The sequence below is a fragment of the Castor canadensis genome, chromosome 14 (assembly GCF_047511655.1).
Source record: "Castor canadensis chromosome 14, mCasCan1.hap1v2, whole genome shotgun sequence".
NCBI classification, from domain to species: Eukaryota; Metazoa; Chordata; class Mammalia; order Rodentia; family Castoridae; genus Castor; species Castor canadensis.
This window is the reverse complement of record NC_133399.1, coordinates 101,623,107-101,680,043: the sequence shown is the minus strand read 5'-3', so window position 1 is coordinate 101,680,043 and position 56,937 is coordinate 101,623,107. Positions and strand designations below refer to the sequence as shown.

The following is a 56,937-nucleotide window of genomic DNA, read 5'->3' as shown; positions in this document are numbered from 1 at the left end:
AAACCCCTTAGCCTGGCTCCAAAGCTCTTTCCCACCTGACCCTAACCTACCTCTTCGGCCTGTTTCCTTGCGTGACCTCACAGAAACCTTCCTAGCAGGTCACTTAGAAGAATCTGTGGTGGTCTTTCAGGGCTGTGGTCCCCTAAGAAGGCTAGGATTTCAAGAGCAAGGAGGAGAGGAGGCGTCCAAGGCTGGACAGAGCTACACAAAGGCATGGATTTGGAACATGGTGGGTGTGTTCAGGACTGCACACCTGTGGATGTGTGGAAATTTCTTGCATGGAATGTCCTACCGTCCCTACTTCCAACCAACCAGTTCAGCCATGTCCTTAAGATCCATCCCTGTAATAAATACTCTCTGAAATAAGTAAGGTAGAAGTAAAGGCTCCTTTCTCTGTGGACCAGGAGCGTTTTAGGAACAGGCCAGCAATAACTAAATGCATGGTAAAGTATAATTTCTTTATGTCTAGCTCTTTCCCCCACTAGACTGTAAAGGCAGAGACCATATCCCCAGTGTGTAGGCCATTCTTGTACCTGGTGAGTGCTCAGTGAGTGTTGATACAATGAAGGATAACATCACTTCCTTTTCTTGTATCTAATAATTCAGTCCACCCCAGTAGATAGAGGCTGACTAAAAGCATGACTGAACAATTAGAATATCTAAGCGGCCAAAGCCCAAGGATTCATATGGACTAATATTATATTACAGCTAAGAGAAATGAGCCCAGAAACATTGAATACCTTATTGTCATAGGGAGCTGAAACTGTAATTTGAGCCCAGCTCTGCTCTCAGGCTTTTTTTGTTTCAGTGTTTTAAATATATATCTATATATGTGTGTATATTTTCTTTGCAGTCCTGGGAATTGATAAATATGTATTTTTTAAAAATAACACACACCCATAATTTTTAAAAATCAAATACCCCAGCAGGGCTGGGAGTGTAGCTTAGTAGTACAGTGCTTGTCTAGCATTGGCAAGGTCCTGAGTTCAAACCTCAATCCTATAAAAATTAAAAATTAATTAATTAAATACTACAGAAGGATGGATAAGAAAGTTAAATTCTCACTCCATTCCCTGATTCTCAGCTCCCTCAGTTTCCTTCTTAAAAGCAGCTCATTACTACTGTTAATATATGTATACATATACATACATGTATTTCCACAGGCATATGAAAATCTATTTGCTATGGTTTAAATATGAAATTCCTCCCACAGGTTCATGTGCTGAAGGCTTGGTTCCCAGCTGGTAGCACTATTTTGGGAGGCTGTGGAAACTTCAGGAGGTAGAGCCTAGCATGAGAAAGTAGGTCACTGGGGGCTTTCCTTTGAAGGGCATATCTTGTTCCTAGACCTTTCCCCTGTCTCTGTTTCCTGACTGCCATTAGGTGAGCAGCTTTGCTCCACCACCCTCACCACTGCCCAGAAACAACGAAGTTAACCAGTCATGGACTGAAATCTCTGAAACTGTGAGCTAAAACAAATTATTCTCCTCTAAATTGTTTCTTTGGATCCTGGGGCCAGTGGCTCATGCCTGTAATCCTAGCTACTCAGGAGGGAGAGATCAGGAGGATCATGGTTCAAAGCCAGCCGGGGCAAATGGATGAAGAGACTCCATCTTGAAAAACACTCAACCAAAAGAGGGCTGGCGGAGCAGCTCAAGTGGTAAAGCACCTTACTAGCAAGCATGAGGCCCTGAGTTCAAACCCCACTACCACAAAAAAAAAAAAAGTTTCTTTGATATTTGTCACAGTGATGAAAAACTAACACCATCGACAATGTGGTTCTTGTGAGGAATTTGGAAAAGTTTGGAGAAGCAGGCTGGAGAAAGGCTGCAAACTTAATGGGCAATTCTGGTGGATGCCCAGAAGAGCAGAACCTATTAGGAATGTGGGCAGGAGAGACTGTATTCATGAGTTTTCAGAGGAAAATGAGGACTGTTGGGTACTGGAATAGAGCTCACTCATGTTACAGTGTAGCAAAAAATTTGTCTACGTTTTGCCTATGCCCAGAAACTTTAGAAATCTTTCCTCCTTTAAATTGTTCCTCTAGGGTAGTTGTTGCCGTGACAAACTAACACAATATTTATATGTATGAATATTCACCAACTTTTACTCATATTAACAATAACAGACCACATTTTGGTATATAAGTTGTAATCAATAAGTTAATAGGTTGTAAAGCCAATTGATTTGGACACTATGGGTGTGATCTTGTTTGTTTTGCTTTAATGAAAACAAACTGAGAGGCTGCAGATGTAGCCCAATGGTAGAGTTTGCCTAGCATGTGCAAGGTCCTACTAAAAAAAAATTGAATGTAGCTGGGTGCTGGTGGTTCATACCTGTAATCCCACCTACTCAGGAAGCAGAGATCAGGAGAATGGAGGTTCCAAGCCAGCCCAGGCAAAGTAGGTCGTGAGATCCTATCAAAATACCCAACACAAAACAGGGCTGGTGGAATGGCTCAAGTGGTAGAGAGCCTGCCTAGCAAGCATGAGGCCCTGAGTTCAAACCCCAGTACCACCAATAATAATAATAATAACAAGCTTCAAAAAAAAAAAGAAAGAAAGAAAAATTCTGATTGGGCACCGGTAGGTAGGATGTCTGTAATCCTACCTACTTGGGAGGCAGAAATCCAGAGAATTGAGGTCAGCCAGGTAAAAAATTCACAAAGACTCCATCTCAAGCATTACCTGGGCAATGCTCCTGTCACTGCAGCTACTTCAGGAAGAATAAATATGAGAAGCATGGTCTGGGCAGGACTGGCAAAAAGTGAGAGACTTTCTCAAAAATAATTAGAGCAAAGAGGGCTGGAGGTGTGGCTCAAGTGGTAGAGTGCCTACCAGCAAGTACAAAGCCCTGAGTTCACTATCACCCCCAATCTCTAAAAAAGAAAAATTCTCTTTGAGTTTTTTAAATCAAGGTTATTGAGCATTATTTGCATATAATGAAAATTCACCTTTGTAAGAAAAAAAAAAGAGGTTACATGAAGTACATAAAAGAAAAAAAATCTAGATGAAATAAAGAAGTTATTCTACTTGGATAATTATGGTAGGATATAATTGACTTTATTCAATTCCAGTAGATGCTGACACTTCCTCCTCCATGTGTGCATTAGTAAGATTCAGATCAGTTCACTGGAGCTAGAGATGTGGCTCAGAGATAGAGCGCTTGCCCAGCATGCAGGAGGCCTTGGGTTTGATCCCCACCAACACACACATACCCAATTCAGTGATTTCAGATAAGGACTTCCTGTGCACAAAAAAAATTACAGGAATTACAAAAGATTGCTATGTTTGAGTACTTGAAAAAGATAAGCATAATAAAAAGGCATAAAATTGGAAAATATTTATATTTCATAAAAAATTTTCCCTGTTCAGTAAAACAGCACTGCAATACAAGTATGGGGAAAGGCCCTGAACAAATAATTCATAAAATATAAGGCACTGAAATTTTTAAATGGTCAATCTCATTAGTAATAAAACTGCAAATTAAAATAAGATATGACTTTTCACATAAAAAACTGGAAAATATTTTCAAATGGCAACACTGTCAGTTGGTAGAATTGTAAACTAGCACTTCTCTGGAAAGGGACTTGGCAAGTCAATATACATTATATATAGCCAATGAAAAGACTTTCAGCATCATTAGTCATTAGGGAAATGCTAAGTAGACTGTGTTGAGATAGCACTTCACTACTCTACCAGAACAACTAAAATTAAAGACTGTCAATACCAAGTGTTGACAAGGATGGGAGCAATTGGAACTCTCTCTTTTTCCTTTTCCTTCAGTGCTGGAGATCGAACCCAGGGCCTTGTGCATGCTAAGCAAGCACTCTACCACTGAGCTATATTCTCATCCCTGGAACTCTCATACATTGCTGGTGGGAGAGTAAAATAGTACAACTTTGGAGAACAGTTTGGAAGTTTCTTATAAAGTTAAGTATAATCTATTCTATGACCCAGTAATTCTACTCTTATATATTTGACATAATAGCAGTAATTATCCATACAATGCAGTTATGGGTTGTATATGAAAATTTCCTCAAAAAACTCATGTTTTGAAGGATTGGTCCCCAGTACAATATTCAGAGATGGGGCTTTTGAGAAGTGATTGAATCATAAGCTGTCTGACCTTATCAGTGGATTAATCCATTGATGGGTTCATAGTTTGATGGCACTGTTGGAAGGTGGTGGCCTGCGTAGAGGAAATAAGTCATTGGAGGTGTGCCCTTGAAGGTTATACCTTGCCCGCAGTTCCTCCTTCTCTGTCTCTCTGCTTCCTGGCCACCATGAAGTGAGTCACGTGCTCTGTGACATGCTTTCAGGTCTATAATGTTCTGCGAGGCCCAAGGCAATGGAGCTAGCCAACCATGGACTGAAACCAGGAGCCAAAATAAATCTTTCCTCTTTTAGTTGCTTATGTCAGGTATTTTGTCACAATGCAGAAAGGGTGATGAGCACAAATGAAATACTAATACAGAGAAACAGTTACTGATACATGCAACAATTTAGATGAATTTAAAAAATGTGTTGAACAAAAGCAAGGCACAAAATAGTAATTCTAAGTTAATTTGGATAGGAAAATGGATAAGAGAAGTATGATATTGGCTTGAACATTAGTCAGTTGTAAAGTATCACACTTAGATTAGGAAGATATTTGTGACATGAGAAAAGCCTCAGGGGATAGTGAAAAGTGAAAAGGCCGAAATCTAGCCAGATATCATATGGTTCCCATTTTATTAGCAGCAAAAATAAGCATAAAGGACTTCAAGAAACATTAATATATTAATTCATTCAGAAAACACTAGGTGTGATATGTGTACCAGGCAATGGGCTAGCTGCTAGGGATATGGTGATGAATGCAAACTAACAGTTCATTCCTCTCTGAGCATAACTGATGAAGAAAAAAAATGATAATAGTAGCCATCTCTTAGTGGTGTAATTAAGAGTGACTTATTAATGTTTTTCTGTATTTCTGAAGTTTTCCATGGTGAAGAAACATTACTGGAGAAATAGGTAAAAAATTTCAAAAGGGCTTTATCTCTCTGGTGGGACTGGGATTTGAACTCAGGGCTTCATGCTTATAAAGCAGGTGCTCTACAGCTAGAGCCACACCTCCAGTCCACTTTGCTTTGGTTGTTTTGGAGATGGGATCTTGAGAACTATTTGTCCAGGCTGGCCTCAAACCTTGACCTTCCTGATCATAGCCTCCTAAAAGTAGCTATGACTATGGACATAAGCCACTGGCATCTGGGCACTGTTCTTCTAAAGGGCTATTTCCTCCCGTAGCGAGCATTTATCCAAGAGGCTTTCTGAATGAGTTCTCTGATGAAAACAAAGGCTAGGAATGTCTACTCCGTGGTAGAGTTCAATACCCAGCTCTGAAGGGAAAAAAACATCCAGGGCCACTAAATAAAAATAAAGGAAGAAGAAAATTCTGACTAAGCTCCTTTCCCAAACAAACTTCTCTATGATGAATAAAACAACTTCTAAACACTTTTAGTTTTTGGAGGTCCTGGGGTTTGAACTCAGGGCCTCAGGCTTGCTAGGCAGACGCTGTATCACTTGAGCCACTCTGCAAGCCTAAACTAAATTTTCAGTTATCACAGGCATTTAATTGTCAATTTGATATCTCTTTCTCTCTCTCTCTCTTTATTTTTTGCTGAGTATCCAGGACTCTTGTGTATGCCAGGCAGGTGCTCTACTATTTAGCTATATCTCCAGCCCATATCTCTTCCTTTTTACTTTTTGCATTGGTCAGAATATAATATATGTGTATATCTATCTATCATGTTTATGTATGCATATATGTACCAAGACTCATGTTGGCACAAGCTTGAGAGTTCAAGATCAGCTTACATAGTAAAGGGTGACGGAGTGGCTCAAGTAGTAGAGCACCTGCCTAACAAGCTTGAGGCCCTGAGTTCAAACCAGTACCACCAGAAAACAAAAAGGAATCATGTTTAACTGGTATTTCTACTAATTGCTTCAAATGTAGGTTTCCATTGTACAGGGCTTGTGAGAATTGGTGTACTTCCCAATGAAATTCCCTAAGCACTTCATAAATCTTAATTAATGACCAGCTCCTTTGAGAAATAATTATGAATGTTTTTAATTTAACAAAAGCACAGGGAATCCTGCTTCCACTGTTGCATAAAGGTAACCTGGCTTCGGTTTCTATTTACATGAAGTCATTAAATATCAAGCTTCTGTGTAAGTGCAGGCAAGAGAATTGAGTATTTTTTTTTACCCATATTCCTTCTTATATGTATCAAAACTCATACTGTACAGTGAGTTCAGGGTTGCAAAAGAGGATTTATTTTTTGCACCTGTCTATAAGTCAAAGAGTATTTTTTAAACTAGAATAAAATATTTACTTGTAAAATAGCTACATAGAAAGGGCTAGTGGAGTGGCTCAAGTGGTAGAGATCTGCCTAGCAAGCATGAGGCCCTGAATTCAAACTCCAGTGCTGCAAGACAAAACAAAACAACAAAAAAACTACACAGAAAAGGTATTTTGTAATGTATACTCTTGAATTTTATATGAAAAGCACTACATACAGATGTTTTCATTAGTAACACACAGTATGGACATCATATACTATATTTTATTCATGTCTTCTACAAGTGCATTTCATTTTGATTAAATTACTATATATATGATTTTGATCATATATATGATATTTTGATTCAATTACTATTATATATATGTATAGTACTAGAGTTTTGAACTCCAGGATTTTCTTGCTTGCTAGGCAGTTGCTCTACCACTTGAGCCACTCTGCCAACCTTTTCCACGTGTGTTGGGTATTTTCGAGATAGGGTCTTAAAACTACTTGTCTGGGCTGGCTTTGAACTGCAATCCTCCTGATCTCTGCCTCTTGAGTAGCTAGGATTACAGGCCTAAGCCACTAGTGCCTGGCCAGAATATATATTTTTAAATCCCAGCACTCTGGATGCTGAGACAGAAAAATCAAAAGTTCAAGGCCACCCTGGGACACATAGAAAGATCCTGTCTCAAAAGCAAAAAACAAACAACTACACACACACACACACAATTTTGATTAGAAAAACATGTTTTCCCAAAGCAACATCCCACCTAATATCAAACTAAGAATCTATTTATTTATTTGCAGTACTGGGGTTTGAATTCAGGGCTTACATGCTTGCTAGGCAGTTGCTTCACTGCCTGAACCACATCTCCAGCACAAAAACTATTTATTTATTTATGTAGGTGCTACTGGAGTTTGAACTCAGGGCCTCAATTTGAGCTCCTCTCCTAGCCCTGTTTTATGTTGAGCTTTTTGGGCTGGCTTCGAATTGCAATTCTCCTGATCTCTGTCTCCCAGGTAGCTAGGATTACAGATGTGAGCCACAGGTGCCCAGCAAAAATCTCTTTAAATCCCAGCACTTGGGAGACTGAGGTAGGAAGATCTGGGTTACATAGTGACTTCCAGGCCAGCCTGGCCTATGTAGCTACATAGTGAAACTTACAAACATCTGATATTTATAAGTAAGAAAATATTAATCAAAGTTCTGTTGACTAGTAAATGTGTATTTATAGGTTGCTATTCAGGCCATTGTGGGGGGAGTGTGCAAATCCCTTAGTGGTATGTAATCCTTTGGTCTTCCTGGGAGAACACTAAGAACTGTGACAAGCGTTGGGAGCCAGTTTTTGCCACCACCACTTCCTATTACTGCTGTTTGCATCATTCCAAAGCAGGACAAAATGGTGGCAGTCATTACATAATATTTTCTAAAACAGAATTTAATACCTCTCTCACACCTAGTCTCCACAAATAAGGCACCACCAAAATTTTAGAGTCTGGAACCCCTTTCCTGCACACTATATTCTGTCAACTTACTCCCCCTACAGTCCATTTTTCTATATAGCAGATACTTCTAAAACTAAAAATAAAAAGCTGGTTTGTCATTCCTCTGCTTAAAACTTTCACATGCTCCCCTAATTCCTGATGTGGCCTGACTCCTGTTTACTTCCCTCAGCTCAGTTCAGCGCACTTGCCTCATAGTTTACACATTCTGGCCCCAAACACAGCAAATTTATTTCTGCCCCAGAGCTCTTGCATTTGCTGGCCCTTTTGTTTGGAACATTCTTCAAAAATTTGCAACTTAACACAAATGTCATCTGCTCGGTCCTTTGCTGAACCCTGTGGCGAGGGCTATACCTGTCCATCCATTCTCTACCTGATTACCCTAGGTTAATGTGTTAATATCACTTGTGTCTGTCCTCACTCCCTAAGAAGGTCCTTTGTCCATCTTTCTTGTTCATACTATGTCATACAGTATTTGTCACAGAATGAGAACTCAACAATTTATTGAATGAGTATCATCTTATTCTTATCTGGAGCAGGAGTTCTTAAGGTGGGACAGTGGTTTTCAGAGGGCCTCCCTGGGCTGGGATGTCACTCATTGGTAGAACACTTGCACAGCATGCATGAGGCCCTGTGTTCAATTCCCAGCACAGGAAAAAAAATGGTTTTGATTATACTTATACATGTGAGAAATGAATATGGAAATATGAGAAATGAATATGAAAACATATTTTTCAGATTCTTAAACAATGAAGTTAGTCACTACTAACAGAGTTTTAATTTATAAAGTACTTTCTCATATATTTACTTCTCATTATGCATAGAGATAGGTATACAGAAAATATAATGTCTACAGTGAGGTGCAGACAGGTTAAACATATTATTACAGACTATACAGGTAGCTAATAACGGAATTGGCAAAAATCCATTTTTTCAGACTTAAAATCTTGATATGGTCAGAATCCAGAACTCTAGGGGTTTGTATTTGTCCTTACTTATTTTTTGTTCAAAAATCAATAAACCTATCATTTAAACTAGCTTTAAACTAGCTTATAAGGCAGCACATATTTATTAGGGTATGCCTGTGACCCAGGGCCTCACACATGCTAGGCAGACACTCTACCACTGAGCTGTATGTATAGCCCTCCATTAAGTTTTTCAGTGAAAAATGTTCCCACAATGGGACAGTTTTCCCATGCTGTCAGCCTGTTCTTAAACAAAATGTTAATGTATGAATCAAGGAACTCAGAAGAATTTTCTGCTAGGTTAAGAAAAACATAATTAAGGAAATAGATTTATAGGTATAAAAGACCTTATAGCAAAATGATGTTGAGAACTGTTTAGATTTTATCTGTGTGTTTAGTTAGAATATATAATTGAACCATCATCTTGAAAAATCAATATAATCTAATATTTTTTTAAAGATTAGCTTTCCTAGGAAAGAAATATCTAAATTCTAATTTTCCCCTGTACATAACTATTATATGATTATAACCTGTGTAAATTTTTCAGAACTTCTTCTCACAGGCCTTATCTATAGGACAGTAGCAGAAAACAGCTTCAAAAGAGCTCATTTGTTAACTTCAAGAAGTTATAGGAAACATGGCACTTGAAAGAATCTCAGATTTTGGGAAGATACTCAACATCAAAAAGATTTTTTCCCTCCTTACTAGCACCAATTCTTTCCTTTAGCAAAACAAGTGTTCCCTTTATTTAATTAGCTGTTTTTCTTCTTAAAACCCATAAAGTTGGCATCATGTTCCTAGAAGTAACCTCCAAATAAATGGCTTGGGTGTCATTCTTAGCTTTTGGTACATCAAAGTTAGCCAAATGCAGGAAAATATGTATTTTAAGAGAAAACATTTCATTTAGAATTACTTCATCAAAAGAAGTCAAAAGCTGTCTGGGCCTCCACTGGAAAATTAATTTATAACCTTATGTTACCCGTATGCATTTGTAAAAACCTAGGTGGACTATTGCCTACGCTTATTCTTAGGCAGACTCAGTGTTCAAAGATTCAGAAAGAAATTCAGAACCTAATGGAAGAAAGAACTACTTCTTGGCTTATGATTACCAGGGTTAGAAGATTTCTGGGTTATTCCTTAACTATAATTGATGCTACCATTTTAGAATCCTGCCAGCTGTCAGAGTCAAAGATTGTTGTTAGGACAGTCTGTTAACTCCCTTCCTTCATTTAAAATAAACCTTGAATAAACATGTACAAGAAAGGGCTGTGACGATGGAAAGAAAAATGTTTTATGGCTGACTCTTAACATACTTAGCTGAAGGCTAATGAGGACCTTTGGATCTTTCTCAACCACTTACTTTTTACTATACTACTACTAATAATAATATAATAAGCAACCTGAAAAAGCCATCTACTATAGTGGAATGTAATTCAGTTTATTCCAGGACAAAGGGATTCGCCTCTACAAGGATTTGAACCTGTTAGTCCATATAGTGTAGGTATTCCAAAAGTCATGAAGAATACAAAATCTTGAAGATAGACATTTTGTTTTTCCATTGACCAGAAGTATTGTGTCCACCTGTAGTATCTTTGCTATTTCTTGGAATGGATTTTGCTCCTATCAGATCTGGGCATCATTGAATGGTAAAGAAGAAGTTCAGAAGGAACGACAGAAGAAAAGCACTAATTTGTAACACCTTTCTGATTTTAGTGCATTTCACCTCCCACCAAAAATGTCCTAAGGGCTTAGCTGGTTAAGAGTATTACAAAGAGATGGCTGCAGTCAAGGTTTTAATCTTCTTAATGGCCTGTTTACTTCTGTCCCAGGAGGACCACAAATCCACTTCTTTCAAATTTAGGCTTCTAAATAAAGATGGACCAGGTTAAGATGGCATAAGTAAAACCATCACTGACAGCTGCTGTCAAAGGAAAGGGGCTGTTCACTGACCCAGAACTCACAGGCATTCCATTTGGTCTTTTCATTCATTCTTTCTGCATGGCAGGTGTGAAGATCACAGAAAGAAACTAGATATATCCTCCACCCAGGAGTTTGTGTGAAAACAGCAATTGAAATGCAAGTCCTGTAACTGAGGAATGCAAAGAGAGAAAACAAACCCAGCCTGGGAAGGCAATAAGGAGGGCAGGTGGGAAGGATTTCCAGAGGAGGCGCAGAAGCCAAAGAATGGAGTGCCACTTAGAACAACTCCTAAAAGTGGCAGAGGTGGACATAAATTAAAAGACCGACACAGAGCCGCTGGGGCTGTGGTTCAGTGGCATAGCACTCGGCCTGGAGTATGTGAGATCCTGGGTTCAATCACTAGCACCACAAAAAATGCTAAAAGACCAATATGATCTACTTAATTTATTATTAATATATTATTATTACTTAATATATTATAATTAAATTAAAGCAACAATAAAAAGACAGGGTATGGTGATGCATACCATAATCCCAGCATGGAAAGGCTGATAGGAGTTTGAGGCCAGCCTGGACTATGTAGCAAGAACCTGTCTCAAAAAAAAATATGGTCAGGGGGAGGACTGAGCAGAAAGTAGTTGAGGATCTCAAATATATGTTAGTCACAGGAGTGATCTCCTACCTGACTGCTTGTTTCTGTTGTTGAAGAAAGACAACTAAAATGGAATTTGTCTCATGAAACTGGACATTTCCTCTAAGACATACACATGTGGCTTAAGTGAACTAAGCCAATTACGTTTCAAATGGTGGATTTGAAGAGAAAATGGGGTGATAGGACAGGTGTGCTGTCACTGAGCTACCACCCAGCTCAAAAGCTCTAAAAACATTTTTGGAGATATTGAGGGTTGTACTCAAGACCATGTGCTTGCTAGGCAGGTACTTTCACACTTGAGCCATACCCTAGCCTTTTTGCTTTAGGTGTTTTTCAAATAGGGTCTTGCATTTATACCCTGAAATCTGGATTGTGATCCTCCTATTTTCACTTCCTACATAGCTTGGATGACAGGCACATAATACCACACCAGCCTTTTATTGGCCAAGATGGGAGTCTTGCTAACTTTTTGCCTGGGATGTCCTTGAACCTTGATTCTTCCAGTTTCTGCCTTCTGAGTAGCTAGGATTACAGGTATGAGCCATGGTGTCTGGTTATAATTTTTTTGTCATACAATGTAAGTTACAGATTTCATTAAAAAATGAATCTTTTTTTTTTTTGCTAGGGATCAAATCTAGGGTCTCATGTAACCTAGGCAAGTGCTGTACCCACGCATAAAGCTAATCAATTTTAAGCATATTCTGACATATAAGGGTCTTTCTAAAATCCCATAGTCAAAAATGTAAGCTAGATTTGGTAAAACAAAGTTTTGTAGGTCAGCACAACATGATCGCCACCCTGTGTTTACCAGGATTCATTACACCAAATACCACACAAGGAATTCTCAACAGTTTACAGAATATAGTTTTATTTATAGAATCTTACAAATAAAACATTTACAGTTCACATAACATAAGTTATTTTCTTTTCTAATTTTCCTCATAACACCTGAGTTATTTAAAGAAAATACTGTGATGGAATTGTAGAACTGTAAAGGGAAATACGAATAAAACCTAACCTCTCTTTTGTAAAAATCACTTTTTTTTAAAGCAGGTTTCCATCTCTTTGGAAGAAGAATTACTAAAAACAGACCTTAGGCTACCGAAACAGAAGTCTTTTTTAAACCCAGGGTGAAAGACCATTGAAGAACAGCCCTGCATTGACTGACACTAGACACAAAATGCCTTTGTGGACGAGGACAGGAGGTGAGGTCAGGAGCAAGGTGAGAAGTAGCAAAACCCTGTCTCTGGATAAGAGCTCCTGCATGTGACATGTACTTTCCTTGCTAGTGTTAATAGGAGCTGGTCCATCTGCAAAGAGAGAGGTTGACAGTGCTAATGTCAGGAGAGAAAAAACCCTCCACACAACTCACTACTCCTTAGACTTCTAATATGTACAAATGCTTAAAACAGCAAATTTAACACTTAAAAGTCAAAAAAGAAATTGCCACGTTTTCAACTCATAGGCAAATCTGTTGCCAGTGGCGATGGTCAGATGACCTTAGTGTGTCCATCCCTCCGTCCTAAGCTCTGACTGGGGCTTGTTTCTGCACAATGCAGTTTCAAGAGGATCACCCTTGGAGCAGCTAGCTGTCTATGAAGGAAAAGTTCTTGAGTTAATGTAAGTGTGCACTAACAGGGCAAGCACCCTACAATTTCATATTTATTTTTCAATTTGTTAAAGATTATGTTTTTAAGCTCATCTCCTAAACTTAGAAACCCACTAACTCTAACTCAGAATTCTACTCCAAGACAAAGGATATATATATATTTGGTGGTACTGGGGCTTGAACTCAGGGCCTACACCTTGAACCACTCCACCAGCCGTCTTTTTGTGATGGGTATTTTCAAGATAGGGTCTTGAGAACTATTTGCCCATGCTGGCTTTGAACAGTGATCCTCCTGATCTTTGCCTCCTTAGTTGCTAGGATTATAGGAGTGAGCCACTGGCACCCGGTGACAAATGATATTTTTAAGGAATGACAGGATCTATAGGGAATGCTAAAATTAACATTTTAATACATTGGTGTGAGCTAGGAAATGCAAAATCATCCAGTTTTTTGGTTTTTGGCAATGCTAAGGATGGATACCAAGACCTCACGTATGCTAGGCATGTGCTCTATCACTGAGCAAAACCCCCAGCCCCAGTCTTTTATTTTTGAGTGTCATTTTCTGCTAGCTCCTGAAAGCAGTTTGAAAAAAATAAAACAGAAAAGACAAAGAATTGTTTTAAAACAATATCAACAAGGATAATATGAAAAGTTAGATTCCGACATTCAAGGATTTGGTTCTTTGGTTCTTAGGATTAGGACCCTAACCCTATCAGGAGTTGGTCCTGACATTCAATCTAGAATCTTGATCATTGAAGTTTCCTCCTTCTTCAGTCTTTTCTCAAATCTATCCAAGTTAACAGGCAAAATCAGGAGAGAAACTTATCAAGTATCACTACCACTACCAGTTTTCCCACTTATATTCTTTTCAGGAATATTCCTGGTTTGAGGGATGTTTCCCAAGAAGAAAAAACAAAGTAGATGTTGCTTTTTAATTACTAACAGTGGATAGTTTTTCCGTGTAAGAACAGAAAAACTCAGGAGTTGGCAATGAACCAGTACTCTTGTCAGTCCTGCAAACATGGCCCCTGGGCTTCATCTGTGGGTACCACTAAGACAGACTCTGGGAGAGACTGGCTCCCCAAAGTGGCTAAAGAATCCACATTATCAATATGATAATAATAAATCAATTCACCTAGTGAACCTGGAGGTTAGCTCCCCTGGAAGCCAGAGTTCTGAAGAGGGGGCTCCACAGTGCCTGAGGCTGGCCTATAGTGTTAAAGACACGCATATCCATCAGTTTTCTGGAGAGAATTAGAGCAATTCACACTCAATGTAATACAGGAATCAATCTTTTTTGTATGGGGCAGGGAGGAAGCAGTGACCTAGACAGTGCCCTTTAAGTCCCACATGCAACAGTGACACGTAAGTGCCCCCAAGCCACATGTTTGACCTCATGGTCCAGAGTCTCCTAGTACTCATACTTTTATTTATGTAATTAGTAAGTCCTAAATTTTGCCTACAGTGATTCCATTTCTGATTACCCTTGTTATAGTGAAGCACACACTATCAAACTCCAATTGCACAAGTCAGCTTGCTACTCTGCTGCACGAGTTGTGACAAGGGGAGGAAATTTGTGCAGTCTCCCCTCCAATGCAAACACCTAAGTGTGCTCAGAATGTGCTTCTAGGGAGGCACCTAAAATGCTATTAGAGAAAGGGAGGTGGGAAGGGGAGGTGGAAGTCACTATAAACATAATTGTTTTTTGTAGATTTCTGGCCCCTGCATTCTGTCAGCATTAATCTGAAAGAAGAAGCAGTCCAGGCAACTGCACCTCCATATTGGCTCACCTGGATGGTCATGAGACACCAAGGACTGCACATAATCAACATCCAGCATCCTGGTGGAAATAAATGAACCCGACAGGACACACATCACTAATTCTATTCGCTCTCACTCAGGGTCAGGATGACCTCTGCCTTTCCACCTGCCCTATTCATCTTCTCTGACTTTTAGTTCTCTTTGAATCAGAAGTAATAGGCAACTGAACAGACTGAAAAAAGTGGGAGAGTTTTTGATCTCTTGCACCTTCTCTGTAAGAACAAGAGAACTCGTGTCAAAACAGGCAGTTTGGGGTCCAGGGTGCACATTTGGATTCATGGGTCCTGAAGTATGCACTTACCCCATGATGCTTCTAATCAAGTTAGGGCCACTGGCTTCATTTTTACATTTCAGGGTAAAACAATTCAGAATCTCTCAGTGCTGCTTCCAAGAGAAAGAGGCTAGAGTGACCAGAGAGAAAAGGGAGGCTTGTCCTGTACATGGCGTCCAAGTTCCAGGATCACTGTGAGTGGAGGGGCGAGGCACTACCTAGAGAATGGTTACCAGGACAGCTTCTTCCTAAGACAAAGCATTCTGAAACAGCTGACATCTGAATGGAGGCAGGCAGTCTGTGTCAGTTTCTTATGGCACTGCCTCTTCCATGGTGGTTTGTGGATGCCAAGTCCTCAAGGCCAGGGACCAGGCACCCGGGGCCTGACTTGTGATCCCACTGGCTCCTGGCAGGGCCCTACCCGATCTGGATCTGTCCTGAATACACAGTGAGGAGCAGCATGATGGTGAAGCCAGTCAGGAGGCCCAGGTTCTGGATAACAAAGGGGATCAGGACACTGCCCTTCCTTTCATCCTCCTGGCAGACCTCATTCATCTCAGGAAACTACAAAGGAGAGAAAAACAAGAGCGCTGAAGTTCCTCTCATCACCTCGCAAGTTCAGGGCAATTCAGTGGCTGGAGTATATTGCAACTTGGTTGAGCCAGTTAACAGAAGTAATAGCTAGACCTTGAATGTGACAGTTGTTCTCCAAGGTGGCTCCAGAACATGCCCGTGGCCTTGGATGTTTAGATGCTGGCTGAAGATACATGTGTATTCTAATTTAAAAATAAAATTTTTATTGTAGACTTTAATACTTGAAAAAGGCTGGGAATACAGCTCAGTGGTAAAGCACCTGCCTAGCATGTGCAAACTCTACGTCCAATCCCTAGTACTGCCAAAAAAATAAATAAATAAACCACTTGAAAAAAATCCTTTTACTACCAAAACAAAAACATCACTGTTACCTCTTTGAGAAATTCAACAACTGTGTAAGAGTACAGAAAATGCACTACAACATGGCTGTGACTCAAGGCCTCATACTGCTAAGACAGTGAGGCAGGTGACAACAATGAGACCATCAAGTAATGCCAAAACCATACCAGGCCATGGGGCAGGCTCCCCACCAGAGAAGCCCTATACTGTTCTACAGGGTATGGCTGGTCCATGGTCTTGTCAAAGGTTTTATTTTCAGGATGGGGATGTAGCTCAGTGGGAGAGCACTTACCCAGCATGTGCAGGGGATGGTTAGATCCCCAGCATTGCCAAAAGAAATCAAAGGATATTTAATTTTTTTAAATATAAGAGAATCACGTTATGAATTCAAGACTACTTAATGGTTACACCAAATATTAGGGAAGAAGGTTAAACCCTTTAAGAAAGTTCTAATTTAGTGGTGGAGCACTTGTCTAGCATGTGTGTCTAAGGCCCTGGGTTCACTCCTTAGCAACACACGCACGCACGCACGCACGCACGCACGCACGCACGCACGCAGGCAGGCACGCACGCACACACTCTTGCCTGCCTAACCTGTGCTCCCTTTGAGCCAGCAATTCTAGTTCTGGAACTAAGTTATACCCAAAATAATACCACCACCGAAAAGAATGCATTGAGATAAAAAAGAAACAAATTCAAGTATTAACTGTTGTTGTTTTGGGGCAGAAATATAGATAATTTTTTCCTTATTTTTCTCCCACTCTTTCTTTTTCTTTATCCATATTTCACCTATTTAAGTAAGGACCCTGGATTTAGTATAATAATTTTCTTTAATGACATATGCTAATAGGAATATAAAGTTTCTTCCTTTAAATCTAATGCCTCCTTAAAAATTACTGAATTATATACTCTAAGTAAGTAAACTGTGTTATGTGAAAGGTAGTTCGGTAAAGCTGTTATTAAAAAGAAAGTTAGCTGATGTCCTCTTGGCTGTCTTCCTATCCAAGATTTAATAACCTGGTCTAGCTCTGCCTGCATGGCATAGGGCAGACTTACCATATCAGCCAGAGCAATGTATAAGAACATTCCTCCAGCCAGTGCAAATATCCAGTTGGCAGAGAAGTGGCTGCCAGCCAGGATGCCAAAGGCCAGACCCACGTAGCAGCAGCAGGCAGAAAGGAAGTTGAAGAAGAGAGCCTGTTGGATGCTCATACCAGCATTGAGCAGGATGACAAAGTCTCCTACAGCGGGGAAAAGTAGAGGAAGGATGTTGAGTCAGGAGACAGAGAACATTGATGAGTCAGACTACTTAAACTATGGATGAAGTCTGGGTAAAAAAAATCAAGACAGCCCAACTGGAGACTATGCAACAAGATGAAGGCACCTTCATTTTCTCCTTCAGGAGCTGTCTCTGTCTGCCACACTGGTCATGTTCTCTCAGCCTAGAAGCTGAAAATAATTCATAGTATTTTGAAAGTAATGACCAAATAGCAATGACTCTTTTATCATTTAGTTCACAACTGCAATGGGTGGTACTTGCAGGAAATGAAATTTGAAAGGCAGAAGTCAGTCACAAGCCAATAAATGACAAAGCCAGAATCTGACACTGAGTCATCTGAGAGCCTGGCTTTTTATAGCCTCCCTTGATAAAACTAAGTACATCCCTAAGCTTCAGCTCACTTTATCCACTGCCAGACTTCTAGCTTTTGGGAGATGATACAAGATGTAAGAGATAACTGTTATTGAGCACTTACAATAATGTGTGGCATGGGGTATCCACTACTTTTTTAATCCTCAGGATGGCGCTATTATTAACCCATTGTACAGGTGAGAAAATTGAGCCACAGCACACAGGGCTAAAGGAGACAAAGATCCCTGCGAAAAACTCCATCATTCTAAACTATAATCTTCAACTGTTATGACAGATTAGATGTGACACAGCTTAGCAGGTGTGTTAATTAATGACAATGAGCACTGTGAGGTGGGGGAGAACAGCATAGGTGGGGCAGCCATATGAAGGATGCCCGCACCCATAATTGGGAGCCAGCACAGTAGGGGACAACACATGCTTACCCAGCTCATGTGGGAACTCCTCACAGAGGATGGCCACTGAAGTGCTGATGCCTTGGAACACAGACACGGTGAAGGAGGCACCAATGGCCAGGCCATCGATGAAGTTGTGGAGGCCATCGCTTAGAGTAATCATCCAGGCCAGGGTGCCAATATCAGAGTAGCGGACACCTTTTAGCCAGTAGCAGGCACTTTGGGATGCCTGAAGGTCCTATGAGAAAGCACACCCCCATGGCCCACAGAAGGTCACAGGGTGGACCATGAGCCTGACTCACCTGAGGCCACCACCGACCTTTCTCTTTCTTTTCTTTTCTCTCCTTCCTTCCCTCCCTCTCCCTTTCTTCCTTCCCCACTTCCTCCCTCTCTCTTTCCCTCCCTCCCTGTCATTCTCTTCTCCCTCCCTCCCTCCCCTCTCCCTTTCTTTCTCTCTTTCTGGTACTGGGGATTCAACTCCAGGCCTCATGCTTGCTAGGCAGGCGCTATACTACTTGAGCCTTTCCACCAACTGGCCAAGACCTTTCTTTTTTCTTCTGAGACAGGTCTCACTATGTTGCCCAGGCTGGTCTTGAACTCCTGGGCCAGGCAATTTTCCTGCCTTAGCCTCCCAAGAGCTGGGCCATCCCAGCAGCTGATGGCCACTGACCTGTACTGAAAGAGAGCCTACGATGACCTTCTCGTCGAGGCTGGGGATCTTGCCATCTGTCTCGCTGTTGCAATGAGGAGGAATCATGTGGTCCAGGTCTCCATTCTGCAGCTTCTCCGTCACACCCTCCTCCTGGTCCTTCTTGGAAGGAAGCGACTCAGAGGTAAAATGATTGTGTCCATGATGATGCTGGAGAGGCAACAGGGAGAGGGGTCAATGTGACTGTCCCCCAAACCCATCAGCCTAACTTGCTCAATGGAGAAAGCGTTATATACAGGGGCACCAAAAGGGTGAAGACAAAGACTTAGTGTTAGATATCAAAGTAATCCCCCACAGGGCATCACTCAATCCAGTGAGGTGGCCACTTCCATTTAATTATGTAGGTACCAGTCCCATGCTGGGCACTGAAGGCATCTTTCTGGAACTATACTACACTAGTCAGTCCTGTTCATGATGGTCACACTTCATACATGATGATATGTATTATCAAGCCTCTCTCCCAACTTCTAAAGATAGAATATATTCTTAGGAAACAATCTAGAACAAAACAAAGGAGAAAACCACTGCTGCTAGTAAAGGGCTCCCTGGCCAGATCTATCTCTAGTCTGATCTCCAGCCTGGCTAATATCCTTACAAGGTGAAACAGGATGATCTACTCATGACACTTATGGTTTCTCATACAACGTAAAGGAAATGGTGCCACCTCCCTGCACTGGTGATGCAGCACCCCACCTGGCCGCTGTATCAGCATTTTTTGAGGCAGGTCACTTCCTAGAACTTCCTGTACCAATAATTGGGCCTCACCTCATTTTTCTGCTTAAGAAGCATCTTCAAGATCTTCTCTGTGAAAAAGAAAAGGTAGAAACCCCCAAACACCACTGCAGACTTGGAGACATAATAATCTTCCAGAGGGTTGAAACCAAAAGCCTGCGGGTCCAGGAAAACACAGTGAGTTTAAGAAAATGAAAAACCTTCATTGGTTCCCTCTCACCTCTTAACTACTCCCTCAACTTCAGGAAAGGAAAGAGAGGTCCTGTGATAACTCTGCCCATAAGCAAAATCTAATTTTGATATTCCCAATATGATGTCATCTGCCTGGCTAGGTTCTCTCTCACTCATCTAATGTGAAAGACAGACCACATTTAGGATTTTAATTTCAGGGAAGAGCAGCTCTGGCGATGTCTTTGTACTTTTTGTTTGGTTGGTTTTTTGAGACAAGGTCTTACTATGCAGTACAGGCTGGCCTCAAACTCCCCATCCTTCTGTCTTCACCACCCTAGGGCTAGGGATCACAGCATATACCACATGTCCAGCATTTTTCTACTTTTAATGAAGACTCTATTTTAATTTTTCTTGGTACATAGCTATAAAAGCAAGCTGTCAGCGAATTCCACATTTAAGGAGAGGGTACTTGTGTTTGCTTTCCACTCAGCTAGTGTTTCTGGATGCTCTGCCTGTAAACAAAATGGGAAGTGGTTTAATTATGCTTTCTAAAAAGGGAAATCCTAGTAAACAGTAAGAATTGCAGTGTCTTCCTGACCACAGACCTCGCAGGGACCACAAACCAATATGACAGGCAATACCCCTACAGGCGAAAGTCTTTGGGGAATTTAAAGCCAGGCACAGTGACACACATCTCAGGTCTCAGGTATTTAGGAGGCTGACATAGGATTACTTGAGCCCAGGAGTTCAAGGCCAGCCTTCGAAACACAGCGAGACCTCATGTCTTTAAAATGTAAACAATTTTTTAAAAAAATGATGGTTGTTTTGAGTTCTTCCTAAAAACTTCACTTACATGGGAGGGGGAAAAAAATTCACTGAGAAAAGAGTACGAGTGGAAACCAGGGAAACTCTAGCCCAAGTTCATCTCTTTGATTTATAGTGCAAAACATCTAATGACCTGCTCCTCCATTTCCTGACAGGAAACAAACCTCAAATAAATTCCAATCTCAGCATTTGAGTGGCTGAGGCAGGAGGATCTCAAGTTCAAGGCCAGCATGGGCTACACAGAAAAGATCCTATCTCAAAAAAATAAAACAAAATGAATTCCAGCTCTCTCAAAACAGATCAGATTATTAGTTGATTCTAACAAAGGGAAGCTCTGGACTACTTAAAAGGTGAGTACTGCCAGGGACCAATGGCTCATGCCTGTAATCCTAGGTACTCAAGAGGCAGAGATAAGGAGGATTGCAATTCGAACCCCGCCTAGACAAATAATTCAGGAAACCCTGTCTGGAAAAAAAAATATTTTTCCAGGGCTGGTAGAGTAGCTCAAGGTGTAGGCCCTGAGTTCAAACCTCAGTGCCATTAAAAAAAAAAAAAAAAGTGAGTGCTTCAGGGTTTAAGAGGACCAAATTCCGTCATGACCCTCTAGTGTTGTCTTCCAAGAAGCACAATGGCCAAGGTGTGGGCTAGAAGCAACACACTGGCAACCCTTCTCCAGGAGAACAGGACTGCTGGAGGGAAAAGCGACATGAAAGGGGCAACTACCCCTCTCCACACAAAGCCAGGAAGGACAGCAGAATTAAAAAACACAGCCTTGGGAATCACCAGACCTGGACTGTAGGCTTAGGCTAGGGGCTCTTGTGTGGGTCAGAGTCTATGGGTAAAACATTACTTGTTCTAACAGACATCACAGAGTTGGTCCACTAAGAATGTAAAACATTTTGGAAAGCACAAGGTGTTCCAAGAGGCATGCGGAGTCATCTTTTAACTCTGTTGAGGCCTGCTAGACCACCTACAGTGAAATGCCTTATGCTTTTTATAATGAGTGGGTTTACTGAAGAGATGACTTAGAATCAGATGAAAATCTCCAAGGCTGACTACTGAACCTTACAACACTAAGCAACTCTATCTTCTGTGTAGTATTTTTTCACTAACCCGGGCAAGGCACAAAAATGCCATCAGTGTATGTAAAACCAGACTGTTTTGTTCAACTTCCCTTTGCCCCTAACTTCCTACTGAGAACTGGTCTTTTTTACTGAGACCCATGGATTCTGTTGATGTGTTTATACTTGTCTGCACTAAAGCCCCAAACTGAGAGCCATAAAGTGACTGACTTACCTATACTACTTCTTTTCACTCAACAGTCACAGTACTTTCTAGGCACCAGGCATTTTACAAGTAACTCACTGAACCCTCACTATTTGACCTTCAGATCAGTTCTGTAGTTTTCCCCACTTTACACAAGGAAAGGGAAGCACAGAGAGATAATAGCTGACCCAAGTTGTAGAACCTGGAGATGGAAAGGCTGGGATTTGAACCTGGCTCTTAAACCTATGCTATGTAAACTCTCTAACCTAAGTCCTAGCCTCATTTTCCAAAAGGAGAGGACCCTGAGGCTCCCTCCCTCTGCCTTCCATGTAAATTGAGGGTCCTCCCACTGTGCCCACTGTTCCCTAAGGAGATGGGCGTGCTCCAGTGCTAGTGCTCTGGCTTGCCATACCTCAGGGATGAGCTGGAAGAGGGCGTTGGAGTAGAGGGTTCCAATCGCCAGAGCTATGAAGTAGAGCAGCAGTCTCTTGTAAAAGGTCTTCTTCATGAAGGGCACCACGCTGGCCCCCATGAGGGAGCAGAGGGAGATGACGGTGACACAGAGGAGACCGTATCCCCACACTGCCAGCCCACCCAGGACAGGGAGCAGGACAACCACCATTTAGGGGAAAGAAGACAGAAAATGGGGAGGCAATAGGCAAAGTTGTGGATATTAACAAAGGAAACAAAAAGAAAAAACCAGAGAGACAAGTAGGGAGGGAGAGAGAAATAGAAAATTTATTAGTGATTCAAGTCTGATAAAATTTCCTTCAATCGTGCGAGAGAAATGAAGAGGAATTTGAGGTGGCCTTGGAACCCTGTGACTACTGTTGCTGCTGCCTCTGACAGCCTGAGTTACATTTGCTAGCTGGTGTGACTGGTAAGCAGGGCAGGGTGCTGCCTTGTCACACGTCTGAGGTGCACTCAGGTCCATCAGAGTTTTAGCTCAAGAGCTCTTTGATAGGACACAGAAGCAAGTGGAAAGTGAATGTACAGGATGCTGCTGGGTTTGCTTTTGCATATCCAATCTGTGACATCACCTGCGGAAAGATTTGGGTTGTGCAAGATACAACAAAGTCACATGCAGGGCAGAAGGGACAGTCAACAAATAAGATCCAATGCCCATAAAATTCAATTTCTCAACTTCTCAGTTATTTTTGCTTATTTCCACTTGCTTTGTGAGGAATCCAAGTGTAGAGAAGAGTTCCAAGATCACATACCACAAAAAAATATATATTTCAACTGCATTTCCCAGGGTGACACATTCTGGGCTAAATACAGCACCAGGAATGGGCAGGACAGACTGGTGCCAGTATGACACTCCTCTGTGAACCACAAGGTGGAGCATAGATAATGACAGACAACAAGGCTTTTCATTTCAAATCTCAAAAAAAGTTAATTAATTCAATTTCTGGAGCTGCAAAAATAGCCCAAGATGAGGCCTCCACTAAGAGGGTTTGCTAGATCCATGTGGAACTTTGAGATGGCATCAGGTGGTTATTCTTTTTCTTTTTGCAGTACTTTTAAAATGCACGCTTGCTAAGCAGGCATGCTACCACTTGAGCTATTCCACCAGCCCTTTTTTGTGTTGGGTTATTTTCAAGATATCCCATGAGATATTTGCCTGGGCTGGCTTCAAACCGCAATCCTCCTGATCTCTGTCCCCTGAGTTGCTAGATTACAGGCATGAGCCATGGGTGCCTGGCCTAAGTGGTTATTCCGAAAACATTTCTTCCTTCATCATGAAGAAGAAACAGGCAAAGTGTAACATCCATCTGGCAACTTTCTGGGTTGGATTTTTTATTGAGAAGGGCTGGGAGGCTGCAGACATGTGCTTTTTTAGGAAAGGCACCTTCTGCCACTCCAAAGAGTGTTTATATCACCAGGTGTTTGTACATTGTGGCCTCAAGACAACAGGATCCCTGTCTGAACTAAAGAGGAGGGTAGACTGTCAACTTGGGTCTTATTTTTATAGCTCCTCAGTGATAACAATTAAAAAACAAAATTACCAAACTTTAAAAACAGTCAAGTAAGGAAGGGTACCAAGAATTCAGTCCTATCAGGAAATGGTCAAGATGCAAGGTACAAAAGATTGAGTTCCCCTTTAGTTTAGTTTACTTTATGTTTTGAATTTTGCTTCTTTATTCTATTAAATCATTTTTGCTCTACATTTGCCTTTGTATGCTACAAAAGATGGCCTGCTTAAAAATCAGGATCCTTCACTTTTTAGGCCATTCTTTGTATCCATTGGTAACTTCTTTCCCTTCTACCTCATTCCAGATGGATAATCAATTAAGTACCCCCCCAGGATACAGGGTAAGGTACACAGCACCAAGGACATGGACAGCCCATCAGCTTCAGCTTCTCTTTGTAGTCCTACAAATGGGGCTCAGGAATGGAGAAAGAGATTCCCAGCAGGGGGTGTTAAGAGCCTTGCATCTGACATCACCTGAAGAGGCCAGAGGCCACCAAGTGCCCAGAGGAGTGAGAGAAGGCTCCTGAGATCCAGAGAAGGCATTGGTGGCCCTTGATATGAAGAAAGGTCAGTTCATTTCTCAGGTGGCAGCTGTTCAGAATCTTAAGAGCATAGGGTGAGCACATCAGCCAGAGGAGGGCTCGGCTCTGGCAGCCCAGGGAAGGAGGACGCGCGCCTGTTCTACTGCACCTCTGGGATGAGCTGGAAGAGCGCGTTAGAGAGCAGCGTTCCAATGGACAGGGCGATGAAGTAAGTGAGCACACGGCTGAAAAACGCTTTCTCCGTGCATGGCAGGACGAGGACTCCCAGGAGAGAGGCCAGGTTAATCAGTGAGACACTGAGGAAACCAAAGCCCCACACTGCGGAGGAACAAGAACAAATGGGGGCCCCATTACTGATGGCAAGCACTCCTGCTGCCAGGCCGGGCCCATTCTGACCTCAGGGGTGATCCGGGCAGACAGAGTCCCATCCGCCCTTCAGAAAATGTCTGTTGAGTCTGTCTTTTGATAGGTGCTGCAGCGAAGCCTCAGAAAAAGATGCCTAGGTTGCTATCTAAAAGAAGCTTACCATTTAGATGATGAAACTGGTAAACCAAAAAATACCATGAGTTAAGTGACAAAGTAAGAAACAGTGAGACGTGACGCTGGTTGCACACATTGCCTCAGGTGGCACTTGATGCACCGAGACTTTGTGGTGTTCACTCACAAACCTGGTAAGTCCACTGTCACTGGAGCAGAAGTACTGGGGGCTGGGGCTGGGGGGATGAGGCAGATAAAGGAGGTCTTAAAGGTTGATCAACAAAAACCAAAAAAGAAAAGTAGGCAAAAAAGTCGCCCATGGGCTGGTCAAAAAGTCCAACATTAAGCGCTCCTCAGCCAGTCCACCAAGGGTCTGGCAATGTGACAGAGCAGTCTTGTGAGCGCGTCACTATCAGTCCATCATTGTTCTATTTGCCCTCCACTTCTGGCCTCCTCACCTTCAATGGCGCTCGGCTTTCCCTCCTCTGTCTGCTCATTCTCCTCATTCTCCTGGTTCTCAGAGGTGCAGGCACGGGAATCCAGCTGCTGGAGGATGGTGGGGCAGAACTCCTGGAACTCCCTCTTCCCGATCTGAGACTGCTCACTGAAATTGTGGGTAGCAAAGAGGTCTCCAGAACTGAAGCACTGAAATGAGAGGGAGGGGGAGAAGAGAAAGCCTCTTAGAGCCTAAACACCAAAACTTGCCCCACTTAGCAGCAACCTGCTCAGCCTTCTGAAAGACAAAAGATAGACATACCCAAGCCACAGGAAATCAGTGAATTCATCTCTCAGGATGGGAGCAAGAAAGTCCCTAAACTTGAAAACCTGACCAGTAATCTTAGATATCAGCCAAACACTGAAGTTCCATGTACTAAGTAACACCCATCTGTGAATGGCTGCAAGGACAAGTTTTAGAACAACCAGATTCCAATCATTGTGACGAGGTTATGGTTTCAGGAAAACTCTTTGTAGACCTGGGGACACAAGCTTCATTCAGATACCAAATCTGGCTACATAACAGCCCAGGGAGCTATCATGGTCAACTACAGATTATACACACTTCTGCATGATACTGGCGTGTGGAGGGGTGAGGTGGTTTTCCTCAGAAACATTGGTGCTACCCAGTCAGGCCACACCTGGGCAATATTAGTCCCTTGACCTTACAATGAGCACGCAGGCACCTTGGGAGGAATTAGCACATCATTCTCATATACTGCTCCTGGGAAAAACTGCAGTTTCACTAACTAAACATGTAGCCCTCAGTCCTTTTCTGAGTTTAGTTTTACCTGGGCTTACCACTGAGTAAGCCCTCTGAAAGTGCTGACAACAGAAGTTTCTGGCCCTATAAGCTGAGGGCTGGACTCTGGTGATCCCAGGATGTTGATGCAGGGCCCAAGAGAAGTCCTCTGGGCTAAGGCTGCCTCACACTCTGCCATCCCTGTGGCATACTCAGCTTCCTCCCTGACACAGACACTTGCCACCTGCAGGTGGCTCTTTATCCACACCATGTGGTCCCCTTGTCCACTTCCTCACTCCAGAGTATTCATCCTTCAACCTGTGGCTACGGGACACTTCCTGCACAAACCCTCCTTGACTATTCCAGCACATTCGTCTCCCTCTCTCGTTTCTGAATCCCACAATTACTGCCCAGCCCATAAAATGTGATGCTTTGTTTCCATTCCAGAGAACTGAGATCTCCACCCAGAGAAAACTACTTAAATATGATTCACGTTTCTCGACTGCTCACAACACCCAGCACAGGAACAAAACAGATGTACAAAACCCTGTAGGCTGGCTTCCACAGCATTGCCACAAGTAGCTTCAGACTCTGATTAACCAAGATGATCTCAAAGAAAGAACAAAGAACTGCATTCCCTGGGTTCTAGTCCTGGTCCCTTCAGGAATGTACATAGGGACTTTCAGGAAAATGCCCCCTGCACCTGGAGGGACTGTAAGACTCACCTGGCAGTATGCAAAATGGAAACTATAAACTCTTGCAAATGCTGTCCTGGGAGCCATGGCTTACCAGCAGTTCCAAGTGACCCAGGTATAGCTCCAAAGATAGTCTGGGGAACTGAGGACCCGACTTCATGGCTGCCCTTTGTAAGAGCACCATGTGGCTAGTCAGGGGCTCTACTGGCGCAGACTGTGGTGTTCCAGACAGATGAGAAGAACTGGCTGTCTGCTCTGTCACAAAGACCTGCCTGCCTTATCCTACCAGGCTGCTCGGCCACCCTGTTCCTGTCTAGACAGGGAACCCCAGAGGCCAGAGATGGTGCTGGTTCAGAAGAAAGCCTTACCGTCGACAAGTTCCTGTGTCCCTGCCCAGGCTGGGTGACATTCTCCCGGCCCACTCCCACATCCAGGTGGTTAAGCAGGACCTTCAGTTGTGGCAGCGTGAGGCTGCCATTCTTGCCGTAGCGCTGCATGAGATCCTCCAGGAAAGAGGCAGTGCTGACAGGCGGCCTAGCTGTAGACGAGGCGTGAACCTGGGGAGCACCCCTCCATATGCTGAGCAGGGCCAACAGGAAGCAGCCTGGACACAGCAACTTCATGGTGATCAAGTATGCCTGCAAGAGCACAAAGCCAGTGAAGTCAAAGCCTTTCCCTCTTCCGACCTGGCAGTAACAACAGATCCTTCAGCCCCACACCAAGCACACAGGTCCCTCCTTCAAACCCTGAATAGAGTTGGCATTAAAGTCTGACTTCACCCCTCTCTCTCTTCCTCTGCCTGGCCTTGGAGAAACCCTTCTTTAAAGGGGATAGAATGAAGCTGGGGGCTGGTGGCTCACACTTGTAATCCTAGCTATTAAGAGGCAGAGATCAGGAGGATCTCGGTTCAAAGTCAGTCCAGGCAAACAGTTTGAGAGAACCTACCTTGAAAATACCCAACACAAAGAAGGGCTGGTGGAGTGGCTCAGGTGGTAGAGAACCAGCCTAGCAAGTGTGAAACCCTGAGTTCAAACCCCAGTACTGCCAAAAAAAAAAAAAAAGGATGGAATGATAATTAAGATAAAAGACAAATTCAGCATGTATAGCTAAATTTAGAAGTTAAAAAAATAGGGGCAGAGAATGTAGCTCATAGCACTTTGAGTGCTCAGCATCGAAAGGCAGGAAGATCGTGAGTTCCAGGTTAGCCTGGGCTATACAGTGAGACCCTGGCTCAAGAAATCCAAAAAACTTGACTTGTGCTATTTTACTACTTATTAAAACAGCAAAATAGACTTTCATGTTACACCTGGGGGATGGACGGGAGTATGGCTTGGTGGTGGAGCACTTGCCTAACATGAGTAAGGCTCAGGGTTCAATCTCCAGCACTGTAAAATAAAATAATAAAACATAAATAAAAATAGTACCTCACGTTCATGAGGCTCAACAGCAGAAGAAAATATTGCCAATGACTGTTAAAATAATAGGACTCCTTTGAAGAGTTATGCGATAACACAAATATGTAAACCGTTTAAATGGATTATTCTATTTCTAGAATTTGCCCTAACCTAAAAAATAAAAAGGTATACACAGAAAGATGTACTATGGTCAAGCAAATTATATCCAAAAAAGTAGGATTATGGGCTACTCTAGAGGTGGAGGTCCAGAGGATCAAGGTTCAAGGCTAGCCCAAGAAAAAAACGAGACCCTATCTGAAAAATAACTAAAGCAAAAAAGGGCTGGGCACATAGCTCAAGTGGTAGAGTGCCTACCTAACAAGTGTGAGGCCCTGAGTTTAAATTCCTATACTGCCAAAATAAAGGACAGAATTATGTAGCAGAGTCAGGAACTGAAAAGCAATAGAAAATGAAAGCACGTAGTACAATGATTTTTCTTTTGTTAATCATTTCCCTTAGTAAAGTTATAACTTAATTAGAGGGGAAATGACCCTCCTTGTTTCAGACCAGGAAGAAGTCAATCACTGTGGTGGTTTCCTCCCCAAGAACCCTAGGCTCTCCCACTGGATGCTCCACCTCTGGGCCTTTGCTTGTGACAGAGGAACAGGGTAGGTTCTAAGTGGCTAACAGCATGCTTGCCTGAACCCTGGCCCTGTCACTTACGAGCAATGTACTCTAGGGTAAGTTATTTAACCAGAGACAATACAGAGTGACTTAGGACAGCCACACAGCTTACCGTGACTGTCAGTGTCACACAGACACAGCTGCCCACAAGAGAAATTGCACTGGACAAGTCACTCAGCCTCTTCTGCCTCACTTTTCTCATCTACAGCATTGGTACCCACCCCCACTGGATTACTGTGGCTCACGCCTGTGAGAGCCTATCTTGAAAAAAACCCTTCACAAAAAAGGGCTGGTGGAGTAGGCCTGAGTTCAAGCCTCAGTACCATGAAAAAAAAAAAAAAAAAAAAACAAAGAAAGAAAATTTAATGGCCCAAGCTAGGGCCAGGGCCTTGCTGAGTACCTGAACTAAAGTGCTCAGAATCTGGCTATAAGGGCTAGATGTGGTGGCACTCCTGTCATCTCAACACTTGAGAGGCTGAGGCAGGAGGACCTTGAATTCAAGGCCAGCCCAGTCTACACAGTGAGACTGTCTCGAAATAAATAAATACAATCTGGCTATCATTATTCTAAGACATAACTAGCAAGGTTCTCCCAGCTTCGATTCTCAGCTCAAACACGAAGCTGCTGCTACTGCTGGAACTGTCTGGAATACCTTGTGGCTAACCTTGCTCTCCACTAAAACAATCACAACTCCAGGCTTGCAGCACATGTCACACAACGATCCTAGGGGCGTTCAAGCTTTAGGTTCCACACATGGGGCGTGCACAGACTGTGGGACATAAAATGTTACTCTTTGGTGTGATACACTTTGAGTGGCCATGGATGTATTAGGCAACAGCAAAACTGGTGGTCTGCAAGCATTCCTTTCAGACTCAGAACTCTCCAACACCACCAAGTGAGCGAGCCACTCTTAGGCAAAAATGACTAAGCTCATTGCCCAAAGAAAGCAATTCTCCATCCAGCAGTCTATGAGCAGTCCACATAGCATGTGCTGTGCTGCCAGCAAGGGGGAGGAGGTCCGTGTGGCTGCAGGAAAACAGGCGAAGAGATGACGGGCAGCAGCAGCATCTGTCCAGGGCAGATCATGCTAAGCACCTGGCATTCAGTGTCTCCCTTAAGAGAAACCGGGAAACTTACCCCTACCTGACAGATAAGGAACTTGGGTTCAGTGATTAGGAAACACGATCCACAGCCAGCAAAGCCAGAAACTGAATTTTTCATGAACCTGAAGCCAGATCTGAACGACACTCAAGTCAGTGTGTCCTTAACCAGTATGCGCTCAGCATGAAGACAAAGGAGCCGCCCTGGATGCTATGTAGAGCCACACACCTGGCGTGCCTCTAAGCAGATGTGACAATTCAGCCTCAGGAGGCACCCTAGATCCAGGTCTGAGATGCCCTAAAGAGCTGGGATGGGAAACGCCCCTCAGGGATGCCTCAGAGGCCAGGCTGTATTGTATTACAGGACTCCTGCTGCAGAACCACAGAACACTGTTCCCACTTCAAATACAGTCTTCAAATTCATCTGCAGCAACTTCAACATACTCTGAAAAAAACTAACAGAGCCACTTCAAATATAGGCACTCTAGGGTGGTTTTAGCAGCTCTGGAGGACAGGTATTCAAGGGGCATTTATGAAGTGCTTGCTCTCCACGGCCCCTAAACCCCTCATGTGGCTGCTAAGACAGCTGGAGTGCTAGCAAAGAGGCATCTTCTGACTGGTAGCAAGAAAGGTAAGCCACAGGCCACTTTCATTTCTCCCGGGCCACCTTCCCTCCCCTCTCCCTGCCAGCATAGCTGCTTGTTATGCTAGGAATTATGCTGCTTAGGGCTCTGCTGACGACCACAAGACAGTGTTGGGGCTCCACAGTCCAGGCCAGTCCCCACGAGGCAGACAGACTCAGCAAGCAGAGTGCTGCTGTGTGGCCCACACTTGAGAGCTGAACTCACCCCACAAAGGGTCAAGGGACAGTAAGGAGCCTGAAACCAGAATCTTGGAGCTGCTGAGGACACTCCAAACCCAAGTAGCTTTGGCCTTTTGGCAGACATGAACAGGGTGCTTTCTGCTCCAATGGAAAAGCACCCCCCAAACCATATGTTATTCTTAGCAAGCAAAGAGTTTTTAAAGGCTCTTTGGAGGGGAGAAAGAAGAGGGAGAAGAAAACACACAACTCTTTGCCACAGCTGGGACACAAGGCTAGGGCAGTGGTCCTCACCAGGGTAGGAGGAAGCCAGTTCTGTGTGTGACTTCAGGTGATCTACTCAACCGTCCAGGGGTGCTGAGCCAGCTGCCCTTAAGGGCAGAGAGGACACCTGCCAGGGGTGCTAAGAAGAGCAGGGGAAAGAGACAAAGGCTCCAGTGTGCTGTTGGCTCAAGCCACCAGGCCCTGCTTGGTGAAGCTGGGTCACAGCCCCTGTGTTAACTGAGCTCAAGGTCAGAGAAGTGAATTATTTTAGCACCTCAGGTCTATCACCAGGCACCAGACCTGACCCTCCAAGGGAATGAAAGACCTAGGAGAAAGTCAGCATGACGATTATTCTGGAATGTTCTGTGATGCTTCAGAAGTTTCCTTGCCATACCAGAGGCTCCTAAATTAGGATTCGATCTACTATTGTCCCTCTGCTGTATCCAGAAGCATCTCATCCTAGAAGTGGCAGTTTGGCTCTGGTGGCACACCTCATGTTTAGCCACACTCCATCTTTTCTAGGCCTACCTTCCCTGTCACAGAAGAGCCAAACATTTACTTCTCCTTGAGGTAACCAGGTGGGAACTTGCCACAGTGCTCAGTCAACAAGCTGGCACTGAGGGGAGAACAGACCACAGAAACCTGAAGGACCTAGGGTGGCCAGGCCTCCAGTCTATGCCTCACCAACTGGCCAGGGAGCCCATCACTCTGCTCTTAGATTCCTCTGGGCTCAAACATAAAACATGGAAGAAAAGACCAAATGCTCTAGACAATGATGGCCAAGGCAAAACTGTTTCCAAGGTCAACAGGATGTGTTCTTGCATATGCTCCCCACTTACGTCCACTCCATCCCCATGGGGTGTGGGAGTACAGTAGACGGCAAGAGTAGAACTCAAGCTGGGATCTCAGTCAGTTGTAGGCCTAGGCTCAGCTCAGTTGGAGGCCAGTCTGAACCGAGTTTTTATAGGCCCTTTACTTAAAATTGAAAAAAGGCTGATTGTCCACACAAGGAAAGAGCACGGGGATGGAAGGCGGAAGAAGAGGTATTAGGGGACGCAGAAGAAGCCATACTGATAGAAATATTGCCCTCTTGTTTCCACTGCTGACAGCCCTTGATGAATCACCTGTCCTCTCAACTGTCTTCTCATCACCTGAAATTCCAAGGACATAAAATGACACCTCTGGTTCTTACACATGCCTCAAGGACAGAGAGGCAGGGAAGCCTCTGATGTCTACACATCATCCAGAGTTAGGAATGTCAACAACCCAACCAGCTACAAAGTGGCTCCCATTACCACCTTGTGGTTTCTTCCCCAGTAAGCAGCTCATTTCTGCAGAAGGCCTTAAGGCAGACTGGACTTTCTCCAGCACCTGGCCACACCCCATTCTAGGGTTGTGTGACCTGTTGGCCAAAAGGTTAACCAGTAATAGATAAAAACAAAAGCAAAAGGCCTGGGGTGAATCAGGGAACATTTCTGAGCCTTAGTAAAGGGCCAGATAGAAAAAAAAAAAAAGAGAGAGAGAGAGAGAGAGAGAGAGAGAGAGAGAAACTTGCAGATAAAAGACAAAGCTAGGCCTTGGGGTAGAAGGTGGAGACCTCAAAAAATCCTGGGTTTTACAGCTGGAGCTATCTGTAGTTCCAGCATTTGGGAGGCTGTGGCAGGAGGATCAAGACCAGCAAGGGCTGTATAAAATGAGACCCTGTCTCAAATAATCTGGGGAAAGAGGCAAACTGTCAGGATTCTTTGTCCTCTTCAATGAGGAGTGGTGGAAAAATCTGGGGGGTGGGGAGGTGAAAGTGAATAAGAACAATGGGCTGACCCTGAGGGAAGTGAAGTCTCCAGGGCCACTACTGAACTGGGAAAACCAGTCAGTTCCCGGGAGAGAGCATTCCTCCCTTCCTTCCAACAGGAATGGGCTACATCTCCCAAAACAGTGCACTCACCATGATGAAGGGACATCTACAAAATCCCAGAGCAAAGGACAAACCCACAACCCTCCCTGCCTCCATTCTCCCCTCCCCAGATCACAGAGCGCGCATCTGAAATACCTGGACCTTTGCATGCACGCACACTGTGGCTGAGATGAGCGACAAATCAGCCACAGGCTGGTAGGAGGAAGGTCACTTTCTTAATTTGGGCCTGCAGAACAGCACAAGTTTGAACAAGATAAAAAGTAAAGGCAGGGGTGGTGGTATAGCTCAGTGGTACAGCGCTTGCCTGGCACATGTGCATGAGGCCCCAGATTGATCCGCAGCACTGCAAAAAAGAAAGATATAAAGAAGGAAAGGAACAGCAGGCACAAAGACTTCGACACTTAGAACCACATGACTCCAGAGGAGGCAGCCGCCCCACTGCTAGAACAGTGTGTCTACCAAACCAGTGCAGATGAGACCATACACAAAAGGAGACGAGAGGCAGGCTTACTGAGAAAAGATGGACAAGACATCACTGAAGAGCTAAAAAATTACAATTATTCTGCCAATAATTTACAAGAGAAACACCACAAAGGAGAGCTTGAGATAACCATGGTGAACCCAGACAGAAAAGATGAATTGAAACAGAGATACCAGCACAAGGGTAAGGTGCTCCCAAAGAAGAGGACCTAAGAATGGAATGGCAAAAAAAAAAAAACCAAACAAATCTGAGGCTGTACTCCACAAATGCAAGATGAAGCAATGCCTAGTTCAGCTACTAAACTTAAAAGACAAAAGGCATCCAGAAGGGGAAAAGAAAATGAGGGCGGGGGAGAATGGGGATCAAATTCAGGGCCTTCAGCATGCCATGCATGGGCTCTACTATGCAGCTGTACACACCCCCAGTCAGAAAAATCCACCCCCCAACAAAGAACTCATTGTGAAAATTACAAAACACTAAAATTTCTTGTTCGTTTGTTTGAGACAAGGTCTTGCTATGTAGCCCAGACTAGCCTTGAACTCCAGATCCTCTTGTCTCAGTCTCCCAGTGTGAGAAAATTCAGACCATCTTCATTTCCCCCACAGTAACATTCAGCATCAGGGAATAATGCAAGAATGTCATTTGATTCTGAAGGAAAGAAAATATGGGCCAAGAATATTTCTTGCCAAGATTACATACAAATTTGGTTAAGACAACAGGCAGAAATTCCCAAGCCTGAAAGAACTCAAAGAATAAATCAGTCCCCTTACTAGGGAGGAAAATGACGTAACAATGAAATGCAACTAATCAATGCAGAAATAAAAGTAAAAGCTGGCACTAGTGGCTCACGCCTATAATCCTACCTACTTGGGAGGTTAAGATCTGATCACAGTTTGTGAGACCTCCATCTCCAGCAAAATGGACCAGAATTGTGGCTCCAGTGGTAGAGTACCTGCTTTGCAAGCACAAAGCCCTGAGTTCAAATCAAACCCCAGCCCCACAAAAAAAAAGAAAAAAAGGCTAGGTATGTTTCAGTAGTAAAGTGCCCAAGGCCATGGTTTTGATCCCCAGCACCACGAAATAAATAATGACATAAATAAGTAAATTAGAACTCAGGAATGCAGAAACCATGGAAAGAGGGCAGCAGTAAGCATGAAAATTCTTTAAGTAAGAAATAATAAAAAATTATTATGGGATTATGGTTGCAGAATACAACCTAAATGTTACAAAAATGGACAATTCAATAGTACAATTAACATCATCTGGATACGGGGAAAAGCAGGAGAGCAAATGTAAGAATTCTAACGTCCTTATTCTTCACAGCGAAGAGTCAATAGCTACTGTTCAAAATAAACCAGGTAATTATAGATATGACTCACAAGCTGTTTTCTTTACTTTGCTGGTAGGAAATTATCTCTTGTGAACAATGCATTTTTAAAGCTTAATGATTCCTTTTAAAAATTAAAATTAAAACTGCAGTTTCTTTTTCTTCTGTTACATTCAGAGAAATTTTAATACTTTTTCGTGAGTTTCTTTTTTGGCGATGCTAGAGTCTGAACTAGGCAGGCCTCACGCTTGCTAGGCAGGCAGGCATGCTACCACTTGAGCCACTCTGCCAGCCCCAGGTAAGAGTTTTTGTATCTATTTCCCCATATCCATTCATCTGTGAGTTTTCCTGGAACAGTGTCTGGAATAATGTCTACCTGATATTGAGGATAGTTATTTCTGAGTGGCAAGATTTGAAGTGTGTGGGGGTCTTGCTTTCTATCACTTCGCCCATTGATGAGTCCCAGTTGGTGGTACAGATGTAGCAGTGTAACATAGGTGATCATAATCAAGAATCACGAAGACCTTTGAAGTATGGCACAAAACCCAGATCCCATAGAAACAATCATGGATACACCTAAATACAAAAAACCGCTGAGTGTTTTCTCCCAACTGCCCAGTACTGGAGATTAAACCAAGGGCCGTATGTATTCAGGCAAGCTGTCTACCATTTAAATCACAGCCCCCACCCAGCTCTTTTGTTTTTTGAGACAGGCTCTCCATAACTTCATCTGGGATGCCTTTGAAACTCAATCCTCCTGCTTCCACCTCCTGAGTACCTGGGATTACAGGCTGCCAGGTCTTTTACTAATACTTAATTAGAAAATTCTTGATATTCACGGTCAAGCTAACGCCAATTAAGTCATCTGTGTAGGTCCAAGTGTCTGCAATTAGAAAAGCGCAGGCTTAAAGCTTGGTATTCAAGTAAATACTACCCTAGAGACTTCTTGGGGTTCAAGAGCTTCAAGAAAAACTCCGTAGCCTATGGCCCCCACCTACCTACCAAATGAAGCAGCCACTCTCACCTCAGTCAAGTTGTCCTAGGCTGAAAGCTTCACCCAAGTACTGAGCAAACGGTGCAGCCTGACAAGTGGCCTTGCTTAGCCTTGCTCAAGCTTTTAATGGGTCCGTTTTTCTGCTTCCTTCTGCCCTCCCACCTAACACTCCCTCTCCTATACCCTAAAAGGATGAGTTCTCTTTTCCCAGTTCCTGCTCTCAGGACCTGAGCCTCAAGCTTTGGCATGTCTGAAGGCCACCCAGGTTGGGAAATTTCCATACATGTGCAGGAAGGGGTGGGGGAGGCACCTAGAGTCAGTGGCCCACTTAATTCTCCCCATGAAACTTCATGCTGCTAGAAGTGGTGGGATGAGAAAACTTTAAATAAATAAATAAATAAATAAAATTAGTGATGACCCAGAAGCAAGGGATAAAATTAGAACCAGCAGCTCATTTACCAATATTTACTGAGCCCCTGTGTATGTCAGCGCCTGGGGGAGGAAGTTATGAGGCCAGAGACTGGTGGTCAGGGCCCAGGACAGCGAGCACCGACAAGCCCAGAAGGCTTATTTAGCCCCATGCTGAATGAGTTTAATGCCGCCAGGCCCAGAACTGCAGCCAAAGGAGGAGGGAAGCAGCCTGGAGCCAGGGCCCAAGAAAGCCAAGAGGACTTCCAAAACTAACTGAGTCAGGCAGGCAGGAGCCCAAGGAAGCCAGCCAGCGCTCCCTACCCAGCACCCCACCTGACCTAAGGTCCTGGTAAGAGCCACCCTATTCTCATCATTCATTCGTCAACAGTTCCCAGACACTAGACTGCAAAAGTGTGACCGATTGACCTGCTAAGTTCCCTCCTGTTTGCCAGAGCATGGGGTCCTGCATGTGGCTTAGGAAACATGGTGCTCTCATCTCCCGTTCTCATCTCCAACTCATCGAAGCAAAACCCCTGGCTTGTTATTCAGGATCAATGAAATAACAACCATGATCTCACAGCTAAATAATCAGACAGCAGGGCAAGTCCGACATGGGTTCAAATGTGGAGCCTGATGCTAACATAACATGTGTCTCCAGCACAGTGAAAATGCGAGATGAACGGATGGCTCAAGCAGTAGGGCATCTGTCTAGCAAGCGTGAGGCCCTGAGTCCAAACCTGGGTGACTCTAAGACAGAGCTTATGGGCCCACAGCACAGCACTTCAGATCAGGCAGTTCCTCCCTAGTTCCCATCTTCTCATCTAGTTATGAATGCTTTCTCAGAAGTCATCTCAAGTTCTTCTTCCAGGGAGCAGTGGACCACTCAGAGCACTTCCCCAACTGCTTTAGACTCATTACTTTGTCTCCAGGAAGCCTCTCTAACTGGATTTTTGCTCCTTGAAGGCAAAGAGGCCCTCACCTACTATTCTTAGATCCTGCCCTAGTGTTCCCCAACATAGGCCTGGCACAGTGTTGGGTGCACAAGGGCCAGGAAACAGAGAATTTATGCTGGGAGATGAGGAGTTTAGTGTCCCTTCTAACTGACCCCTGCATGGTCCTACAGCCCAATGGAGAGAGATCAGGGAGGTCAGCACCTCCTTCCCTAGGCACTCTGTCCCCCTGGGGCCCACAGACCATGTTTCACCCAGATCATCTGAAGTCAGCTATCAGGACCCCACCTCGTGCCCTCTCCTTCTCTCTAAGCCATCTCCTTACCTTGGAGTTCACTTTTATTAACTGAACTAAAAGCTACTTCATGCCAGGTGCCGGTGGCTCACACTTGTAATCCTAACTCCTCAGGAGGCAGAGATCAGTAGGATGGCAGTTCAAAGCCAGCCAGAGCAAATAGTTCACAAGACCCTATCTCAAAAAATCCCATCACAAAAAAAGGGCTGGTGGAGTGGCTTAGGCGGTAAAAGCATCTGCCTTGCAAGCGTGAGACCCCAGTACTGCCAAAAGAAAAAACCAAATACTCATATCCTGCCAGTAGTCAGGAATTATGCTACTCACTGGGATATGAGGTACCTGCCCTCACACAGCAGTAAAAGCAAACATTCGAGGAGTAACTTATCAGCACGATGATGACAGGTCCATGTGTAGCTCAGGGTTCAGCTTGGCAATTTAAACACAAAGGGATTCTGTACAGGATATTAAATGGCCTAGAGACTCACTGGAAGAGCTGAAGAGACAGACTCTAGGCTGAGCTGCCAGGGGCTGCTCCCAAGATCATGTGGCAGAACTGGACTGCCAGGGAGCTGCACCTGTGCACCATCAGTAGCTATGGTACAAAGAAGCTGCCTGCTCCAGAACTATGCTATCCCTGTCAGGAATCTACTACAGCTGAATGGATGTTCAGGTCTCCTGAGGGAGAGGAAGCCTGGCCTCTTCCACAACACCACATCTAACAGGAAGAATCTGAATCACACTAGGAATTTTGGTGAAAGAATGTCTTGTAGTAGTTTTTGTTTTATTTCTTTTGTGGTGCTGGGAACCTAACCCAGCACATAGGGCATTCTAGATAATCAATGAGCTATAGTCCCAGGCCTGGATCCTGTAGTTTTTGATTCTCTACCTTTAGTAGGCTGTGCCTTAAGTTACAATCCACATATGAAGAGGCCTCACCTGGTGTCCTCACCAGAAATAAACCACTGGTTGGTTACTTAGCATGGATATCTGAGGAGCAACTAATGCACACCATCCACCAGAAAGTGCCAGGCTGAGCCCTGCCCGCCTCACCAAAGAATGGTTATTTTATCTGAGACCTGTAGGATATGTGAAAGTGAGCCGGCTGGAGGGGCTGGGGATATGTTTCTCCTCCAGGATGCAGCCACTCTTGGAAACTCAGTGTGAAAGGCACATATTGGAGTTCACAGTGGCTGCAGGGTACACAGAGGATGTGCGGGAGAGAGAAAAATGACCTACAAAGGTGGGCAGAGACTGCAGGCCACAAGAAGATGGCTGGACTTCATTTAGAGGAGAAGGGACATTTTAAGAAATGATGGGGTCCAAGGTGGAGTTTTGGGGCTTTTTTTTTTTTTTTTAATTTGTTTGGTGTTGGGGATGGAACTCACAGCCTTGAACCTGAGAGGCAAGTACTCTACCACTGAGTTACACCCCTGGCCCTGATGTGTTTTTAATATACCAGCCTGCCTGCAGTGTGGAGAATGGACAGGAGGAGGGCAGAAGCAGGACCAGACAGGAGGCTGTCACAGCTGTCCAGGTGGAGAATGAAGAATCAGCTGGGTCTACAGATCACATCTTTCTACCAGTTTCAGGCTTAACAGCAACTCAGCCTGGCACACCTGCCCTTCCCCATTAGGGATCTGGGCCTCAGAGTCTCCCATTAGAGAACAAGCTCCTCATTAAAGGACAGGAGCACAGGTAGGAAAGACCACCTCCACCCCAGCACTGTGACAAGTTGCAACTTTCCTGTGGTAGCAACCAAGCCATTTGGAAATGCTAGCTCCACCTCTCTGGCAGCAACACTCTGGGCAAAACATATCCCAAGGGCCTCTGGCTGTACCTCTGGGCTGGCCAAGACTTTCTGCCTCTGCCTCTGCCCCAGCCCCACCCCTTCTGTCCTCCTGCAAGCCAGCTCAAGCCCCACCGTTCCAGGCTCCAGTCTGGCCAGTCTCCATAGATGAGATGCCCAGCGTGCGATCTCTCTCTCTCTCTCTCACACACACTCACACACTCTCACACACACACACATTTCTCAAGGGAAATGGTTCTGAAAGTGCAATCATTGGAACAGCAGTGTTAACAACATCACCTGGGAACTTGCTGGAAGTGAAAATTCTTAGCACCTCTCCCACTAAATGAGAAACTAGGGTGGCCTTAGCTAAGTGAGTTAATGTTTATTTTTTTTTTTGTACTGGGGCTTGAACTCAGGGCCTACACCTTAAGCCACTCCACCAGCCCTTTTTGTGTTAGGTACTTTTAACAGGGTCTCACGAACTATTTCCTTGGGCTGACTTTGAACCAATCCTCCCTGATCTCTGCCTCCTGAGTAGCTAGGATTACACATGTGAGCCACCAGTGCCCAGCTTCAATTTTTTTTTTTTTTTGGTAGTATTGGGGTTTGAACTCAGGGCTTGTTAGGCAGAGGGTCTATCACTTGAGCCACTCCACCAGCCCAGCTATGTGGGTTTGAATCAGTCAGTGCTCTACTGATCTTGGAGGAGGTGCCAGAGCCTTTGCTCCACTTCCCGCTCCTTATGAAAGGGAAAAAGAAAGTTGCTGGGCAGCCTTCCTGCCACCACCAGAGGAGGTTACTGCTCACCAGTGCAGGCTCCGGTGCCTGAGGCCCTATTCGCATGAGAGGGAAAGTTATTGATAAAAGAAAAGAAAAAGCCCTATTTCCAAACTGGGTGAGAAAGGTGGCAGCAGGGGGAGACCAGATAACCACATTCATGAATCATAATTCCTCAAGTTCCCCTCCCAACTGTCCCAACCTCCCACACAGAGCATTCTCTGGCCAAGGTCATGGGCGGCCATCATCTGATTACCAAGGGGAAAGGCCTTCTTCGTCCTCCGCCTCCTCACTGCAGGGCTTGCCATGAGGCAGAGCTTCCTGTTCCCTGAGATTCCAGGCTCCCAGACAGAAACCGCTACAGCCCTCTTTCATCACCTCAGCGGAAGACCTGCTGCCACTGCCCAACGCCCAGCACACGCCTGTGCTCCTCTGCCTGGTAACCAGGGTTCTCTGCCAGTTTCCCACCCGCCCTCTACCCTCACCTGCCGTTCCTCTCTGGCCTGGGCTCTGGGTTCCATCAGAACGTTCCACCTCTCTCCCCCCATCAGTCTTCCTATCGCCACACCTCCCCGTAGGACTAGAAAGTCCGATGGGCAGGTCAGAATACTGCACACGCTGTAGGTGCTTTCTCCACACAGGGTGAAGAGGCTGGATGGAGGCAGCCCCACTCTACCCCAGAGCTCCCCAGTGTCACCCCCCACTTACCTTCCTCTTTGTTTCAATGTCATGACGTCTTAAAGTGACAGACTTATGTTTCCTCCTACCTCCACCTCCCAAGTAGCTGGGATTACAGGGTTGACCCACCACGCCTAGCCCTACAGGCACATATTTGCTAGCTGACTGTCGGCTGGTTTCCTAAAGACCTTCCGAGGTGCTTGCTGCTTGACTATGTAACTCTAAATGTGTACTAGGCAGAACCTCTCCCTCCCTAGGGACTGCCGAACAGCTGACAGACTCCACCATGGCATGGTAGGGCCGTGGGGTTGAGGGCAGGAGCACAAGAGTGTGTCTTCTCGAAGCTGTCCCAGTCACAGGTACAAAGGAGTCGTGAGAATCCTGGCCCTCTGCCCTTATGAGTCACTCATGTCTGCCTGGACCAGGGCTCTGCAGAAAAGCTGTCAAGAGTGCACACAGATAGATTCCAGAGCAAAGGCACCAGGTTTCTGGCTCTTATCACGCTATAGCCATAAATCAGGGCCACATGGGTAAAGCTATGAATTTTTAGGTTTTGTGGCTGTCTCCAGGCAATATGATGCAGAAGTGACTTTCCAAAACAGCACTGTTTTATGCATGTATTTCCACCTGCCTCCCACAAACTGCTTGCCTATTGAAAAACGGATCAACATTCTAACCAGACTTAAAAGGCTTACCCTTTCCAACCAACACCACCTCCAAAGAGCAAGCGGATTGTCACATAGAAATGGTTCCTGATTTTGGCTTGTAACTTGGACAAACTCTGGTTCGGGTGACTTTCAACTCCAATCAAAGACGAACATAAGAACTGTTACAGAAGTACTATTCACCAAAAACCTGGTGACAATCCAAAAGCTCACGGTGAGAGAATAGATGAGTGAACAGCAGGTAATTTTCAGGAAGAAATTAGGCTCACACTCCAATTTTTAATAACGATTGCTTTTTCAACATTGCTCTTTCTTGGAGAAATCCCCCAGGAAAAGCTAGAAGGCACCACACAGTCAACTCCCTGCAACTGAGCATAAGGAATTCGTATGAGTGGAAGAAATACTGAAATGTTAGTAACAGTATAACAAACTTCTCTGCATCTCTACAACATTCTTCAGTTCAAATGTCACCTTGTCCCCCTCAAAATCCCTCTCCTAGTCAGTCAGAATCCTAACATCCTATTTTATTTTCCTCTTGGCGTGTATCACTTTCCAAAGTAGTCTTTTTTTCTCTTTATATATTATCTGTCTCTTTCTATATGATTGCAAACTCTACAAGGGCAGAGACTGGGGGCCTATTTGATTCCCAGAGTCTGGCTCGTCATTGGTCCCCAGAGAACATCCAAGAATGTGTTGTGTTCCCACTGCCCATTTAGGGGAATCACACATTTTTAGACTTTGGCTGCTCTTTGGTCTCTGTGCCTGGATGAACCCCAAGCAGCCTCAGGGATAAGAGCCCAAGTGGCCTTCAGGGCCACTTCAAGGTTGCTGAAGACCCCAGAGAGCCAGAGAAGTTAGCAAGTTAGAAGCTGGAATAAAAACATAAGGTAGAGGTGTAAGGTGGGCTGGGGAATCTAAAAGGGAGAGGGGAGAGGCAGGCTCCTCCCCTCCCCACACCCCAGAGACAAAGGTACCCAGGATGACAGCCACCTGGTAATTCCACCAAAAAGACTTTTCTTTGTGGCAAGGGAAAAAAAAGGGAAGCCCATGAGTATAGGCTATTTCTAGAATTTCTCAGTGCTCATGGAAACTCTGAGTTTCATTCCCATTATGCACACAGCCCCCTCAATGTGCCAACTGCACAGAGACGCTGGGGAACGGGGTGGTGAGGGGCTGCCAGGAAGAGTGGAGGGTGTGGAGTGAGAGTAACCAAGGTCACAGCCACATGCTGGTCAGCAGAGCTGAAAAAGCTGCACACCCATGGTCACCCATGGTCAAGGCCTCTGCCACGTGGGTCTGCTGGATGTCAGAAGGGTGGCCAAAGAGGGAGGAGCAGGAACAAAGACATGAGATCTCTGTTCTTAGGGCTGGACAGACTGTCCTACAGGGAACTTTGGTTAGCTGCCCAGGTGTGGGGGGAGTGGGTGACTGAACTTTTTTGCACCTTTCTGGGAAAGGAGATGGGAACAGCATGGCTTGCTGCCCTGGAAACTACTCAGGACCTGGTATCCTAAGAACTTGCCCAGCAGTCACATGGAAAGTATCCAACACAGGATAAATGATCAGCAGTGAAACATCAACAGGCCAGGGATGTCTCATGGGCTGGGGATTGCAGTGCTCAGCACATCCAGAAGCAAATGTGGCCTACCAGCAGGCCAACTGGCTGCAACCGGCCCCAAGCTCTGTACTTTGTGCTCTAAGAAAACAAGAGTCCCTGGGGACTGACGGGAGAGCCCTCTGGCTTCCAGGAAAGGACAGAGAAAGTGTCCCACATTACAGGACTTTCATGACTAGCTGATCCTTTTGGATTTCCAGTAAAAGAAGTGAAAGAACCGCAGCTGCTCAGGTCTGCCACACTTCCTGAGTGAGGAGTGGTGCTTCAAGTGAGCTGGCTGCCTCCTCTCTCCCTCTCACATCAGAGTACAGGGAAGGCCCTAAGGGAGGAGGAAGATCTTCCTAGAATGGAAGGAATAGTGAATGAGATCCAGGGATGAGCTGACAGGGGCTGCAGTCAACAGGCATCTATTAAGGAAGGACCAACGATAGGTTGAGCACCCCTTATCCAAAATGCTTGGTATCAGAAGTGTTTGGGATTAAAAAATTTTTTTTCTCAGATTTTGAAATATTTACATACACATAATGAAATATTTTGGGGATGGGACCCCAATATGAACAGGAAATTCACTTATGTTTCAAATGTATCTTATAGACACAATCTGAAGGTAGTTTTGAATTTTTTTTTTTTTACTTTTTACATTTTTTTTTGGCAGTACTGGGGTTTGACTTGGGGACTTTGCACATGCTAAGCAGACACTCTACCACGTGAGTCAGAACTCCAGCTGTGGACAATGTTTTACACAACTTGGTACATGGAACAGTTTCACAGTGTGGAATTTCCACTGTGCTACATCTGTGCTCAAAAAGTTTCAGATTTTGGAGAATTTCAGATCTCGGATTTTCCAATTAGGGATGTCCAACCCTTATGCAATTTGGGAAAGTACCCTCTTGAACCTTTGCCTAATTTCACTCTCCCATTACTCATGTTTGATTGCCTATTTCCATAGGATTACCATCAACCTTCAGTATTATTAATACTCAATCCAACTCAATCTACTTGTTCTTATAGTTCTATTAGTTTGCACTTCTTTGATTACCAGGTTGGCTGAACACATTCTCTTTTTAAAAGCAACTTCGTGATTTTTACTGATTCCTAGGCATCACTAAACTGTGCACAATTAGAGACCCAGTATCAGAGAGTAACAGATAGCAGAACCAAACAGCAGAGTCCAGGAAATGTCAACCTTCATGATTTTGCCCACTTTTCACAGAAGCATGAATGTAATTTGAAATCTTTTGATGGCAATAAAGTTAAAATCACCCATCTATAAGACTTGACTCCAAATATTTGATCTGGAATGTGTATGTAAGCAGTTTTCCATTACACAATTATTAAAATACATTTTTCCTGTTAGGAACTGAAGACATTTGTAAGTTTACAAACATTCATATTTTTATCTTAAAAACTAGCTGTTAACTCTGTTTTGCTCATTTTTGGTGAGATCCATTCCCCTTTTCTCTTATTGGTTATTTAAGAATTCACTGCATGGCAAAAATATTAATTTTTTTCACAGGTTCAAATAGTCTTCCTAATCAGTTATTTTGCCTTTAATTTTGCTAACTGGTACTGGTGACATGATTTTAAAATACAGGTAGGCTGGCAAAGTGGCTCAGGTGGTAGAATACATGCCTAGCAAGCATGAGGCCCTGAGTTCAAACCTCAATACTGCCAAAAAAAAAAAATAATTAAAATACAAGAGAAGTAGCTGGGCACCAGTGGCTCATGCCTAAAATCCTAGCTACTTGGGAGGTTGAGATTGGGAGGATCAAGGTTCGAGGCCAGCCCAGCAAATAGTTCGAGAAACCCCACCTCCAAAATAAACAGAGCAAAATGGACTGGAGGTGTGGCTCAAGCAGTAGAGTGCCTGCTTTGCAAGCATGAAGCTGAGTTCAAACCCCAGTACCACCAAAAAGAAAGAAAAAGAGGTAAAGTCAAATATATCACAATTTTCCTGTAAGGTTTCTGATTTTAGTAGCATGCTTACAAAAGCCTTTCCCACCCTGAAATTACAGACGTATGCACCTATGTTTGCTTGCATTTAAAAAAAACTTAAATCTCACTAGGTACCAGTGGCTCACACCTGTAATCCTAGCTACTTGAGAGGCTGAGACCAGTAGGTATGAAGTTTGAGGCTAGCCCTAGCAAAAATAAAGTGACAGATACCTTATGTCAAAAATACCCAACACAAAAAAGGGCTGGCATAGTGGTTCAAGTGGTAGAGCGCCTGCCTAGCAAGTATGAGGACCTGAGTTCAAACACCAGTACCACCAAAAAAAAAAAAAAAAAAAAGAAAAGAAAAAAACTTAGACCTTTAAATCTATTTAGAATTTAGTTGGAGAAAGTACGAAAAAGAGAATCTAACTTAATTTCTCCGGTATTATTTAGGGAATAACCTATCTCCTTTGAAGAATTTGTGAATAGTAAGTAGTAGATGGCAGGAAAGCCGAACATGTCCTTTGCACTGGGAGAGGCTACATGCAACAGGCCCGGCACAATCAGGTCCCACCTTTCCTCCTTCTGCCCTGGAAAGTGACAAACACAGCAACATATGCAACGGTGACAGAGCAGAAAGGCATAAAGGGAAAAGCCTGGATTCCTCCAGCCATCACTGAGTAGGAACAAGGGCCTCAGACTGCACTCATCTATGCAGGCTTACATACCACCCAACCAGCATTGATTACACTGTGATTCCTGTCCAAACACCATTTACTTGTACACCATTCTTTCCGCCTTAATTTTAAAATAATCATAGAGAGAACAGCTAGGACTTATTGCTATCTGCCAGGCACTGTGCTAAGCAGTATGTTTGCATTATTTCATTTACTCTTCCAACCACATTAACAAGATAGATGCTACCATATTTCCCTAGTTCTAAGAGGTTTCCATGACAGCTTTTCAGAACAGGAAGAAAAACACTGCCTTAACAGTACACATCAGCCAGGGGCTGATGGCCCACGCCTGTTATCTTAGCTACTCAGGAGGCAGAGATCAGGAGGATTGTGGTTCGAAGCCAGCCTGGACAAACAGTTCAAGAGACCCTATCTCAAAAAACCCTTCACAAAAATAGGACTGGTGGAGTGGCTCAAGGTGAAGGCCCTGAGTTCAAACCCAAGTAATACAAAACAAGAGTACACATCAATAAGGCACTTCCCTATTTCAGAAGCACTGAAACAGTAACAGTTTGAGGTGGTAAATTCGCCAATTTCTCTGATCTGATCATTACATGTATGGTAATACCACATTGCTCCCCATAAACATGTAAAATTGACACTTACTATGTGTCAATTAAAAAAAATTTTAAAGCTTGACAGGATAAAAATTCTGTTAGGTAACTTTAAAAAATAAAAGCAATCTGGGTGCTAGTAGAATTCCAGCTACTTGAGAGGCTGAAGCAAAAGGATTATTGGGTTCCAGACCAGTCTTGGATATACACAAAAAGAAATCTCCCTTTCCTTTTGTAGTTCCCTGAGTTCAGGGCTTACAAAAGCCATGTGCCCTGTCCTGAGCGTACTTCTATATGCCTCAACGCATGTCCACCTAAAATCTCAGAACATGACATGATTGACAGTCTTTACTGATGGGATTAGTAAGGATCTCAAGAAGCAATCAATCTAGTATTTGAATCTGCCCTAAATCCAAGGATTCTTTTTGGGTTTTACAGTACTAGGGATTGAACTCAGGGCCTGGCATACTAAGAAAGCCCTTTTACTTGAGCCATGGCCCATGCCTTTATAAAAGAAAGGAGAGGGAGATGTGGACACAGACAGACAGACAAGAAAGCCATGTGAAGACAGAAGCAGACACTGGAGTGTCAGAAGATGAGAAATGCCAGGAGTCACTAGAAGCTGAAAAGGGCAAAGAAGGATTTTCCCTGTGAGCTGTTGGAGTACAGATCTACCCATACCTGGATCTCAGACTTCCGGCCTCTAGCACTGTGAGAGAATGTTTCTGTTGTTTAAAACCACAAAGTTTGTGGTGATTGTTAGGGCAGCCCTAGGAAATGAGTATACCAGGCAAACACTGTGGGGCTGGAAGGAAGCCTGATCACTTTAGCTGTGATTAGGACTCCAAGATGATCCTCAGTGACCCTTGCTTTTGCGTAAACACCAGACGTCATGCCTGTGATAATGTTACATTGTCTACAATATGTGACAAAAGGGATTTTGCAGTGCTTTGTTGACATTAAAATAGGGAAGGAAATGTAGGGGCCTCTAGGAACTGAAAATGGCACCTGGCTGGCAACAGCAAGGAAGCAGGGTAGGAGTAGGAAGAACCTCAGGCCTTAGCCACAAGATTCTTCCCAACCATGTGAGTTTGGCAGTGCCACCCTCCAGATGAGAATTCCAGCTAAAACCCTGATTTTAGCTTTGTGGGACCCTCAGCAAAGAAGCCAGTCATACAATGACCAGACTGACCAAAAAGAACTGTAAAATGACAAGTAAGTGTTGTTTGAAGTCCCTGAGTGTGTTGTACTAACCTGCTGGCCTGCTCTAATAGACACTTCCTGCAGGTGTTCTGGTCACAGGTGGCAGAGCCAGGCTGTACCCAGTCTCTGTACCTTCCTATTCTAGTTGACTTCCCATTAACCCATCCTACTACAGACAGTGTTAAACACATGCCTGACAAAAGCAGGCAGTATTGTGGAAATGACTAAAATTTTTCTTTTTCTTTTTTTTTTTGGCAGTACTGGGGCTTGAACTCAGGGCCTACACCTTGAGCCACTCCACCAGCCCTTCTTTGTGATGGGTTTTTTTTGAGGTAAGGTTGATATGAGCCAGCGGTGCCCAGTGTGGCAATTGTTTCTGACTAGGTGTTGGACCAGGCAGTCTTTCTGGCTTCTAACACCAGGGTACAGAATGTTCCATGGGTTAAAAGAACGCTGAAGCTAGGAAGTAGACAGCACTACTGCTTAAGACAGATGCAACTGGCAGGAAAGTAGTAAATTATGAAGGAGAGTACAGTGGTGTGACAGCAGCACTGAATGCTGAGGGGGACATTCAGAAGGGATGAGGTTGAAGGAGCATTCATTCCACCCTCAGTTTGGCTCTAGTATAGAGCCCCATGTTGATCGGGGATGCTCACCTCTTTCTCTGCGTTCTATCATCTCAAAGGTGAGTTGCATCAGAAAAATCTACAGTCCACACATGAAATCTTTGCTTATCAGTGTCATAATGACAGCAGCTAAACAATTAGAAAATAACCTACAACCCAACATTAAGAAAATGGTTTGAGCCAGGCACTAGTGGCTCACACCTATAATCTTAGCTACTAGGGAGGGACCAGGAGGATCATAGTTTGATGCCACTCCGGGAAACGGTTCATGAGACCCTATCTCCAAAACAACCAACACACAAAAAAAGGACTGGTGGAGTGGCTCAAGGTGTAGGTCCTAAGTTCAAACCCCCAGTACTGCAAAAAAAAAAAAGAAGAAGAAAATGGTTTGACTGGGCTGAGGAGTGTGGCTCAAGTGGTAGACTACTTGCCTCACAAGATCAAGGCCTATGATGTTAGAGTGGAATAAGAGGTATCAATATAAACTCTTGTTTTAAAATATATAGGTAGATAAATACCAATATAGAGATGTGTTTATGTATGGGCTAGTATACATTTCCTAGCTTTGTCTGATAACAGAGCCAGAAAGCAAAGATGACCTCAGTAGTAAACCTAGCACACCTAACAAACAGGTCTTGGTTTCTCAACACCATTCAGGCTTCTTGGAGAAGTGGTTGATTCCAGGGCTAGAACCAGAAAGTGACAAGATGAATGAGGAATACTCTGTGGTACTATGAAATTAAGGAAATGTTAAAATTAAAAATGATGTAGAGTTTACCAAAAGAACACAGAAGACAACAAAAGTGTTCTTACAAGGAGCTGAGGTTGGGGAGGTAGCTTGGTAGTACAGCACTTGCCTAGAATGCATAAGACCCTGGGTTCAATCATAGTGCCACAAAAAAAAAAAAAAAAAAAAGATAAAGCTGGAATAATTGAGTCACAGATAATGATCACAGGAGATTTTACCTGTAGAATAAAATCTGATAGAAATGGGGAAGGAGAGCCAGCTCTTCCTTACAACAGAATTCCAATTAATAAATGTAGCAGAAAAGAGAGAAACTGAGAATCATCAGGAAAACACCACAGTAATCACTATTGTAAGCAAAAGCCACAGATGGATGCTAAAATTAGAGGGTGAAAGTACAAGGAGAAACAAGTTTGCATAGTCTCAAAGCACTGCCCGAAACTACACAGGGAAAGAAAACAGTAACTTTCCATGTAGCTGTCACCAACTTAACCAAGTGATCAGGTAAAAGTTGTTAGTAGGAAGACATGCTGGGGGCATTGAAGGCAGAGCTTGGGCCTAACATGTCCAAAGATCTGGGGTTCAATTCCCAGCACCAAAAATAAATAAATAAAGATACACTGACGTGATAAATGCCTCATTATGATCTTCTGAAAAGGATCCAACATCATTGTTGATCTGATGCAACACTCAAAATGCAAGAAAGACCAGGGAACCGTCTGCTGTAGACTGGAGGGGACACTAAGGAGAGATAACAACTAATGCATTGTGGGATGGCAGGTTACATCCTAAGCCAGAAAAACCATCAGTGAAGATATTTGTGACACTGGTTTTTAAAGGCCTGCCAATGCTGACTTCCTGTTCTTGATAATTATACTCCTCAGTACCTTTAAATTCAAAATCAACAAGTTTAAAATAAAAGAAAATGCGCAGCAATCCCACCTACTGGAAAGGCAAAGGGAGAAGGACCTCAACTTCAAGGCACCTCTCTGAAAAACAAGATAAAAAATGAGAGGACTGGGGTGGTGGCTCGAGTGGTGGATGTCTAGCCCTGGGTATTACACCAGTAGGCAAATAAGCAAACAAACAAATAAATGGAAGCAACACCCCTTAAATCTATATACTTATTATGCATCAATCAAAAATTAGCGGGCTGGCAGAGTGGCTCAGGTGCAGAGCACCTTCCCAGCAAGCATGAGGTCCTGAGTTCAATCCCCAGCACCACAAAAAAAGAAAAAAGGAAATAGTTGAGTAAATTGTAATACAGCCTATAGACAGACTAAATTCTTAGGAACACTATTTTTTAGTGGTACTGGGGTTTGTACTCAGGGATTCACACTTAAGAGGTGAGCATTCTACAACCTGACCTGCACTTCCAGCCCTTTTTACTCTGGTTATTTTGGAAACAGGGTCTCACTTTTTGCTCTGGACCACAACCTGGACCTCCTATTTTAAGCTTCCCATCATCATTGTTGGGATGACAGGTGTGTGCCACCGTGACCAGCTAGCTTTTTCCATTGAGATGGGGTCTTACAGATTTTTTTTGACTTGGGCTGGCTTGAAACCATAATCCTCATGATCTCAGCCATCCATATAGTTTGGGGAGACAGACACATTGGGTGAGATGGAGTCTAGCAAACTTTTTGCCTGGGTTGGCCTCAAACCACAATCCTCCTTAAAAGTGCCTCCCAAGAAACTAGAATAACAGGAGTGAGCCACCAGCACCCAACTTTTAGGAAGCAATTTTGATGCCAAGGTAAAAGGGGGATAGACACCTATGAGCATCATGAAAAAAAGATGCCAGTGTTAACCCAGATTGCCCCAAAGCATCAGGCTTACAGACCCCCTCCCACTCCCATACCCTTCTTTATCTTTCTTTACATTAAGCATGCATTACTTCCCCCCACCCCACAGGGTCTCACTGTGTAGTCCAGGCCTGCCTCGGATTCTCAATCCTTTTGCCTCAGCCTCTGGAGTAGAGCTTCTGGAAAACTTTTAAGGGCTGTGGTAAGTTAGGCTGGAAAGGAGGGCATCCCTCAGGGAGGAGACAGGAGGTTGGACTGACACAGGGGATATGGACTTGGGACCACGGAGTTGTTATGAATAGGCATTGGACGGCCAGACAAGAGGGCTGCTGGCAAAGCAGTAAATCTGTGATGTGGAAGCAGCTCAGATTCTCAGAGAACTTTCAAACCTGACTCCAGACTCCTCTCTTCCCTGTAGCCCACTTGGCTGAGGAGGACCACCTCTGTGTTATACACACAATTCTCCTTTCCAGGATCCGGCTCCTTCTAGCTTGCAAAAGATGGCCCAATTCCATCTGCAGGAAGCTTTCCTGACCAGTCCTGGCCCAGTCACAGGCCTTCTCCACTCACTGGAGCTTCACCAATGCCACCTGGGAGTCTCAGCTCTTCTCCACATGCATTTTCCAACTTTCTTCAGGATGGAGGAGACACTCGTAGCCCCAATCCACTGGGTTGGCCAAGACCCTCCAGGAAGCAAGCAGACCTCCCCAGCTGTCAACACTGAGAGGCCACTTGCCAGGCCTATTTATGAATAGGAACCAGCTGTGCCTATTCATAAACCTAGCTCTACTGTTTTTTTGTTTTTTTGGTGGGGGGTGGAGAGAATTTGGCTATATGGCTATATAGCTTGGGCTGTCCTCAAACTCACAGTCCTCCTGCCTCAATCTCACAGAGTGCTAGGATTATAGACATATGTCACCAAACCTAACCACTGCTTCTGCTTGTTTTTATGATTACTATTTATTTAAACAGGAACTGAAATATGAAGACAGAAAAGTTCTCATTTCTAGGCCGGGTGCCAGTGCCTCACACCTGTAATCCTAGCTACTCAGGAGGCAGAGGTCAGGATCAAGGTTCAAAGCCAGCCCAGATAAATAGGTCGAGACCCTATCTCAAAAAGACCCATCAGAAAACTGGTGGAGTGGCTCAAGGTGTAGGCCCTGAGTGCAAACCCCAGTACAGCCAAAAAAAAAAAAAAAAAAAAAGGTAAGTGGTCTAACAATTCTAAAATTATACCTGAGGTCCCTGAAGTTAAAGTCTCTGATGTTATAAGTTCTCACTTTTTTATTCATCTATCTATCTTTCTATTTGTTGGGACTGGGGTCTGAACTCTGGGCTTTGGGCTTGCAAAGGTTCTCGCTTTTTTAAAAATGAAAGCTAATTAAACAGATGTAATTCATTGCAGCACTGTATATAACGGAAAAATAATGAAAACAACCCAACGTGAGGGGTAACAAACTAATTAAAAAAAAAAAAAAAGAGCCCAGTGCCCGTGGCTTAAGCCTGTAATCCTAGCTACTGAGGAGGCAGAGATCAGGAGAATCAGGAGAAAGTCAGCCTGGGCAAACAGCTCGAGAGACCCTATCCTGAAAAAACACGCCATACAAAAGGGCTGGCAGAGTGGCTCGTACAGTGCCTGCCTAACAAGCCTGAGGCCCTGAGTTCAGACCCCAGTACCACCATAAAAATAAAAAATTAAAAAAAAAAAAAAAAGAAAATGACAGGGCTGGGAATGTAGCTCAGTGGTGTTTACCTAGCACGCACAAGGCCCTGGGTTCAATTCCCAGTTCCACAAATAAAACAAAAAAGAGTACTTCCAAAGTATGAATACTAAGTAGCAGTAACAGAAAACACTAAAAGCATTTGTGTGTACATATGGGAAGGTCTAATACAGCTGCTAGGTGCAAAAGGCATGGTGTTAAACAATGTCTAAAATGCTACCTTGGTTGTTTTTCATTGTTTTGAATTTTGAGCTATATGACTTTAGAGCCTAGTGAAAAGTATTTAATGAAGAAAACAGGGAGTGAACACCTGTAATCCTAGCACTAGAGAAGCAAATGCAGGAAGATAAGAGTTCTCAGGAAGCCAGGGCTACACATTAAGACTCAGTCTTAAAAAAAGAAGGGAGGGAAGGAAAAAAAGGAGGGAAGGAAGAAACTGAGAATCACAGGTAATATTTATAGGTGTGATTTTTTAAAATGCAATTTGCAAGCCTAATTAGAGGACCTGGAGACTAAAAGAAAAGGCCGGCCCTAAACTAAGTCTTGGTGAAGGGGTGGGGATGTAGCTCACTGGCAGACGTCGTGCCTAGCATGCTCCAGTTCCTGGGTCTGATTCCCCATGCCACTTTAAAATACAAACAAACAAACAAACAAAAATCTTGGTGACTAAAAATACACATTTTTCAAGAGAAAATAAACTACTTTCTTGTTTCTTGGTTTTTTGTGATGCTGCAGATGAAACCCAAAGCCTAGTGCATGCTAGAGCTCTACCACTGAACCACATCACCAACCCCTAAATTTTAACTGATACACGTATTTTTTTTATTAACTAATACCGAGTGCTCCAGAGAACCTCTAAGGACTCACAGGAATAAATTTAGGACCATCTCCTTCTTATTCCGCATAACCCCAGGACTCTCTGGGGCCTGGTTAGGCAGGTGGAGAACAGTCGGATCTCAGGTTGCCAAGACAGGGAATTCAGTTCCTATGGCTCCTGTGGCATGTGGATTTTGTAGCTGCTCAGTCTTGTGGCAGGCTCCTGGCTGGCCTAGCATAGGTTGAACGGCCCAGCAAGGGGCTCTGCATCTCCATCTTCAGCTGGGCCCAATCAGGGGCCCCTGTAGGAGGCTGGATGGCAGTTGGGGCTGCCCAGTGGCCCCCTGGGCAGGCATGTGGCCCTGACTGCCAGCGGTCTCAAGTTAGCAGACTCTGGACTCCTTATCTCCTGGCATTCTGACAGCTGCCAGCCTGGAGGTCTGAGAGGGCCTACTGTAGAATCTAGTTTGCGTATTGCTGGTCGGGGGGTGGGGGGGGGGGTTGGACTGACAGACAAGACAACATGACCCTTCCCTGCTCACTTTATACTGTCATAACTCCAGAGAGCCTACAAAGAGAAAGAAGTAGGAGACTCCCCTAGAAGAAACTCCCATGCAGAAGGAAAGACCACCTGCCACTGAACCACAAACCCCCCTTCAATGTTTCAAGGAAAAGACAAGAACTATCAGCAATTTTAGCACATTTAGGAATAAAAATAGCACACTTCTTTGGTATTTCCCCATCAAGTCTCTCACCACTAACAAGCAATGTAATTCACGAACACCAATTAATCTCTCTGGACCTGGTATCTTTCATACCAGTCTGTGGTTCTGAAAAATGGCTAGGTGTTCCTTTCTTCAGGCATCACATGTGAATGGGAGTAGGCAGAATTACTTTGGCAGAATGAGAAGGGGTTCCAGACTCCCAGACCCCTATAGAGATCCTATGCCTCTGTCAATATTGGAGATGGACTGAGGTTCTTTTGGACGGGTGTGGGGTGTGAGCAGGTAAGGAAAGAGGAAAAAGATGGAAACATTTGAAAACAGGACTTGTCCTGTAACTGGTATGTATGCCATGGACACACACACACACACACACACACACACACACACACACACACACACAGTGTCCTTCCTGGTTATCATCAGTCCAGAGAAGTATTTCTTCTCTGAACAAATCAGAGATCTAAAGATGGAAAATCACCTCTTTTCCCTAAGATTGCCCAGTGCATTATGAATCCACCTTACATCTGGGCTTGTATCATTCCTACCACACAACCTATCTGCTCTGGGATCCCTAAACCACCCACTTCATCCCACAAAGACAATGGCAGAAAGGCCTCTACAATGTTCTAAACACGATCATAGCATCACATAAGGCAGTGAGAACACTCAGAGATTAAGACATTTTTCACTGCTGGAAAATGATGGATCCAGGATTGGGATACAGAGTCACCTGGCTCAAAAGCCCTGAGCTCCATCACGGCACACTGTCTCTAGCAGATGGCTCTCTTTGAACTTCACTGTACCCAGCCTCGAGACTTCTCTTGTGCTGCTACCTCACTTTATTTAGAGTGTTCTCTCTCTCCAGAGACAGTCTGCACCCAAAGGGTAGGAGAGCCAGGCCCACCACAGTAACCATCTCAGGACACAGATGACCCATGCACATCGGACCTGGCCCTTCTGCAGCAGGGCTGGGTTTGGATTTGTGCTCTGAGAATCACAGAGCTCTGTGCCTCAAGGAGCCCACAATTATTACTCCTCTTCTTGCCTAAATGATAAGGCCAATATCATGACCTCCTCCAACCCTCAGGTCGAACAGTTTTTCTGCCAATGGTGGGCTCTTCTCTCCCCTTTGGCTTGCCCTCTCCAAGGCCGAGTAACAAAAGCCAGATTAAGCAAGAAGAAGCATTACAGCCAGAGGAAGAGACAATACCCAGGGTCTTGCCTCTCCCAAGTTCAGTGCCCCTAGTCACACCTGCAAAGCAGTTCTAGGAAGAGGACTACAAGTCCTTGTCCTGACTACCGCCCAACTGAGGAAAAACTCACCTGAGTCACCAATGGGAAAGGGAATGTGTGGCTTGGAATCCCAGCTGCTGAAAGCTATGATTTGGATTCAGGATACTCCTTCCTTTGGTTCATCAAGGAGGCAAGTTCCTCGGTCTTTAGGGCCTATGTTTTAGGAGGAAAGGGTTACACAATTATACATACTGTGGATAAGCCATTCAGTCTGACCTTAGTACTGGCCCGAGTCCTCTGGAGGTCGCAGAGCAAGTTAGGAGCAGAGCCTGAACAGAAGCCAGGGTGGCCACTGCCAGGTCAGTCCCCATCACCCACTAGCATCACCACCCTTAGCAGGCATGGGCCTATCCCAATGGCTGGGGGCTACGTGGAAAGAGAGGCCTAAAACCACAAATCCAAATCCAGGTTGCTCCACAAGGAAAGGTCCTGTCAAAGCTGCTCCTGCCCCCACCCTTCCATTTAGGTCACAGAAGAGCACTCAACCCCTCAATAAATTATACTCAGAGTTCTCTAGCACGGACACCCAGGCCACGTAACTATCTGGAGAGGCCAGTCTCCAAACAGACCTAGACCCAGGCAGACACTATATCCTTAAAACTGAACCCACAACCCAGAGGGCAGGCTATTTTCCATGCTTGATGGGATCACACGATGAAATTGCTCGAATAGCTATTTTGTCCCATCGCCCTAAAACGCCAAGAGGGGGCAGCCTGAACCAGACCACCTAACTTGGTCAGTTCGGACCAAAAATAGCCCAAGAGCCATCCTCGCGGTCAGCCAGGTGGGAGTTCAGCTTCTCCCTTGCGGGTCTCCAAGTCCCTCTCCCGCTCAGCCGGAAGACTCGGGGCATCGATCTTCAGCTGGGAGGTTAATCTGGCGGAGAGGGTGAGGATACACAATTCCCAGAAAGCAAAGTCCAGACACTGGAGTCTCCTCGGAGCCGCCCCTAGGTCAGCGCATCAAACGTGCCCATCCACTCTGCTTTTTCTGCGCTCGGTGTCCCCGGGTTCCAGGAAGCCTATCTCAGCTTTTCTGCGCAGCAGTTGACGTCCCAGGCGCCCTTTTCTGGCTCACACATCCCGCGTCCTCCAGTCGAAGGGACAGCGTTCTGACCTCCTTCCCTTCGACACCGTGGCTCCGCGGCCAGGTGCGGCCCGCACCCAGCCGGACCGGCGTGCGCAGTCCCCGGAGCGGCTCTGGGACCTCCGCGCGCCAGCACCCCCACCCCCACCCGGCGCCCACAACCCCAAGGCGCGTCGCCGCTGCGCTCCAGTGCCCATCCTGCGCGCCTGCTGTCCGCCCTCACCTGCAGTCCGGCAGCCGGGCCCGCGCAGCGTCACCCGCCAGGCCCCGGGGCGGCCGGCGGCGGTCAAGCAGTTCAATCGGTGCGTGCGCGAGGACAGCCACGCGCCCCCCTCCCTGCGTCCGGCCCCCGCCGCGCGCGCATGCCCGGCTATATACTCCGCGCGTCAGCGGTAGGGCCAGCCTCCGCCGGCCGGCCCCGCCCCGCCCCGCCCCGCCGGCCTCCCCCAGGCCTGCCACGTGGGGTGACCCGAGAGCGGCCTCCAGAGACCCAGGCAGGTCGCGCCCTCCGGCACCTTGCATCCCAGGCTCCGAGCCTACCTTGCTCGTCTTTATCCTGCCTTCCCTCGAATTCCACCGCGGACTCACCAAAGCCCATACAGGCCCCTCCTTCGTCTAGAAACCTCCCATTATACCTTCTCCCCGCCTCCGTGGGAAGCTTTCACACCGTGGTCTCCAACCCCACGCTACTGGAGGACGAATGTCTTTTCTTGAAAGATGTGTGCTGATTAATCTAAAACGCTTCTGTCTTCCCTCCTCGATTCTGAAGCGTAGTGTACTTTGCATACTTCCACCAGCCAAAAGAACCAAAATGTCCTGTTCAAATTCCAAGTCAACCAACTATCAAATTCACTTCTCATA

General features: G+C 44.5%; 1 protein-coding gene and 1 non-coding gene across 5 annotated transcripts; both read right to left on the bottom strand.

Annotated features, from left to right (window-relative positions):
* Nucleotides 1–3,062: 3,062 nt before the first annotated feature.
* Nucleotides 3,063–56,449, bottom strand: Slc39a14 (solute carrier family 39 member 14). Of its 4 annotated transcripts, XM_074055151.1 has the most exons (11): nucleotides 56,300–56,449; nucleotides 55,021–55,143; nucleotides 27,040–27,309; nucleotides 25,198–25,384; nucleotides 24,411–24,580; nucleotides 19,517–19,639; nucleotides 18,713–18,901; nucleotides 18,073–18,280; nucleotides 17,056–17,240; nucleotides 4,129–4,191; nucleotides 3,063–3,246 (listed from the first exon to the last, which is right to left on the bottom strand). In XM_074055151.1, exons 3-10 carry the CDS (start codon nucleotides 27,292–27,294, stop codon nucleotides 4,141–4,143), a joined length of 1,368 nt encoding a protein of 455 aa, XP_073911252.1. In that variant the 5' UTR covers nucleotides 27,295–27,309; nucleotides 55,021–55,143; nucleotides 56,300–56,449; the 3' UTR covers nucleotides 3,063–3,246; nucleotides 4,129–4,140. The 4 variants fall into 4 exon arrangements, with proteins under 4 accessions (XP_073911252.1, XP_073911250.1, XP_020025382.2 ...); XM_074055149.1 differs by lacking the exons at nucleotides 3,063–3,246; nucleotides 4,129–4,191 and adding an exon at nucleotides 12,217–15,630; XM_020169793.2 differs by lacking the exons at nucleotides 3,063–3,246; nucleotides 4,129–4,191; nucleotides 24,411–24,580 and adding exons at nucleotides 12,217–15,630; nucleotides 22,158–22,327.
* Nucleotides 6,248–6,374, bottom strand: LOC141417146 (small nucleolar RNA SNORA40). Its single transcript, XR_012441749.1, has one exon. It is a non-coding gene; the product is annotated as a small nucleolar RNA SNORA40 (small nucleolar RNA).
* Nucleotides 56,450–56,937: the final 488 nt, after the last annotated feature.

Coding starts and splice junctions, on each gene's coding strand:
- Slc39a14 (XM_074055149.1), bottom strand. CDS start 27,294: ATGAAGTTGCTGTGTCCAGGCTGCTTCCTGTTGGCCCTGCTCAGCATA. Junction 25,385..27,039: donor GACACAGGAACTTGTCGACG/GTAAGGCTTTCT, acceptor CTCTCATTTCAG/TGCTTCAGTTCTGGAGACCT. Junction 18,281..18,712: donor TAGGCTCTCTTTCAGTACAG/GTCAGTGGCCAT, acceptor GCTTTCTCATAG/GACCTTCAGGCATCCCAAAG.